Source organism: Nicotiana attenuata, unplaced genomic scaffold (assembly GCF_001879085.1).
Source record: "Nicotiana attenuata strain UT unplaced genomic scaffold, NIATTr2, whole genome shotgun sequence".
Lineage (NCBI taxonomy): Eukaryota > Viridiplantae > Streptophyta > Magnoliopsida > Solanales > Solanaceae > Nicotiana > Nicotiana attenuata.
In genome coordinates, this window is record NW_017672190.1 from 160876 (window position 1) to 211463 (window position 50588).

The window sequence follows — 50588 nt, forward strand, 5'->3', positions numbered from 1 at the left end:
GGGGTCAGTCCGGGTTTTGCAAGCCCAGGTTTTGGGTTGTTTGTTGGGTCAACTTGACCCATGTGATCTGCTGAGGGTAAATAATAAGGGGTACAAGGGTAGTTTAGGGAAATTAATTAAAAGAATCTCTTATAACTGATTTGGAAATTTTTTGGAAGGTGGGCAAAGGGACTGACTTAACAAACAGAATCAAAATTCAGGTTCTAAAGTGAACAAATTGGAAAATGGGGAAGGGGTAATGGCTAAAATTAGAAACCAATTCTGCTGCCCTAAAAGTCCTCTATAAGAGGCTTTTTCTTTCTTCTCAAGTGGGACTTTAGAGAGAAAAGAACCTAAAAACTGAGAAACGGCTGAGTCTTAGACCTGGAAAGAATTCTGAAGTTTTACTGCTTGTTTTTGGTTGAAATTGGCTGAGGGTCTTCTTTTAATCTTCTTAACTCTGAAACCTTCAAAGGATTTTTAGTTCATTTGGTATTCAAAAATGATTTAAAAGCTGTTGTGCACTGTTCCATTGCTGCTGAAATACTGCTGCTGCCTTACTCCTAAGTTCAGGCTTATTTTCCTTTGTTTTGTTGCTGTAACCAGGTACTGCACCAAACCTTTGAAATACAAAGATGAAATTTGTTTGGCTGGATGAATCGAAGTTGTAGATTTATATTCCTCTTTGTTTCTTCTTTCTATTTTTATACTTTCCTTTTCATCTATTTAAGCTCTCTTGTCATTATGTAAATTGGGGCCTATTTTGTTCAGTTTTTATTCTAGCTTTTGAGCTGAAGGTTAACAATAGGAAACTCATGTGTACTTAAAAACTGGACTGTTATTTGAAAGATTGTATATGAGGGACTATTTCAAGTTTTCTTAGATAAACAGATTCGTTATAATGGAGCATCAGTATTATAGTTAGATTTCTTTCATTAGCATGATTATAATATACATGATACTTGGAAGCTTTGAAAATGCGAATTTAGAATGAAGATTTCGTTTGAAATGGTCTTTTTGTACATTTTGCAAATAAGAGCTAGTTTTTTTTAGAAGTAAAAGAATACAACCATTTGTTCTTTGATCTCTACTATTTCCATTTCTTTAAATGAGGCTGTTCTTCTGCGATTTCAAGAGTGATATAGATTCCAATTTGGTCTTTTGGCATTTGATACATTTTAATTAGTTAGGGTCTGTTGTGTTATGTGTTTCCCTATAATTCATGCAATTTGGTTTAAAGGCTTTGTTTGTGATTGCAATATTGTTTGTCGGCGTTTTAAAATTGGGCTATTAAAAGCAAATTGGGCCTGCCGATGGTCCAGTTCATGATCCTTAGTCACGTGGGATCCCTGCTACTCGAATCCCCTCCTTGATCATACATTTGGGGCCTGACTTTGGGAGCCCATTTGATGACATCCCCATTTCCCTTTTATTTGCATTCTCAATGTTATGTTGGGCTGCTTTTGGCTCAGTTCCTTTCGTTCGATTAGTGCAAGTTGGTTTGACATTAAGCCCAATTTCTTGTAACTAAGAACTCCTTTTGGCCTTAATTAATTAGGCCTTCTAAGATTGAGGTGTGCCATCTTTCCCTAGATAACCCATGGCCCTCATAAATCTCATAATTAGTTATTTAGAATGAATATTCATAGAAAGGCTTTTAGGCGCGTTAAAATAATATCGTGATTATGTATACGTTCGCGTAACATAATTACGATTCGAAAAACCAATTCGGAATATGCGTTCGCGCGACTTTGAACAAACTTTCTTAATAATTAAATTGTTTTAATAGGCCACTAATTAAATTTAGTTTATATAGCCCGAGGTGTGCCATCCATTTAATCATACATGGACCTCGTATTAATTTCATAACTTAGATAAAAAATGATACTCGTAGCTTGCTTTAGGCACGTTCAATATACCATCGTGATTGCGTACACGTTCGTGTGACATAATTACGATTTTAAAACAAAAATTGGAGTATGCGTTCACGCAACTTCGGCCAAAATTTCTTAATAATAATAAGGCGTTACTAATTGTGGACACGTTCACGTGACATGATTTTTGACGCGCCAAACAAATGGGTACACGTACGCGTGACCTGTTTTCAAGATAATTGCTTAATTAAAAGAGGCAAACGCACATAGGTCCTAAAATGGGTAATTAAACAATTTAATAAGCCAAGTATGATCAAAGCGACCGTGCTAAAACCACGGAACTCGGGAATGCCTAATACCTTCTTCCGGGTTAACAGAAATCCTTACCTGGATTTCTGTGTTCGTAGACCGTAAATAGAGTCAAATCTCCTCGATTCGGGATTCTAAATCGGTGACTTGAGACACCATTAACTATCCCAAGTGGCGACTCTGATCTTAAATAATAATTCCGTTTCGATTGTCACTTAAATTGAAAAAACTCCCTTATACCCCTTACGGGGTAGTAAAAAAGGAGGTGTGACACTCGGATCGGGTTATGGATGACCCGGGAGCGTTTTGGCGCATAATAGTGAAAGTTGATTTTTGAAGGTTGTAGAAGTTCTTTAAATTTGGTTCGGAGCAGGTTTTGGTGATATCGAGGTCCAAAAGGAAATTCGAGATCGAGAATAGTTCCGTAATGTCATTTAAGACTTGCACGCAAAATTTGATTTCATTCCGAGTAGTTTAAGTACGTTTCAGCGCATTGGGAGTAAATTGAAGAGCTTGATGTTCTTAAGTTTGATTCAATTGGTTTTGGGGTGCGATTCTTAGTTTTAATGTTGTTTTGGGCGTTCCGAGAGTTCGAGCGAGTCCGTTTTATGATTCCAGACTTGTGGGTATGTTCGGACGGGACCCCGGGGGCCCCAAGAGTTGATCGAACGAGGCTTGGACAATTTTGGGAGCTGAAGCAACAACTGAAGCTCCCTAGATCTGTCAAAACTGCACCTGCGGTTGGCCAGCCGCAGGTGCGAGCTTGCAGATGCGGGCCAAGTCTCGCAGATGTGGCCAAGGGAGGGTAGCCTGAATTCCGCAGGTGCGGCCCCTCCTCCGCAGAAGCGGCCCCAGCCGGCCCAGGAATTTCCGCAGAAGCGGACTCTTGTCCGCAGAAGCGAGGGCGCAGATGCAGCTCTTTGATCGTAGGTGCGGAAAAGCTGGAGGCAGTGAGGTTCATTTAATACGGGACTTAGACCAATTTTTACACATTTCACTCACTCCTTGGGCGATTTTTGAAGCTTCTTGAGAGGGATTTTCACCTAGCTTTTGGAGGTAAGTAATTTCTACCAAATATGAGTTAAATACATAGATTATGGGTAGATTAACGTGTAAAAATTAGTGAAAATCAAGGGTCTAGAGGAAAACCTAGGTTTTTGATATAAGTAAAATTTGACCATGAAATTGATTATGAAACTTAGTGAAAATCATATATTATGTTCCTAAGGTTATGGGTAACAACTTACTTCGAAAATTCCCGGAATCCGAGCGCGTGGACCCGAGGGTGAATTTTAGGAATCTTGCATTTTGGGTTGGGTAATCACTTTAATAGTAAGGATATGAACTTTTGAGCATAGTTTGATTAGTTTATGTAATGTTTGATTAGTTTCAAGTCATTTGGCACAAAATTTGGAGGTTTGAGCGCATTCTTGAAGTGGGAAGTAGGCTTTGAGATGAGGTAAGTCTCTTTTCTAACCTTGTAAAAGGAAATTTACCTCATAGGTGAACTTAATTAAAATGTGTGATTGTTTGTGGGGGCTACGTACGCACGAAGTGACGAGAGTCCGTACATAGATACTATTCTTGTTTATGTCCGGGTAGTTTTAGGGTTACACCAAGCTTTTGGACACCGTTATTTGATTATAGTTGATAATTGTATCATATGGAACTAAGTTGAAAAATTTTAAAGATTTAAAAGCTTCAAGTTGAATTGTCTTTATTTTGGGAAAGAATCAAGAAAGGATTATGAATTATTTGATAAATTTATATTTGACCGCGTCGCATGTATGATTCGCGAGCGGGGTAATAGATGCATCTATGGTTCGTGCCGTTCGACCCTCGGCAGTGCACAGTTTAAATTTATGTTGGATCGGGTCAAACGTCCTCGGTGGAATTCGTGTGTTATTAGACCTGGAAATCCCTGTTATAATTGGTATAATTTCATTGTTTGCGTGATTATATGTTCTAAATGAAGGAAAAGACTTGGGTTCTTAATTGTGGTGAGAATTATTCAGTTATTTGTATCATGCTTATTTGGATTTCATATTATCATATTGTTGGCCCTAGTAAGTGTCGGAGTCGACTCCTCGTCACTACTTCTTCGAGGTTAGACTAGATACTTACTTGGTATATATTTTTATGTACTTACACTACACTTCTGTACTTAATTATACAGGGTTTGAGGCAGGTCATCTGGTCACCAGTCCGGCGCGCAGCTTTGATACCCATTCCGAGACTTCACGGTGAGCTGCCTCCTGAGCCGATGTGCAGTAGCTGGAGTCTTCTTTATGTTGTACTTTTTTTATCTATTTCCTCTCAGACAGTAGACTAGTACTCTTTTGTATGTTCTACTAGATTTCCCACATACTTGTGACATCAGGTCTTGGCACACACACGAGTAGACTTATGATTTTGGTATTGCTACATGACTACGACTTGTACTCGTTGCTTCCGTTTAATTTTTGTCAGATTGGTAAATTTCTAAATCCTTTAACAAATGTAAAATTGCATCCACTTAGTAATTCACTTAAAACGGGAAATCACCAGTTTGATCAGTGTTGGCTGGCCTAACAACGGTGTTGGGCGCCATCACGGTCTATAATGGAATTGGGTCGTGACAAATGTGTCTTTACTATTTCCTACTTATGACAAATTTTATATGGGAGGAACACCTCCAATACATCAACTATTCAAGTTGTTTGCTATTTGTCCTGAAATTTCATTATCTAGCAAGGCGACGCACAAATCTAGAATTTTAAATCGGTAAGTGTGACTGTCACCTCAGTCACTTTTACTTTGTGTTTAAACAATTCAACTCATATTCTTCTGTCAAAATGACAAAATTATTCATAATCAATTCAAACAATGGATACTTGTACATGCAATTTATTATTTTTATAGATCGATTAAATTTTCTAATATCGATAATATCATTATTAACTATCCCTTTTACGGATAACTACTATTTTTTCAAAATGAACATCAGTAAACTAATAATGATATACTAGACATCATAAAGAAGGCGTACGTTGATCAAATTTTTGTACAACTTTTACAAAATACTAGGTATGTGATCGTGAAAAGGAGGAGGCTACAGTTTCTTAAAGACAAGATGCGAACTTTAAGACATGAAGCATTTATAAACATAGATGACGTTACTCACATTCACATCTATACTATGTGTTGTTGAAATATCAAAAAAGAAAACGTCACACAAAATTTTTGGTATATTAGAACTACATAAGAAAAAGGTTATACCAATTCAATTGATTGTATGTAACTACATACTACTGTACTTTTCTTTCAAATTTCAGTTACTCTTTACTTGCATATGTTTTGATATTATCGATATAGTTTAAATGTTTATACTAATTCATATGGGACACACGTGCAACGCACGTGTCCATATATATTATATACTATATATATAATATATATATATATATATATATATATATATATAAACAACTGGTTTGCAAACTTTAGTTACAGTTGAAAATTATAATGGGCTTTTTTCACTTTTAACCCGCATCAGAAATTATTCACATTCGGTAGCCGAAAAAGTCTATAATATATGTATAATTTTTGTTTATCACATATTTATATATTATTATATATATATATATATATATATATATAATATATATATATATATATATATATATATATAACATATATAAAAAAATTCGGCTATTATTTTCAGAGTGGTTATACAGTATCGTTTTCCCAAATATATTATACAATGCATATGTTTTTAATGTAATCATGGATAATAAGGTGAGAGCTACTGGATAATTTTAAGTTTTGCCCATAATAAATTATTTCCTTTTTTTCTTCATTATCGGAAGATAGGACTTTATTATATATGTTTTAGGCAAATTTTTTATTGTTTTGCATCATGGTTTATATTTTTACTTCTTTTTTTCTTATGTAACAAGAAAAGAAAAAGAGACTTTACACATTTTTTTAAACAAGATGGCAAACGAATTAGGACAATTTATAATCTATATGGAATAAAATATAATTAAAATTTGTTTAAGATTAACAGAAAAATAAAATTTTTTACTGATTTAGGTGCCCGAGTATGTAAAATTATACTAATGACCACGCTTTTATAGAGGGGCGGCAGTTGGTGATGATGGAGGTTCCGTTAGGAACCCTGGAGGTGAAGAAATTAAATGGTGGTTCATCATTTTAGGTGGTCAAAAGGTAGACTTATGGATAGCAAACGGAGGAGGCAATGGAGAAGAAGGTTGGAGTGGCGATAGTCGGTGATGATGCAGGTTCTGCTAGGGTTAGGGGTATTTGTTATAAGTTTATTAACGATAGAGGTATATCTGTATGTAAAGTATAATAGAGGTTAAATGTAGATAATTTTCGAAAGTATAGGGGTATATTTTTCGCGCCACGTGTTCTCGCAAAAGCGGGTTTCGACATGTGACAACTCCTTTTGAATAGGAGATAGAGTGTTAAAAGAGAAGAGTCGCCACCTAACGGGTTTTGAGGTGCGTTAGGGCACCTATTATGCAAATAACTCTATTTGACTAGTCAACGCCACCAATGATCGGGTAAGGGCTCAAATTACCTCAAAAAGAAGGTGTTAAGCACTCTTCGAGGTCCACAACTGTGAGTCCCGGCTGAACTTAAGATTATATGGATTTCAATTAGGCTAAGTGATCAAATAAGCAAAGGGAATATAAAGGCCAAAGAATTTCATTACAACACGATTAGTGCATATCTTAGTACCAATATAGGGGTACAACTATTTAGATCTAATAACAGGGGATCCTAAGTTTTTTAGCCTAAAGGATCACCCCGTGCAACATAAATAATACTTCACAACTCCCTTGAGGTAGGGAGTTACTCATATTATTCAGCGGGCATAGACTATCATCTCCTGCTACCTAATTACTATGTTAAAGTTGTTTACCTAAAGCGCTCTAATTCAATTCTAAGTCGTGCTCTATGTGTGCACTAACCATCCTATACCTACGATCCAGGAGGCATTGGACCTCTATTTGGGTGGTTCTAGACTTTACTTAGGCAGCTCAAAAATGTTAAAACTAGGCGACATACAAAAACACATTGGACTTCAAATATGGGCAGTTGAGGGCTCAAGTTAGCCTCCACACTTAAGCAACAAATGCACGCGAAACAGGTTTTCAGGTTAGGCAATTTCAAAATTAAGAACCTTAAGCCCTATAGACATGATTTCTATGGGACTTTGAATTAAAAAATGCAGGCTGTTTCAGATGCAACGCGCTGCTCATAGACAAGATTATACAGTTATTGCATGTTGATTATTGAGACTACAGGTTTTCAGTTATCAAACCTATAGATGTTGTGTCTAAGTGATTTACGCACTAAGGGACAGTGAAATCTATTACGCACTAAGGGACAGTGAAATCTATTGGAAAAAGCCCAGAATTGCTCATGCTTTCTGACAGTGACATAAATAAGCAGTAAACAGAGAAACTCAACATTTTAGAGCGAGTAGTTATACCCTATAGGCAGGATCTCTAACGATTAGCGCTTGGAACCAATTTTATTATGCTTAGCCCCCTATAGACATGTTCTCTTAGTGTGCATTATGATACAATAGCAAATGGAATAATTAAAATCCTATAGGCATGATTTCTAGTGGATATGCTTTAGTTATGCGAATTGAAAGTAAGTTCACTGGTATTTGTTTCCTATAGGCAGATTTTCTAGTAACACGTAACAGTACAAATAATTGAAGCATTTGTACTCATGTTTTGCTAATAGCCGAATAGTGTGAGTGTGTGCTTCTCCTAATGACATGATTTATACAGTGCACATAGAAATTGAATGGCATATATAATAGGTTGGATAACAAGTAGGCCACATGAATCATATGAGCATGTATTCTACCCTTGCATGCAAATATCAGAATCTACCCATTCCCCATTTTTTACTAACATCCCAATTGTTTATTACAAAATTATTACAGATCCAATGATAAATGTAATTATAAATATTATACAAATAATGACAGTAGGCCCATGGCAGGCCCAAAGAGGAACACCCAGCGTTGCCTGGGCCTTCGACAACTCTCACGTAGCATACCCAGGTTTCCAATAGGGAACCATATTCATCAGCACAACCCAGAATTCGTAGAAGAACTCAAGCCAAATCACACAACCATATATTGACCATATTACCCAGATATTGAAGCACTTAAACCAACCAATTTACATATTCAGTAGACAGTAGGAAGAAAGAATTGAGTGTCAGAGATAGTTCAGATCTCAGTTGTAGAGAGAGTGGCTAAAAGACCCCAAATCCTAGTGTGTCAGAATTCACAAGGGACTCAAATGGACCCCGAGAAATGCTCACACTAGGGAGGTCAGTAGTAAGAGCCTTGGTGGCCTTGGCTTTCAGCCGGCCAAGAATGATAGGTTCAGAATAGCGTAGGTAACAGATGAGAGTGAGCGAGCAATGGTTAAGTGACAGAAGTTGAGGAGATACATGTGTAGTTTAAAAAGTAGACATAGCAAAGTTGAGAAACAGAACAACTAATCAAGAAGGTCAACAAGACTTGGAATTAGGTTCAACACTTAGCAAAATGACACATTGGCAAAATCATATTGAAAGAGTTAGGGGAGAAACAAGTTTGCAGTGTTACCAAAGATTATCATAAAAAGATGCATAGTACCAAACAAGTTTAAGTAAAGCACTGACTTAAAGGTTTGAAGCCTAAAGGTCTCAATTATGCTAAGGATTCATCACAACATCATAAGACAGTCATGTTAACTTGTATCATGAAGCAGAAAAGTATCAAACATAGTATGGAAACACAAACTAATATGACCATTCTAAAGGTTTCAAACAGTTACTAAGGATATAGGACTAGGCAAAACAGAGATATGCTATGAGACACACTAACAGGGGAGCAAATCATAGTTGATAGAAAAGGTCTTAACATAGATTAGAACACATTTCATAGGCAAATCTGTTATTACAGAGATTCAGAACAGAATGGGCAAGCAAGCTCATGACAAATAACAAATATAGGCATTCAGGTATTGACATAGTAGACCAAGGAACTTAAAAGGTTCAATGCAAATGCAAAACTAACAAAGTTGCATACAAGAGTAGCCCAGAATACATTAGCTAAACGAACTTAAGAGGGTCCAAATTATTTAAATTAGGCATAAACAATCTCAGAACTGGCAGCATTAGGTAAACTCAAGTGCTAGGAAAGTTCAGATTACAAAACAGGTTCAAATGCTAACATATTAAGTCATGAATTTCAGAAGTAAGAACATGCAAATCATAGACACATAAGAACGAAATTGTGAAAGTCAAGTTACTTACCAGTTAAACGGATAATAATAAAGAACAAAATTCCACAGTATTCTGAATCAAACAAAGAACAAGAATCTAGAATCTCAACGTGTCAAAGTTCCCCAAGGGCTTCATAGGAACCTCGGGCAGTGCTCGGACCAAGAAAAGGTTGAAAAGTCAAATCCCGGTGGCATTGGCTTTCAGCCGGCCAACAATCAAGGTATAGAACAAGAGAACAATAAAGTGCTTATCCCAATTTTTAGTGAAAATCTAGCGATTAGGCTCTCTCTCAAAGGGGACTGGGGAGGGGTTTATATAGCAGTAAAATTGAACGAACAAACAAGAAAACAAAATAAATCAAACATAGAATAAAGAAAGAAAGCATGCAAAATCAATTTAGAATCAATTTAGGAGAGAAATCGGGTAAACCCTAGTTCAAGAAGGGAGAACACAAATAGTCAGAGATCTTACTGAATCAGACTCATATAGCCTGGTATTGAGTGCATATAGACGAAATAATGCTCAAAATCAAAGGTTCGAGCCACTTTAGTCCGATCTCAGAAGGTCTCACTTGCCAAACTTAGGCAAGCACCTAAGTAACACCATAAATGGACGACCAATAGTGAGAAGAGACCAATAAGGTAAGTATATCATAGGTAGATTCCATCTCTAGGTTGGAATCGGAGAGGAACTGGGGTGTGACGGCTAGGGTTTCTTAGAGGAGATGAGAGGATGAGAGGATTCGGGGGCAGCTGGTTAATAGAAATGGGTTAGAGTTTTGGGGTGAGGGATATAAAGATGTTGGGTAGGTTAACTATGATGATCATTTAAGATCAACGACCAAGATCAAACGGGAAAAAGGGGCGGGTTATTTTTAAGGGTACCGGCTGGGTTGGGTGTTAGGGGTCATTTGATTTGGGTTTAGGGATTGGGCCAGGGATTTGGGCTTATTTGGTCCGAAAATTGGCTCAAAATTTGGGCCAGCTTTGATTAGGGATTTAAAGGAAGAAATAATTTAATAAAACAATTAAATAAATTATAAAAATGCTATTTATGCAAAGTAATATTTTAAAACAATAATAGAAGATTATAAAAATGTAAGATATATTTTGACCTTGAATAAAATGACGAATGCAATACAATTGTAAAATATAGGCTATTATTGTAAGATTGTGCAAATAGCCTAAAAATACTAAAGTAATTATAAAAAATAGAGTAAAATACCTGAAGCAAATATTATAGATGCAAAATAACGATTTTAGGTAATTGATTCATCACAAAATTATTTGAAGGAATAGTTAATAATTGTTCAAGCAATTTAAATACAGAAAAATCAACTTATATCTCTAAAAATTATGGAAAATTATAGAAGATGCTCGTATAGATTTGTAAGCCAAATAATTATGCAAAATGATATTTTGAAAGTATATATATATATATATATATATATATATTATTTGAAAAAATATGAGGGCAAAATTGGGTATCAACAATATTTGACCCTTTTCCCTATGGCTGTCCAACGGTACGGGCCGTCCCGTCCCATCCCGTGTCCCGTCCCGTCCCGTCCCCGCCCACTTAATTCTAAATGGGATGGGCCCATGTTAAACGGTACAGAGGATGGAACGGGATGTCCATTTCGTCCCGTTTATCCTGTCCCGTCCCGTCCTGCCTGACCCGCGTCTTTTTTTAATTTTTTTTTAATTATAGCCATTGGGCAACAGCCTCAATTGCAAATATAGTCGTTCCCAACGGTCAAAAACGGCCATATTTGGCCACCACCTCCCAAAACACCCCCTACTCCCAAACTTTTAATATAATTCCTAAGTTTATTAAATTATACTTTGGCCCTATTTTTTAACTATACATACCCCCCATCCTTCTTTATTTTTTCCCACAAAAATCAATCATTCTCTCTCAAATCTCTTACATTCTATCTATATTATTCTCTCAATTTTCACACAATCAAGTGAGAAGTTTCAAGTATTTGGGCAAATTTTTGGAGCAACTTTCAAGCTTCAAATTAATTCGTCAAGTATTTGGAGCAATTTTTTGGGCAATTTCTTCAAGTTTCAATATTTAATCACGGTGCACTCGTTCCATCTCCCAATTTTAATATATCATCTTTGTGTATCATTTTAGTGCTTAATTTTTGTGCTTACTTTACGTGTTCTATTTTCATATTTCATTTGTGTGTTTAATTTTTGTGTTAACTTTTTTAATTTAATTTCGTATTCAAATTATGGCACCTAAAAATGTATTTGGCCTATTTAAAAAAAGTAGTAAAGGTGATAGTAGTAGTAATCCTTATCCTAGAATTAGAAGACATATAGATGAAATGACTCATGTTGATGAAACTTCATTTTTCCAACACCCCGCATGTTATAATATTAATTTCAGAGAACAACTAGATCATGAAACTTTATAAAGACAATTTGGTAATGATATTTTTATTGAGGATGAAGAAAATGAGGAAGAAGAATTAGATGAAACACCCAGTAGTCCCGCAACACAAGCTCCAATTCAGAGTCAATCTCGGTCGGTCCCAAAACATCACTTGTATGGAAATGTTTTAAACATGATAAAGTCAATCAACGTGCTATATGTGAAAAAGGTAAGCAACGATTTGTACACACCAAAAGTGGTGGGACGGAGGGTTTAACCAGGCACTTACTTAAGGAGCACAAATCTTTATGGATGCAAGCTAACATAGAAGCCGGAAAAATTACGAATCCTAGCACCGGTACTGGCGCTCCTATAGCTAGTGGATCTGGCGGGGGTTCTAATTTTTTACAACAATAGCTTGACCATTCTTCTGGTACTATTTTACGCCCCTATAACAAAGATAGAGATCGTGAGGACTTAGCAAAAATGGTGGTTGTCTATGGCTTACCTTTTACTTTTCCTTCTCACCCTGCTTTTGTGCATTATATACAAGAAACTTATAATCCTGCTTTTCAAGGTTTTCCTAAGACCACAGTTAGAAATGATATTTTTAAATTTCAAACCGAATATCTTCAGTATTTTCGTTGTGTATTTTTTCACTTAGATTGTAAAGTGTCTGTCACATCTAATATAGGTCACAATCCTAATGGTTGTGATTATTTAACTGTTACATGTCACTAGGTTGATCATCACTGGAACGTGCAAAAACGTATTATTGGTTATAAATTTTTTTATTCAAAACACACCGGAGCATGTATTGCAACTACCGTTCTACAAATAGTTAATTTTTATGGACTCATTGATAAAGTTTTAACTATCATCTTAGATAATGTTTCTGCTAACACAACCGCAACAACTAGCTTAAGAACTAGACTTTGTCCAATTAATCCAGAAATTTTTCATGTTAGATGTGCATGCCATATTTTTAACTTGGTTGTAAAAGATGGTATTACTTTATTTTTTGATGCTTGTAGTAAACTACAACATGCTTTCGGCTACATTTTTAAAGCTAATAAAGCGAGTAGACTTCGTGAATTTTCTCAACAATGTGCTAGTGCTAACCTTCCGTATAGAAAAGTTTCAAAAGATGTTTGTATTAGGTGAAATTCTATTTATGAAATGCTTAAAGTTGCTTATGATTATCGGGTGCCTATACAGAAGGTATTTAATATGCATAATGGTATCCCGTTGATCAAATTATTGATTTTGATTGTGATGATATCAAAGAGCTTGCTAAATTTTTAGAAAATTCTATTATACTACAAAATAATTTTCTGGTATATATTATCCAACTGTTACACAAATATTATGGTATATTTGTGGAATTTCTGTTATATTTGGTAAGTATAAAATAAATCCAACTTATGCACCGTGCATTAATGAAATGACTGCAAAATTTAAAAAGTATTTTTTTCCTATTCCCCAAGTTTATTTAATTTCTACTCTACTTAACCCATCTTTAAAAAATTAAGAGGTGCAAAGGGACTTGTTCGTAAAATTTATGAGAATTTAGCAATTCAAGAAAATGAACAATCATCCCTCGAAAACTTTCAAGATAACATATATTCTTATGCTAGATCAATGTCTGATAAATATAAATCTATGAAAGCAACGGGTGATGAAACTGCACCTTCTACTTCTAAGTCTAGAGTAGAAGTTCTATGGGAAGGTATGGATGATATAATAGGTTAATAGGTTTTGATTCCTCTATTGATGATGAACTTGATTCTTATCTTAATCAAGGATTGAAAAATATTAAAGACGAAGAAGGCAACGAACAACTTTTGGTATGGTGGAGGGAGCGTGGCAAGGCTTTTCCAACACTTTCAATAATGGCCCGAGATATCCTGGCTATTCAAGCATCATCCATAGCATCGAAAAGTGCTTTTAGCGCAGCAAGATTTCAAATCGGAGATCATGCACATTCATTAGCGGAGGACAGCCTAGAGATTTCCGTATTTTAGAGATTGGATTAATTCCAAAAGAAGAAATCTTGATTTTGAAAAATTAACCACTAGGGAAGAAGAAGAATACAATGAGATACTTAACGCTGGGAGCGATGATGGCATGAAACTCATGGAACATCAATTAACATTGCCAATTCCAGAACAATGTCCGAGAGAAATTATTGATAAGTTACAACGAACCTATATAGGAGCTTACAAATATTAGTATGATAATTTGTAATTGGCTACTAAGAGGCCTAGTTCAAACAGAACCCTTCCTAGAAGGTGTCTGCGTAGATTAGGTGCTCTTCAAAAGAATTATATTTGTATGTGAGATTTGAAAGTTCTATTAATAAAATAAAAGGCTCAAAGTGTTGAACTTTTTTTATAGATTGTCTTACACTCTTACTTAGTTACTTAATGGCTTGAAATTATATTAAATAAATTATAACTCTATTATAATTACTAGAATATTTCATTACAAGTCTTTTTTTAAAATGTTTTATAATTCTTTACTTAGTTTCCTAATTTCCTTATAATTTATTAAGTTTTAACTTTTAAGTTTATTAAATAAGTCAAAAAACTAGCCATTGCAAACTTTAAAAACTTAGTCATTGTCAAAAAACTAGCAGTTGCCAAACTTGATGCTTAATTTTTTATTTTTTTTTAAAAAACGGCCCACTTAAGGCCCGGCGAAACCGTCTCATTCCGTTTATTAGCGGATGGGATGGGTCTACCGTTTCGTTCCATCTCGCCACCGTCCCGGCTAAATGTCGTCCCGTTAATTTTGTCCCGTCCCGTTGGACAGCCATACTTTTCCCTTTAACAAAAACGAGGAACGTAGTCTTAAAATTTCTTTAAAATTCAAAGTTGTCAAGCCAAAATTTGAGCATACTATCGATCCTCTCTTTAATCATGTTCAGTGCCTTGTATGATGCTATATATTAGGCAGAAATTTCCTAGCACTTTCACAAGAAAGCCTACATGAGATGGTATCTATACTTTTCTTGCATCTGGTGAATGGCTTAACAACTCCCACATGCTTCTCTTAATTGTTGCTCTAATTAATCATTCTTTCATGCTAATATTCTTACTTATCCATAACTTTTGACCTTTTCGTGTTTTTGAAGATTATACCTATGCTACTAAATAATACTACCAACTTATTAATAGTATTAATTAGCGTACTTTCAGCGCTCTTAAGAACATGGAGATATTTCTGGAGCACTCTTTGACCATAATTGAAGTTTTGAACAAAATTAGAGTATCAAGATAACATGGATAATTGTTCTATAATTGTGATTAGAAAACTAGTTTTTCATAGTGTTTGAATTTGAGAGACAAACTCCTCCCCTTGTCCGTGGTGTCACGGGCACTTCATTTTCTCGTTTATCGGGTTATTAAGCTTCATTACAGTTCCTATTCGTAACTACCAATTCATGTTTATTTTTAGAAAATTAGTTTTCACACACTTTCAGATCAAATACAAATATAAACATAAATAATATAATAAAAACTAGAAAACCACCGAATATTTAGGTTGATAGTCCTGCCTTAAAAAAAAACTCCTGAATTTTAAAAATAAATGGGGTGGTGCAAAGAATACAATTAGTGGTACAAACGAATGTTCACTTAATCATACTTAAGAGTAGCATATGCATCAAAATACGCGTTGCAAGCTGTCAATTAACAAATATAATATGGATATAAGCTATTCTTCGCGTTCCTAATTTTTCTTCTTCTTTCTAAAAGGAACAATATTACTATATGATAAATCAAAGAGTAACCAAAGGTCTTTAGAACAATAAAAATATATCTAAAATCCGTTGAACCCAAATAATTGAAATTAGCATCTGCCAGCAAAATCATCATCCGACCAGTAAACGACAAGTGCACACGAGTGAGTCCCTTTCCTTTATCCTTTGCTTATCATGCAATTAATGATCATGTTGGTCGTTAACCCGTGACTCGTGATTTTGATTATGACATTATTAAAGTAATCACTATTAGGAATATCTAACTCTTTTGAAATATATTCTAATATTTTTTTGTAGGATGAGATGGTACTCTATCTTGAATTGATCGCAAAGCACAAAAAATTGACTCCCAAATTCTTATTTGCATCTGGTGTTTGAACCAAAACCAGTAAATAAGTGACGTGTGACTCTTATACATCCATTTATCAATTAATCATAGCTATAATACGTATATTTTGTAGTAACTCTTAACGGTTAAAATGTTTAGTTCAGTGTAATCACAGAGTGCAAACACCGAACTAAACATTTTAATATTGATACCTGTGTAACTATAAACAAGTTTGTGATCAATGAATCACTTCTCCGGTATCTGTAAGCTACTTGGGGATGTTTTTGGCTTCACATCAAAGGGAAGAGTGATCATGGCAGGGGCAGAATCTGGATTTACCTCTTGAAATGGTACTTCAAAGGTCAAAGACTGGTACAAGCAAACCTCATCTTCTTTGCAGTAGTATACCTGAAATTGGTTTTACAAGTTTAAATAAGACAGTGCATCCTGTTCTTGTTTAATATTTAGCTCATATGTAACAGGTCTCAAAGTCGTACGCAAATTTAACTGTAAAATGCTCGAAAAGTGATAATTCACATAACATCGTCATAGCGAGGCGCACATACAACCACATTGTTTGATCCTATTGGCATGCATTGCTTCTGTATATAACTATCCTTTTCATGAGATGTTACTAACAATTGCTAATAGAAAACATATATAGCAAGCCAGTGTCAATGACAAAGCACATGCTACAGAGGTCAAATTTGAACCAACTGATGCTTCATTTTGCTTGAAACATTGCCTGGTGTCTGCGTGAAATATAATAATCAGCTACAAACCTTCTATTCATAAAATTGGCGACAGATACACTAACCATGGCTTAGGGAAGCAAATGCAAGCCAGAGACTTGACTGAATTAAAGCAAACTTCAAAGATACATAACCGTACCTTGCAATAAACTCTGCCGGTGGATGTTGAAGCAGAAGATCTTCTGAAGTGCACTACTGCTGAACCTTCTTGGCTGAGATTTCCCTCCAAGGAATCAACAACAGCAGCAGCATCTGGATCAAAATATACGCTAAATTTACTCTGTGCTTCCTGCATTTTGGTAGAAGGCAGCAAATTACATAACGCAAATAAGCAAAGGACATCATAAACAATTTTTATTCATGAAAGAGAGAAAGAGAACCTTTGAGAAATGATACCCTTCAGGTACCGAGATTCTTAAGTTTAATGTACCCTCGTTGGATGAACCACCATTAACCACAATAGTCTGTGAGTCAGCTCCAGAACGCCGTCTAAGGCGCTTCAAAGATCTGGATTTAAGTGGTGGCTGCACTCCTTTTAACTCCAGAGTAAGAACTTCAACTTCTGACTTGTTCAGGTCTAAGTATCTTATCACACTGTTATTCGTATCAGCTATGTACAATCTTCCTGAAAAAGATAACATAGAACAGAGTCAAACACAAGTTTCAGCTGTCACCTTTTCAAAAATGAATACAAATATACATACAATTACTATTAGTTGAATAAAAGATATGATGAATTAGCTCCAGATTACTGATCAAAATTCAGTATGTATCACACAATGCAGTTCTAGAACTTTCTTTAGGTCTATCAAGGGTCAGATAAGAAAAATCATAAAACTGAACTAAAATCGAAAGTATGGTCTAACTCAAGACTTGGATCTCAGATCTGGAATACCATTACCATCGCAGGATATAATTTCTTGGTTCAACTTGTCAATGAGACTAAAGTTCCTCAAACAATTGAATGTATTGTAAAAAGTATTATGAATCTTAAGCAATTGATACTCAAGTGGTCAAAAGTGTTTATTCATCCCAGCCTTTCTCCCAAGTTTCTTCTCTTTGGCCTTTTCTGCTGTCAATACCCAGTCGCTCACTCACACACCAAAGAGGTATAGGAAACAGTTGCCTTGTTTGACACCAATATTCTTTAGAACATAAGTGGAGTCACGCTCTGTCAGGAGATGTGATACGCCTTAGGTGCAAATTCTCATGCACCAAAATCCCAGTATGCACCTCCCTCCCTCCCACCCATCCAAACATTTGCATCTGATCTTTGGACAAATGTGGAAGAGAGGAGGAGGTCAGTTAAAATGTGTTCATGCAGGAATGAACACTTCAGACGTGTTCAAGAAGGACTGAGCAGTGCCACAGTTTGATTTCTTTCATAGAAAGAACTCTTCCCACACAAGGAAAGACTTTAAACTTTATGCTTTAGCAAGAATTTCTGCTTGATCAATTATAAACGACTAGCATGCATAACTAGCACTCCTACGGTTTCTTGCTGGTGCAGCTTAAGATGGGTTTACAAAAATTGAACGTGATAGAGCTCCTGACTAAATTGAACTTGAAGGAAGAAGCAATTAGGTAATATCATCTGAACATATTGTAAATGACAAGGAAAACAAGAATAGTGCTTTTCATAACAAAAATGCAATACTTGTCAAAGTGCTATTTTAAATCATGAGGTCAACTTTTTGAGGATATTGTGGAAAAATAAACTTTTGAGGATAGACCACTAATTTCATTGCGATTAGTAACGTCTCTTATTCCTGCAAAGTTTCATGGCCCACTCGGAGAGTGAGCAATCAACCAAATAAATCGCAGCACATAGAAAAGAGAGTACCATTTTCTGCTTCAACGATTCCAGATGGCTCTGAGAACTGCAGGAAAAGAAAAATTTAAAAATAAAACAGAGAAGAGCAATTGCAAGTCAGAGATCCACTAACAGTAGAAACAAAGCAATTTTAGAATGACAGATTTAAGAATCAAAAAGAAATTCTCCCTCTAACATGATAATGTGAAGCTTAATGGGACAAATCATAACTAGTATCCTATAGTATTTAACTTAAGAAAAAATGATATTCCCTTTTTTTAGAAGGTAAAATTTTGTTGATGTATCATAGCAAGGAGTCTTCCAATATACAAGAAGTACACAAAGGTAGATAAGTAGGATTGTACAATTCAAGGAACCATTTATGCTTTTTGTGACCTCTTGGGGCAAGTTTCAGGTCCAATAAGTGCAGATGATTGGTGCTCTTTGCAGAAATAGCAAAGTCAGTTTCTTATTGCATGTAGTTGGGGAGTCTTTTATCTCTTTATTCAAAACAACCTCAGCTGTTCAGCATTCACCACACAGCCTCACCCCCTACCTCAACCACCAAATTGAATACAGTAATGCACATACTTTCAAGTGAAGAGAGTTTGAGAGAACAATTAGCAGTACTGTAGTCTTAACATTTTTACAAGTATCAACTTGTTTCTTTCATAGAGTTACATATAAAAGTAAATTCAAAAGAAATTTGTTATGCAGGCAAAGAATCAAACAGAATGGCGCCAAAATTTCCATCATTTTAATACCAAGGATTTGATGTCCATTCTCCTGTAACTACAGTTAGGAGGATCCATCCAATAAATTAATAACTTGCTTGGGTCATCTAAGAGGTAAGACCTCCTCCTATCGACCCTAACTTTCATTATTGAGCTAAAGGAGTCTCCTAGCCCTTCAAGTTTACACGTTGATCCCTCTATGTTGTCACTATCATCAATATCAATCTCATCAAAAAGAAAATCTTTTGGCTTGTTATCCAGGAACTTGTTCGGAAATATCTACCACTACAAGTAGCTCTTATTGATTGGCTACAGTGCTTACATTCGAAGAAAAAGCGCGAAGACCTTCCTAAATATGAGACTCTAACATCGATCAAGTTCATGCTTATTGTTAGTTATGTATCACATTGGAATGGGAGTAATATGTACTTTGTAGACAATAGCTATAAATAGGACCTCTTGTATTATATTGAGTAACAAATATCAATAATAATATTTCTCTCCCGTGCATTCTCACATGGTATCAGAGAATTAGTGAGAAACTTATCGATGTGCATCATTCCAGCGACTTCCGGGAAGAAAAACCTCGTCGCCGTGCAATTTTTCCAGCGACTTAAGAGGCTATCCGCAACAAAATCAATTTCCGTTTGTGTTGTACAAAAACCAACACCATCACAAGACTCCTTAAGCTCAGGCGACCAAACCCCAGTCAACCCTACCGGAAAATACCTTCCCACGCGCCGTCACGCGCCAGAAAAAGAAAACAGATTCCGGCGAGATCTGCTCCACGCGCCGGCGCGTGGAGCCCTTTCCGGCCACTTTTTGAAAACATTTCCTTAGGGCAACTTGCTCGCAAGAGAATTTCGAGTCTATTATCCTGATTACGACAAAATCCGACAACTTTGCAATTTTTCGGCGAGCTACAGTGTTTTCCGGTGTGAACAGTGTTTTCGGCGTAAAATAGTGTTCTGTTTTTCTGCTGTAAACAGTGTTTTCCCAGCTATTTCTTCAGTTTTCCCACATGAGTTACTGATTTCCACAATTTCAAGTTAAACCTACTACTACAAATTGCAGCGACATGGGAACCGATACTTTGAATAGTCGGATGGTTTCTTTGGTGGATTATATTGAGTTCCTTCGGTACAAAGCATGTAAGCAGACATCTTTTGAGATAGCTTCTGTTGTTCAAACAGGTAATAGCGTGACTTGTGTATCCCAATCTTCATCCTCTGAGTCTTGGGTTATTAATTCAGGTGCATCGGATCATATTTCTGGTAACAAATCTCTTTTCACTACTATTTCGTATTCTCAATCTCTTCTGAGAGTCACAATGGCCAATGGGTCTCAAACCATGGCAACTGCAATAGGTCAAGCAAGTCCACTTCCTTCTTACCTTTAGATTCAGTTCTTTATGTTCCCAGTAGTCCTTTTAATCTCATAGTTGTTAGTCGCTTAGCCAAATCACTTAAATCCGTTGTTTTATTTCTTTTTTTTTTAGAATGGTAACAATTTTCATATAACAGGGCACTAAGGCTGTGCCAAAGCCAAATTTACAGGAGAGAAAGTGGAAAGAAAAGAGGAAAAAAAACATATATCCTATACAACTTACAAGGATTCTAAAATCTCTAGGATAGATTTAGTATTGACTGTAAATTCCTCTTTATATCAAAAATAAAATAACAAAAGGGCATTCATCTTGATCTTCTGAATTGGGCTGCCTGTACCCTCAAAACATCTTAGATTTCCTTCTGTCCAGATAGTCCACCAAATGCATGGTGGTATCATCTTCCATCTGCTTTTCTGTCTGGGAAGACTACCTCCCCTGTTTCAGCATTTAAGCAATTCCAAGGAGCTTTTTGGCATTGCCCGGGAGAGATCCCTCATACACAAAAAAATATTCCAGATTTGTGAGGTAACCTCACAATGCAAAAATAGATGGCAGTTGGTCTCAGCCTTCTTGCCACATAGATGGCATCTAGAACACAAAGGAAAGCCTCTCTTCATCAGATTTTCTTCAGTTAAAAACGCCTCTTTTATCACTAACCACGTGAAACGTGCCACTTTGTATGGGATTTTGACTTTCCATATATGTTTTCATGGCCACAGTTCTAGCTGAATGGGAGCTTTGTTGAGAGTCCCATAGGTAGCTTTGACTGTGAAGATTCCCTGACTGTTGCCCTGCCTCCATAATCTGTCTTCCCTTTGTTCTGTGCCCTTGAACTGTCCAAGCACCTCATAGAAATTAATAATTCTCATAATTTCCCAATCATTAAAAAATCATCTAAAAGTTAGGTTCATCCTTGATGAGTCCAAACTTCTCCAATTTTACATCCATGTTGTTGACTTAGCATATAAATATCTGGAAAAAGAATCTTTAAAGCTCCCAGTCCCAACCAATTATCCTCCCAAAATAAGATCTTCATACCATTTACCACCCTAAAAGCATTGTCATTGTTGAAGACAGGCCATAGGTTCCTAATAGATCTCCACACCCCCACCCCATAAGGAGTAGTTACCTTTTTAGTTGTCCATAGCCCCTCTTCCCCATACTTGGTGCTAATTACCTGTCTCCAAACTGCATTTTCTTCTGTGGTGAATCTCCATAGCCATTTCATGAGTAGACTCTGATTGTGTTTCCTCAGATTTCGAATACCAAGACCTCCATCCTTCTTGCATAATGTGACAGTTTTCCATCTAACCAGATTGAAACCTTCTTTTTCCTTATTCCCATGCCATAGAAAGCTCCTTCTTAAGTTGTCTAATCTCTTCTCTACCTTTGCAGGAATTGGGAACAAAGACATCATGTATGTAGGCAAAGCATCTAACACACTATTAATCAGGGTTAGTCTACCTCCCAAGGATAGATATTGACCTCTCCATTTTGTAAGCTTTTTCTCACACCTCTCCAAAACACCATTCAAGATCTCCAGAGATCTGTTTTATTTCTTGATGACCATGTCTTTATACAGGAACACAGAACGGGGCGGATCATTGGTACCGGGTGTGAATCAAATGGACTTTATTATCTTATCATTGCTAAATCACATAGACTCACATCTTGTCTTCCTGCAACAACTTGTCCTGTTACTGATTCACCAGATTTATTACATAAACGGTTTGGACATCCCAGTTTGTCAAAACTTCAGAAAATGGTACCTGTTTATCTCACTTGTCAGCTCTAGAGTGTGAGTCTTGTCAGCTCGGTAAGCATACTCGCTCTCATTTCCCTCGGCGTCTTGATAATCGAGCAGAGTCACCTTTTACTTTAGTCCATTCAGATGTTTGGGGTCCTAGTCGGGTCAGTTCCACCTTAGGGTTCCGCTACTTTGTCAGTTTCATTGATGATTATTCCAGGTGCACTTGGATATTTTTGATAAAAAATCGATCTGAGCTGTTTTCTATTTTTCAGACCTTCCACGCTGAAATTCAAAATCAATTTGGGGTTTCTATTCGCACATTTCGTAGTGATAATGCCTAAGAGTATTTGTCTTCCCCATTTCAGCAGTTTATGGAATTTCATGGGATTATTCATCAAACATCTTGTCCGTACGCATCTCAACAAAATGGGGTAGCTGAAAGAAAGAATAGACATCTTATTGAAACTGCTCGTACACTACTCATACAATCTCATGCTCCGTTGCGTTTTTGGGGGGATGCAGTTCTTACATCTTGCTATCTTATTAATCGTATGTCATCTTCAGCTATCCAGAACCAAGTTCCATTCTCTGTCATGTTTTCCCACTTACCTTTGTTCTCTCTTCCACCCCGTATCTTTGGAAGCACTTGTTTTGTCCATAATCTTACTCCAGGAACAGATAAATTAGCTCCTCGTGCTCTTAAGTGCGTATTTCTGGGTCTCGAGAACACAAAAGGGGTATTGATGTTATTCTCCTGACCTCCAGCGGTACCTTATGTCCGTTGATGTTACCTTCTTTGAAACCCAATCATACTTCACAGGTCCAGGTAATCACTTAGATATTTCTGAGGTACTACCAGTTTCATCTTTTGGAGATTCAGTCACTATCTCCCATTCATCTTCCTCTAGATCTCCAGCTCCACCATCTATAGCTCCAGTTCCACCACCTACAGCTCCAGTTGTAGCTCCACCACCTATAGCTCCAGCTCCTTTACATAATCCAGTTAAACCTTCTGCAGCTCCACCCCTCTTGACTTATCATCGTCGTCCACATCCAGCATCAGGCCCAGGTGATTCACGTCCTGCCTCAGATTCTACACCTACTGCGGACTTGTCTCCTCTTAGTCAACCAATTGCACTCCGCAAAGGTGTACAATCCACACTTAATCCTAATCCCCACTATGTCGGTTTAAGTTATCATCGTCTGTCGTCACCTCATTATGCTTTTATATCTTCTTTGTCCATTGTTTCTATCCCTAAGTCTACAAGTGAGGCATTATCTCGTCCAGGATGGCGACAGGTTATGATTGACGAGATGTCTGCTTTATATGCGAGCGGCGCTTGGGAGCTTGTTCCTCTTCCTGCAAGTAAGTCTACTATTGGTTGTCGTTGGGTTTATGCAGTCAAAGTCGGCCCGGATAGGCAGGTTGATCGGCTTAAGGCTCGTCTTGTTGCAAAAGGATATACTCAGATTTTTGGGCCTGATTATAGTGATACTTTCTAACCCGTGGCTAAAGTAGCATATGTTCGTCTCTTTTTGTCCATGGTTGTTGTACGTCATTGGCCTCTTTATCAGTTAGACATTAAGAATGTTTTTCTCCACGGTGATCTTGAGGAGGAAGTTTATATGGAGCAACCACCTGGTTTTGTTGCTCAGTGGGAGTTTAGTGGTTGTGTATGCAGATTGCGCAGGTCACTATATGGTTTGAAACAGTCCCCTCGAGCTTGGTTTGGTAAGTTCAACACAATTACTCACGAGTTAGGCATGACTCGTAGTGAGGCTGATCATTCTGTGTTTTATCGGCATTATGCTCCTAATCTGTATATTTATTTGATGGTTTATGTTGATGATATTATTATTACTGGCAATGATCAGGATGGTATTACTAATCTGAAGCAGCATCTCTTTAAGCACTTCCAGACTAAGGATCTGGGCAAATTGAAGTATTTTGTAGGTATTGAGGCTGCTCAGTCTAGCTCAGGTATTGTTATTTCACAGCGCAAGTATGCCTTAGACATTCTTGAGGAGACTGGAATGATGGGTTGCATACCTATTGACTCTCCTATGGATCCGAATGCTAAGCTTCTGCCAGGACAAGGGAGCCTCTTGGATACCCCACGAGATATAGGAGGTTGGTTGGCAAATTGAATTACCTCACAGTGACTACACCTGACATTTCTTTTCCGGTGAGTATTGTAAGTCAGTTTATGGATTCTCCATGTGATAGTCATTGGGATGCAGTTGTTCGCATTCTTCGATATAAAGTCAGTTCCAAGCAAAGGATTACTATTCGAGGATCGAGGCCATGAGCAGATTGTTTGGTACACAGATGCTGATTGGGCAGGATCCCTTTTGATAGACGTTCGGCGTCTGGATATTGTGTTCTAGTAGGAGGTAATTTGGTCTCCTGGAAGAGCAAGAAACAGAAAGTAGTTGCTCGATCTAGCGCCGAAGCCGAATATCCGGCCATGGCTATAGCAACGTGTGAGTTAGTTTGGGTCAAGCAATTGCTCAAGGAGTTAAAGTTCGGAGAAATCAGCAAGATGGAACTGGTGTGTGATAACCAAGCTGCTCTTCATATTGCGTCAAATCCGGTGTTCCATGAAAGGACTAAACACATTGAGATCGACTGTCACTTTGTCAGAGAAAAAATACTTTCAGGAGATATTGTTACAAAGTTTGTAAAGTCGAATGATCAACTAGCAGATATTTTCACTAAGTCTCTTACTGGTTCTCGTATTAGTTACATGTGTAACAAGCTCGGTACATATGATGTGTATGAACCGGCTTGAGGGGGAGTGTTAGTTATGTATAGTCCCACATTAGAGTGGAAGTAATATGTACTTTGTAGACTATAGCTATAAATAGGACCTCTTGTATTATATTGAGTAACAAATATCAATAATAATATTTCTCTCCCGTGCATTCTCACACTTATTTTTTGTACAGACCTCGACACCGCGTTGCTTTTCTGTAATAGCTTTCATTAATGCAATCAAGCTTTCTTTCATTCTGAATTCTCAGTTCTGTTCTCTCAATTGCTCTTGACATTGGTTTTCCCGTACGGCACTGACAATCTCGTCTAGCGTACGGAGGGGACCTCAGTTGGCGGACAGCAACTGCACGGACATCGGTTGCCTAGCCTTACGTCGCCCTTCCAAGGAATCTCAGGAAGGCGCCGCGTAACAGTTTTTTCCAGGCATCTAAAAACTCGGATACTTTATAAAATGTCCAAAACTTTCAGAGACCTAAGTGGACAGGTATCAGATACACTTATCCTTGCTGGATTACCTAACGGCACTCGTAGGTCTTACTAAAGTGTTTCGATCATGTCAAACAATGCAATGGTCCATGACAAATTTCTTTTGTTTCTTCTTTTCCTTGCTCCTTACGAATTAGATACAAGTCCACTACTCCACTTGAAAATAAGCAAAGAAAAAGATGAGGAAAAAGAACAGAAATATCAGCATCTGTTGCCAAAGACAATAGATCCACATGCTACTGCTGATTCATATGAAATCTAAGGCAGAAAAAGGGGTGAAGGGATGTTGCACTTGTACAACGGCCTTATAACTTCTTCTTTTTTGAGCAAAAAAGGGCCTTATAACTAAAGAGGTTATTTACACATGCAACCACAGATTTAGCAAGTAAAATGCTAAAGATTTAAAATGCTCACCTGCCAGAAGCTTATTATGTCCATCATTTTGGAGAAATAATATGGTCTATGCGGTGATACTAGTTACTCAATTCCATGCTAATGTTATCGAGTGTCTATGTAGACATAATATGTGCTTGGGTGCAATGAATGCCAATTAGTGTAGCACTAGTATCCAGGACACAATATAAGTAAGAAAAGATATATGAACTCTTTCCAACCTGAGCTGCCACTGCCGCTCCATCTTTGAAACCAGCTTGACCAACACCAGCTAATGTAGTCACCCTTCTACTAACTGGATCTAGTTTCTTAATCTGGCAAGTTAAACAAAAAAGAGAAGCTTCAACTTACATAGAGATGTGTCTGTTACAGTATGAAAACAAGTAGTTCATTGTTGAATCATAAGTTACATATGAAATATGAAAATGGATTCTTTGAACTTGAAACAGCAACTAGAAGCATATGAAATATCTCAATTCAAGCTCACTAGCTGATTGAAAGAAGAAGCTCCACATATGCCATCTTAAAGCAGCAATATGGCCACAAACTTTTGAAACCTAATATTTCGCTTATGTTCTTCATATCTGCCATCAGGCACCACAATTTCAGCAGATAAAAATTTATTTACACATCTCAATTTTGGGTTAAGCATACTTATATTTATTGGCTTTGACATCTCAATCGTATATTTATTCAAAAGTAGGAAACCGAAATCTACACTGTATGTTGTATCATTGTTGACATATGCTGTCACCTTGATATTAAGTGCAAGTCAAAATGCTATTTGATAAGAATGGACATTGGGCCTAACTCAACCCCAAAAGCTAGCTTGTGAGGTGAGGATTGCCCAAGCCATATAAGGAGACCAAGGACCTCAACTCCCACCGATGTGGGACAACTCAACACTATTTAACACTCCTATCAAGTGTTATGGACAAGTCGTTGCAACTAAATCTTTCACCCCCGGGTTTCAATCTCACCAAAGGCTCTTCCCTCTTCTATCTTCTCCTCCCCCACTTTTCACAGATCCACCCCATCCAAAAAGATTTTTTTAGACCAAAAAGGTGTAAGTTAATATGACGAGCTTTGGTCAGCTCCAAATAACTTGAAACAAGACTCTCCAGATTATGTATTTAAAAAAAGAGGAGCAAGGGGTCTCAAGGGCCTATTTCTTCCTTCTTTCATTTGATGGACAGTTGTTAATAAAACCATATGTGATTCATGCCAAAGCCCATCGAAGGATCTTATGATGATGGTAGAGAGAGAGAAGGATAACAGCAATTTAAAGGGAGATGGGGAATGAAGAGTATGTTTTTACTATCGCACATACATTCATGGCTTCCTACCAAAAACGAAATTAAGAATGCAGTTAGGCAACCAAATCTGATAATACCATCAATAATTGCATTTAATGTTTCTTCCTTTTGAGGTCTATCTGCTAGAAGCATATCTGTTTGGTCTTCTCCACTTGAATCATACGTTGATAATAGTAGAAACATATATTAAAGTAGTGATTGAGAAGATAGTTTGACAAAGAAATATACATCATAGTTAGAATTAAATTAATAAAGCAATTACATTTCTTCTGAACTAGTGAAAGTAAAATAAGATAATATTACTAGGAGAAGCGTGTAAAACATCATAGATGTCATAAAATTTTGTATTTACTGTCAAGAAGTTTGTTTTTTAAGTACCTTGTGATTATAAGAATCTGCAATATAAATTAGGCCAGACTTTCCACATAAAACACCTAATGGATGTTGAAGAAGAACTTCAGAGCCTATTCCGTCATGGTCTCCGAACTGCACCGGTAAATGTTTCTTTAGCAAGTTTTTTTGTGTCACAAATGTAACTTAAGCATACTAGAGAATCAAAATCTCATTTTTTGGCTTCAAACAGAAATACCCTAAACAAATTTTCCGCCATTATTGAATCACCACCAGCCAGTAATCTTGAACCTCCAGTTCTTAGATCAACTGCCCGAATGGAGCTACTCTCACTATCAGCAATATATGCCTCCTTTAGATCTACAAAAAAAAAAAAAGTAAATCAATTGGTTTCAAAGGAAAAGGTAAAAACAGTATACCAGTAAATAAGAACAACCTATTACTCGTTAAGAGAATTACCACGTGATAATGAAATCCCAGAAGGTTGTGCAAATGATGTGTTTGTTGAGCTTTCCCATGCCAAGAAAGAAGAAGATACATAACAGTAGTAAGAATTTCAGCAAGTTCGCCTAAAGTGAGTGGAAAATGATATGAGATGTTCTCACAACTAGCACATACAAGGACAAGTCATACAATGAGAGAAGCTCAAAACTCAAAAACTAAGGGTACAAAGCTGGGTTCTTTTTTCTAAATTACAAAATTGTTTCCCTGTTTGCTTTTGATTGCAAGCCCCTGCTGATTCATGGAGATCAACTATTTTCACCATATGTTACTAGGAAGTTATAGCATAAGTAGCCAACAGAGAAAAATTAGCTAGAGCTAATCAATTTTTTACTAGTAAGAGATCCAGAGCACATATCAAGACCAAAAAGGAGGTGTGTGTTCTTGCTTAGAGAAAGATGTTTCTTGTACTCTTCACGTTCAAACATACAAGTTAAACGATAAATTTGGAAGTCCAGAGGAAATTGGCTCCACATTTATAATGGGAACTTTCAGAAACAATTGAGGTTTAAATGCCAACCCAGCTAAATTCACATGTACTTTGACAACTAGTCCTATCTTTGCGTATACCACTCCAAAAGCTCATTCCATAAAACTCTTTCTGTTTCCAAAAAAATGAGAGAAATTTAGGAAAAGCCTACTCAGGCTATTCATCAAAAAGAAGAAACATATCCATGTGGTCCTAGAAAGTGAATACACCGATAGGATTACAATGCATATGCAAAGCAATGAATAAAAGATCACGAATTTCTGCTCGTTTTTGGTCTTTATTTGTTAATCAGTGAAAGATCCTATTCTCAGTTGGCTTTTTCTCGCTCTAGATTAACATATGGATCTCTCTCTTTTTTTTTATCAGAAAGAGGAAAAGGTACCTTTTCTTCAAAAGGGCTTGGAAAGTAGTTTAAAATAGAAAACACCTCAAAAGAAAATGTGACAGGACTCCAACAGATGATAAATCAATAATCAATCAATCAGCTACACTTCATCCTCAAATAAACAACTAGCACAAATGATCAGCATTCTGCTGCAACTCCGCTTAACCTAAAATACACGCAGAAAAAAAGAATATTACCTTGAACCATTCTGATTTCTCTCAAAACCATTCCCACTGAAAGCTCTTGTAACTCCATCTGATGTCTCGTGCACCCAGATCTGATGCTGACCGGCCATTGCAATGTAAATAATTCCGTTCTCAGGTTCAAAACAGACATCCCAGGGAGAGTTGAGAAGCTGAAAACATGACCAAAGATGTTCAGTTACAAAGAAAAAAGGATGATTGACCAGACTGTATTTGAAACTGATCTAAGAGAAAGATTGGATTAGAGAACGCCACTACATCATCATGGGAATAAACTTGAGCTAACTGGCACCAGTTTTATCACCAAGATATTATTTATTTACAAGTTTCCAGACATCATAAATTTGATCCGATCTTGCCTGTGCAGTTCCAGTTCCTCCTCCTTCATAATCAGAACCTTTTGTTCCATTTCCAGCAAGGGTCCGCACTGTCTCATTCACAAAGTCAATGACCCTACAGATGTAAAACTCAATATGTTGTTAAAACTGAAAGATTCATCAAATTTTCCAGGCAAAGAACAAAGTTGTAATCTCATAAAAAACTATAAGCACATCATGCCAACTAAAAACGAAAATTGAAGGGACAACTTTCATCTGTCAAAAATACAAAAATTGGGAAACAGAATATTTAACCTCATGTTATCAATGCTACATTGAAATGGGGGAGGTATGTTCAATGCGTTAAAAAGTTTTTAGAATGACTTATCACAGTAACTCTGATAATGGCTTGAATAACTATGAAATGGTTTCATCTAATGAGCAAACAGCATCAGAAGCCTTTAGACTTCTCTCCTTAGAATCATATTCCAACATTTCGATGGCCGATCAGAATTGTCTACACCTTTTAATCCATTAGATTAATGGCTAACCGAGAAGAGTTAACAAGAAATATGCATTTGGTTCTTACTAACTGTTTGAAAGACATCTTTTGAATTTGAACAGAAACTATAGGGCTGAAAAACACAAATTTTTGGTACACCAGCAGAATAAAATGGAGTAAACTGAGGATTTTCATTAATGCGTAGAATGAGTGAGTAGCTAATACATGAAACAGTGAACCTGTTGCCTCACAATTCTCACAATAAACTTCAAAACCTAGTGAAGCCAAAGTTTCCCACGTACCAATGGTTAGCCACTTGGTATCTTTTTGGGTGGGCTACAGATAGATTAGTCAAAACCAAACTTAAAATTAAATGAAAAGGAGTATCGCATTAACAAGTACAGAATGGTTATCAACAAGTAAAGTTACAAAAAATTGAAATATTTAGATTCTGCCGTTGTAATTTTCAGTTGAAGAATACTGATTCCAACTATTTTTTTTTTTTGACAGACGATGTTGAGCGAGAGTTTTATTTTGAAGCTCCAAAACATTCGTTCTAAACTAATGATCAATGAATTTTATCACAAGTATCAAGAACTCGGATACATCTGAAAATCAAATTTAGCATATGATATGGAAACAATGATGTTCTCCATTCAGACTACCTTTCGCCAACTACTTTACCATCCTGTATTCCATTACGACTAAAAAAATATGTAACTCAAATCAACATAACTCCATGTATTATCAAACTATTTCATGTAAACTGAGACAAAGGATACCATTATAGCGCAAAAAATTCCCATTTTAAGAAAGACAAAAACACATTTTGAATCCATCACAAAAGTCCAGTTTTTCTCTTATAATCACTGAGGAGCAAAAACTTCTTCATGCAAACAAAAATGATCAGATTAGATTCCAATATACCCTTTGGTCAATCCAAGCTTTTCCCGGTAATAAACAGCATAAATAAACCCACAACATCAATTTTATCCTCCTTAACTTCTCCAAGATGAAGGCATAAGCATCTAATGGAAGGAAAATATGCATGGAAATGGAGAATCCATAAAATAAACAATAGATGAGACAGTCATTTGTATGAGAAGTAAAAACATATATGTCTAGCCCAATAACAGACATGCCTCTTCTGCCAGTACCTTAAAGCATGGTTTTCAGTATCTGCCACATATAAGAGGTTTTTCTTCGCATTATAAGCCAGACCCTATAAAAGATAATAAGATGTAAGATCTGAGATCTTTGCAAATGGGAAAAGTGAGCAATCCAACTTTTTAAGAGAACAAAAAATTTATTACAATTACCTGCGGCCGATTGAATGTGGCATCATCAAAGTTACCGTCACGAAGACCCTCTGCTCCTGTGCTTCCAACTTGGACTAGAAAATTTCCTTCTAGATCAGTTATTACCTGTTCACATGTGAAAATTGTCCGGGATTACTAATTCTACCATTCAGCTCGCAAGGAGAAAGTGGAAAAGAGGAAGGCAACTAACAATAGTATGATCATAAGGGTAATGCAGGTCACTCAGACAGTACGGGACATGCGGGAAAGTTCTGATTATGGGAAGAAGTATCAGAAGAAAATTAGGGCCTCATTTGTGAGACTGGGATGGAGTAAGAAAGGAAGTGTAATGTAATAGAATGAAAATATTTCCTAGAAGAGAGCAAAGAAGAACCAGAACGTATATAGAAGGAAACACAATTTCCTAATCAACTTCTGAGTCCCCAACAAAAAATGAACAAGTTCTGTAAGAAAAGCAGAAGTGTAAGAAACAAAATCTACAACAGTTACACACATAACATGCAAACCCTTCCTTATCCTCCCCTAGCATTTTTTCTATCTTCCTCGTGAATTTTCATTCTAACATATTCTTTCCATTTAATGCTTGCTTCCTGTGCAAATTTCAGGTTTTCCATTTTGAATTGTTTCCCTGGATGATGTATGCCAGAAGCTGTTATTTCTCTAGCAGGGAGAGAGTAAGTTTCAGCACTCTGCATCATATCACTGGGGTACAGGACATCCCTAGCAGCTTCCAATCTTAATTCTTTGTTCTTCCATCACCAAATTTAGATAAAGAGGAGACTGCTAAATCTCTCAACCTTATTTTTTATATTCCAGTTTGACATCACCCAAATTTCCATATTACCATTACTATACACTCACTTTAGCAATATTATCCCGTCTTCTCAACTAAATATATAAAGATTGATCTTATCTTGGCATAGACCTAAACTTTTCATCATACTTTCCTCTTTTAATTTTCTGTAGCTTCCTCTTGTAAATATTTTACAGCACTTGTTGCTGATATCAATATTCTACCTTTAAATATTTAAAAAAGATATTCCTCTTTAAATTCTCATTTCCAACAGTAAATATGGAATTGGAAACTCCTGCAATCCAAGTGTTAGAAATATCTCGTTTTATTAACTATCATCAATGCATTTTGAACCTCAAGCTTGATATTGTTCAATAACCCCATGGTCAGTTCATAACTTCAAAAAAGCAGCATACCCCGAAAAGAGTAATCATAACAACTTGATGCTACAGACACCAACCACTTTCTGCAGTTCACGCATTTGAAAATTCTCAAAATAATAAAATAACCATACAGAGAGAAAGATAGAGAGGAGAGATAGGAAGAACCTACTATTCGGTTATGATTGCTGTCTGAAATAAATAGCCGGTTGTTGAGGATATCAACTGCCAGCTTACCAGGGAACTTTAAAGGAGATGTTAATAAGCGGGGATCATTATCTTTCTCCAAGCGCAAGGGAATGGGTGTGCTATCCAAGAGCTTCTTCCTACCATAGAACAGAAGAGCAGCCTCGACTAAATAATCAAGATCCTACAAGCCAAAGCAAAAAAAATCGAAATGACAGCTAGTTCTTGTCAATAATTTTCACTATCAATAGCCGGAGACCACATTGATTAAAAAGAAATATGTAAGAGGCCATTAGCAATAATCAAACAGCAAAAGAAACTCTCTGTTACAAATTATATCATCTGAAGGAAGTTTCAAGGCATAAAATAGCTAGAGAAGATAGGGAAAAGGGAGAAACTCCATATGTAGCTTCCATAAGAATGTCTTCCATGAAGTTGCACATTAGATAACAGGAGATTTGAAGAGAGCGAAGCGCAGCATATTATCTCAGAAGTTTTCTTTCACAATTCACTTTGAAAGTCGTTCAAGAATTGAGTGTATTATATCAGTTGTCAAGTTAATAAGTGAACCATTTTCCATTATCTCATCGTGAATGTGTTAGATAATTCCAGTATATACACTACTATTGCATGAAATAAAAGAAAAAGGAAATCCATAAATAACCTTTCTATGACCTTCACCAGCTATTTGTGCCAAGAGTTTGCCATTTGGCCCGACAAGAGCAAACGTCGGCCATGAATTTACACCTAATTCCCGCCATAAATTCATTTCTCCATCATTAACAACCTGATCATTCAAAAGAATCAATTAATTAAAAATCCATTGCCTGCTATTAAATACAACATATAATCCCTCAATCCTAAGACTAACCCCCTAAGGGACTGTACTAATGGAAGCAGAGAATTTTCTTTAGAAAAAGGAAATGAGTAGACTAGAAAGATAGAATCAATTAAAAATAAAAGGTGATATTTTTGACATGATAACAATGTCAAATTTCAAATTACCCTATTCACCAGAATTTCAAACCTGAATTATAAACTTCAGGTATGAACAAAAGCTTCAATTGGAATGTGGAGAATGGGAGGCAGCCCACTCCTACTTCAAGTTTGAGAATATGTGGTTGCAACAAGAGGGGTTCATTGTTATGGTGAAAGGGTGGTGGCAGAACTACACTATAGGTGGCAGCCCTGATTTTATTCTCATTCAGAAGTTGAGAAACTTGAAAAAAGACATCTCCAACTGGAATAAAGAAGTTTATGGCAAGCTGGAAGTAAGAAGAAGCAAGGCTCTTGAGGAACTTGCAGTTTTAGAACAGGCTACAGAAGGCAGAATTCCAATGCAGGCTGAAAAGCAGAAGATTTTGAGTTTGCAAGTGGAGCTGGAGGAACTGGCCAAAGCTGAAGAAACATCATGGAGACAAAAGTCAAGATGCCAGTGGTTGAAAGAGGGGGACAGGAACACCAAATAATTCCATTCCATAGCCAACTCACACAGAAGAGTCAACAATATTGACAAGCTCAAAGTGAATGATGAAATAACAGAAGACAAAACACAGATTAAAGAGGAGATCTTGAACTTCTACAGAATCTGTATACAGAAAACGAAGTGTGAAGACCTACTGCCAATTTTGATGAAGTAGCTAGACTAGCAGAAGAGGACAGGGAGTTGTTAGAGAAAGCTTTTGACGAAGAAGAAGTGCATGAAACCATTAATTCATGTTCCTCAGATAAGGCTCCAGGACCAGATGGTTTCACTATGGCTTTCTTTCAAAGAACATGGGAGTTTATCAAGCCAGAAGTGATGGGGGCACTCAATCACTTTCATCAGCAATGCTATATGGTGAGATCATGTAATGCCTCCTTTATTGCCTTGATACCAAAAAAAAAAGGGGCTATTGAACTTAGAGACTTCAGACCAATAAGTCTGATTGGTAGTGTCTATAAGATTGTGGCCAAGCTACTAGCAGAAAGATTGAAGAATGTTATTGGCAAACTAGTCTCCAGCCACCAAAATGCTTTCATTAAGCACAGGCAGATAACTGATGCTTCACTTATAGCCAATGAGGCTCTAGATTGGAGGCTTAAATCGGGGGAGCCTGGCATTATATGCAAACTCGATATTGAAAAAGCTTTTGACAAGCTGAATTGGTCCTATCTACTTTCTATTCTAAGGAAGATGGGTTTTGGTGACAAATGGATAAGGTGGATCAGATTCTGCATCACAACAGTCAAATATTCAGTGTTGGTCAACAGAGAACCTGTGGGTTTCTTCTCACCTCAGAAAGGGATCAGGCAGGGAGACCCTCTCTCCCCATTTCTATTTATACTTGCCATGGAAGGTTTAAGCAAAATGCTTGAGAAGGCCAGAGAACTACAATGGATTCAGGGCTTCAGAGTAGGGGCAGACATTGGGAGTTCAGTCTCTGTTTCTCATCTGTTGTATGCAGATGATACTCTAATCTTTTGTGAGGCTGATAAGTCACAACTTATGTACCTAAATCTGGCTTTCCTCCTATTCGAAGCTCTTTCTGAGCTACATGTCAATGCGCTGAAAAGTATCATTTATCCTGTCAACCATGTATCTAACATTGAGGAATTAGCAGGTATTATGGGTTGCAGTATTGGGTCCTTGCCTACCACATACTTGACCTTCCACTGGGTGCCAAATTCAAAAGTTGTGAGATATGGAGTAGGATTATTGAAAAGTTTGAAAAGAGGTTAGCATCATGGCAATTGCAATACCTCTCAATGGGAGGAAGACTAACTCTTATCAATAGTGTGCTTGACAGCATTCCAACTTATTACATGTCACTGTTTCCTATCCCTAAAAAGGTGTTAAAGCAATTAGATAAAATCAGGAGGGACTTTCTATGGGAAGGGAACAACAGCACTCACAGGTTTCATCTCATTAAGTNAAAGCATAAGATATTCTATATGCAATATATTGGATATGCTTTGGATATGGCAGTGACATATGTATTGGATATATCCAGCAACAAATTGTGCCTGTCATTTGTCTCAGTGTCAATGCTACATATATAACGGGCTCCACCATGACATACCAAATATCTTATGAAGTAATTTAATCCCACTAAAAGTTAAGCAGTTTCCACAAAACAACTGATCTTTGGAACATGTTTTTTTGTATTTTTGGCCTCAAATGGGTTATGCCACAAAACATAAAACAGGCACACCTGAGCTGGAGTCGATGGAGAATTGATAAGACCATCAAGAAGATCTGGTTGATGATCCCTGCAGTTATTTTTTGGTGTTTGTGGAATGAGAAGAATAGTAGATGCTTTGATGGGATCTCAACTCCAAATCACTCTCTCAAAGCTAGATGCCTACTCAATCTTTTTTGTTGGATTAAGTTAGCTACTGTAACTAGTTCTGCTCATCTTTTGGACTTTGTTAGCTCCCTTGTCTTAGATTGACATACTGTAAAGGGACTAGTTTTTCTTTCATTTTTGCACCTCAACTTTTGTAACTATGCATCTTCTTGATGCTTTTGTTAATATAACATCTTACTTCATCAAAAAAAAAGTTAAGCAGTTGCAGAGAGGACCTCAATGATGCAATTTCCAATTACAATGTAAAACCCTTTACCCATGCTCCTAGTAAGAAATGGAANCAAAGCATGGGAAAAAAGACAATTGGAGCACCAAAATCTCTAATGCACCTTATGGAGTGGGCCCTTGGAAGTACATCAGGAAACTTGGGAATGAATTTTTCCAGGAATCCTACTTCAAAGCAGGCAATGGAGCACGTATCAGATTCTGGAAAGACAAATGGCTCAACAACATTACACTCATGGATGAATACCCTAGCCTGTTCCAGATTGCATTGGATAAAGACTCCTCCATAGCTCAGAACAGAAGTGGTAATAATTGGGATATTCATCTCAGAAGAGCAGTGCAAGATTGGGAAGTGGACAACTTGATAGAATTACTTGCCAGAGTGGAAAGGTTCAACATGAATGCAAGTACACCAGACACCATTTGTTGGGGGAGTAAGGGCACTTTCTCAGTGTGAGAATGTTACAGGCAGCTATGTTCTCAAAACCAAGTGATCGATGCATGGCCATGGAAATTAATATGGAAAACTAAGCTGCCTATTAAAGTAATTTGCTTTGACGATTGTTCTCCATGAAGCTTGCTTGACACAAGACAATCTCAACAGGAGAGGCCTTCAGTTGGTCAATAGATGTTATATGTGCAAGGAGAACAGTTAGCCATCTGTTTTTGCATTGCCCAGTGGCCACTGACCTTTGGACCATGTTTTTTTGTATTTTTGGCCTCAAATGGGTTATGCCACAAAACATAAAACAGGCACACCTGAGCTGGAGTCGATGGAGAGTTGATAAGACCATCAAGAAGATCTGGTTGATGATCCCTGCAGTTATTTTTTGGTGTTTGTGGAATGAGAGGAATAGTAGATGCTTTGATGGGATCTCAACTCCAAATCACTCTCTCAAAGCTAGATGCCTACTCAATCTTTTTTGTTGGATTAAGTTAGCTACTATAACTAGTTCTACTCATCTTTTGGACTTTGTTAGCTCCCTTGTCTTAGATTGACATACTGTAAAGGGACTAGTTTTTCTTTCATTTTTGCACCTCAACTTTTGTAAACTATGCTATCTTCTNGCACCTCAACTTTTGTAACTATGCATCTTCTTGATGCTTTTGTTAATATAACATCTTACTTCAAAAAAAAAAAAAAAAAAAAGCTTCAATTGGAAAAATGAGTTATATAAATTGTTAGACAATCCTTAATCATTAACAATGAATTAGCATGTACTCCCTGCTGTAGAATTTATGGAGTCCCCAAGGCTCAGAAGGTTCCTTTGGATTAGAAAATGGAGGAAAGGGTGGGAGAGGTTGCCAAGACAATGTACAATAATTGGAAAGGCAATCTTAACATACCCAAGCATGGTGTAGATAGCAGCGCTGATTCTATCTTAATCTACCAAAAAGGAGTAATATATAACGTAATATAGGGGAAGTGGTTTCTTGGCAGAGAAGAGGTTCTAAAAGGCTCTTGACTAATAAATGTGTCAATATCATTTAGAAGAATCAATATACCTAATTTAGACGTGATTGCCATTACTTAAATGTTACAGAAGGCAAACCAAAATTCTACCACTGATTCATTTGGTTGAATTAGCTTGCATCTTAGAGTACTTTGTAATCATATCCTAGCCAAAGTTTGTGCAAGTTGGTTATTAGGATCTCATGGTCAACAATCATATTACAGTTCATCTGGTGTCCTTTATGTTCTAGTTAGAAGAAACAAATTCTTGGGCCCACTGGAGAAGGTACCAAAAGTACTAACTGAAAACCCAGGTTTTCCAATAATAAGCAGAATGAGGATGCTTTAAATTTTGTGCACATTAATATTGTTTCAAATGTTCATGTCATTTCTTCCATCTCAAAAAAAATTAATTTCCATCTAAAAAAAATGTTCATGTCATTTCTTGGGCATCTAATAGATTCAAGACCCAAGCAGGTTGTTCTTATTGGAAAGAATCATCACACATAAAATCAGTAATACTCCAGCTCATGAATAACTACTTACTGGATGAGTAATTCCATAGCGCAATACAGCACTGCGGATGGCTTCAAGGTCCTTCTCGTTATCAAACTTTGCCGAATGCACCCCCACAACCACAAACTGCAAAACTAATGTTTGATGAATCAGCTACTGCGATTTAGAAGTGTGTATGCAAACCTTCAGAGGCATCTGTGGATAAGAAGTACTAAATTGATAACCAATATTAGATTCTTCTCCTCTTTTTTGGATAAGCAATATTGGCTTCCTCTTTAAAAAAAATTCTTTTATGAAAGGGGCATGAGAAGAACAATTATCTTATGTTCATTTCACGCATATGAGACTAGCAATTATTTGAGGTCGTGCTATCTTTATTAGTTTCAGGTTCTTTATTTCTTTGTGTTTTACGCATGCCCTGTATTGGTTTGACCGTCAGTATTAACTCAGAAAGCTAATAAATTAGCCCAATTAAAAGCTAAAAGCTACTAAAGCTCCTTCTTCTTTGACAGCACTAGCAATCTGCAAAACTCATTTCATGCCTATTCTCAGACGATCAACTTGTAGTAGACAGAATAACATTTCAATAAAGCTGAAACTGAAACCCTAAAGGTGAAAGGGTGAAAGACAATCTTACAGGCATATCTTTATATTTTCTTTCCAGAAACTCCAGATCTGGCAGTACATGCATACAGTTAATGCAGCAGTAAGTCCAGAAGTCCAAAAGAACCACTTTTCCTTTCAAATCCTGCGCAAACATAGAAATGTTTCAGGGAACAGGTGCATAGTAATAGCATGGATATATCATCCAGAATTCCTCCTTTTTCCATTTCCTGGTGAATATATGCAACTTAGAAACATACCTCCAAGAAACAATAAGATTTAAAGTACTATTCAGCAGAATAGATATTTTCAAATTCATAATGGTATAATAGGTATTCATGGTTGTCTCACATCTGCCTAAGCCTTAAGGGGCGAGGTCAGAGTTATCCGGTACATGTGTTGGTGGGAGGTAGTAGGTACCCGGTGGAATAGTCGAGGCGCGCACGAGCTGGCCCGAACACCACCGTTAGAAAAAAGGTATTCATGGTTGTCACCAAAAGCTTTTTGTAACCAATGCCCTAGTCAGAACATCCTTTACATTATCTCAAAAGGATAATATGGTAATCCATTAAAATAATACAACATATTGTGAAGCAACACTATTATATTTGGGAGGAATTTCTCTACAAGTTTCAAGAATTTTATGTACACATGTAGTCAATAGAAAACGTCATTGAGACAATTTCAAAACTGATAGCAGTAGATACCAAAAAGTTTCCAGAAGAATTTTTGCATCAGGACTGGAGAATGACAAAAGAACATGAATATGCACAAAAGAAAAATAAGTCATAAGAAAAAGAAATAAATTTGCCAGAAGAAGCAGAATTTAAAGATGGAATTATGTATTTACCCTGCGTAGCTGAAGGGAGGCTGTATTCAGCCAATCAAGTTTCGATGGAAACTCAGGCACAATAGCCGTAGATTTCCTAACAAAATGCAGAATATTAAACATGATAAAATAAGTCAAGAATCCACGATCAATTAAAGAGAAGTATATCAAGATGTAAGGATTCACAAGATGCCAGAATACATGCAACATAAATGATAGTAATTTCATAATGTAGGAAATCTGTAAAACTAAAATTACGCTTCAAAATACATAAAACCCTATGTTTACCTGGCGTCCACATCAGAAATATAGTCTACAAATTGTTGAATCCTCTGCGAACGGGATGCATCTGCAGTGGCAACAGACAATAAAAAATAATCTCCTTCCATTATCTATTGCAAGAAAGAAAAGGAAAAAAAGAAAGGAAAAAGAAGTAGCCCATGCTTCATCTACAAAATGGATAGAAGCCATATTGGAAATGCACAAAAATAAGAGAAAAGATGGTGCTATTGAGAGAAGTTTTCTACAGCAAGAAGAATGGAAGAATGAAAATAAAGAGAAGATAACAAATATTGCATCGTAAGAGGAAGACCTTCTTTCTGTTCAAAAGGAGGACTGCCTGTGCCAAATAACAAGTTCCAGATAGCTTTTGGAGATGCATACTGCATTGCCTGCATGGGAACAGTAAAGCTTGCAAAGATGAACAAAGTAAATTATAAGGAAGCCTTCACTTTCTTTCTCCTACACCCTGCTTTCTTTAAGTTTTATACCTTCCAGTTTGTAATGGTGAAGAGCAGACAGGATGCAGCAATTCCTAAACTTCCATATCTAACAACATCGCGTCTCGTAACCTGCACCCTGTCGACAAATTATTTCTGCAACCTCACGACAACATTATACCAAATGCCCTAAATGGCCATCTCGTAAAGCATCATGAAATGGACCCTTTTTGGGGACAAAAGTATCCCACTTTGCAAACGAGAGAATTTCATTTGTATGAGCATTATTCATGTCACTCTCTAAGCATATTTGATCCTACATGCAGCAAAATAAAGCATGTAACTCAGTGATTATACATCAGGTTAGAATAGGTTGATAAGGATATTGCCAGTATGCATTGTTCTTAGCAATTCGACTTACTCCAGGTAAAGTTTAAGAAAAGAATCTTAGAAGGGGAAAAAAGGGAAAGAGAAAAAAAAATATGAAGCTACAAATGAATACAGCAATTCGAGGTATTAGATATGAAAAGTGGCCATGATGACAAAGATGATCTCATTTTGATGATCAAGATATTGAATCACTCTTACCCTCCAACTGAAGATACAGCACCACTGGTTGGATAATTATCTGCAATACTCTCTGTCCTATTGGATTCAGGGGAAGAGACAGCTAGATCAATAATGGATTGGGATTCCTGCACCATCACATCTGCAATGTTTGTCATCATAAGATACATTATATAGTAAGCATAGAAAGGAAGCCACTATTAACCACAAAGGATATGCTAGAGAAACATCAGAACCAGCAGCTTTCCATCAACTAAGTAAAAGACAATAGTTAGCAGCTAAAGCATACAGCTTAAGGGAGCAGAGAACAGGAAATCCTTCAAATAATAATTGAGTCAATACAAGAAATAGCTTATTCGCAAGTTTTTTTCATAGTGACACACAAGAGCTTCAGTATTCTACATTTGTCAATGTTACATGAAAAGGGCAGTTCTTAACATGTTGGCGAACTACATACTATGGCTACCAGAGCCACCACCATTGAGGATATCTTCAATTGATATATTGCTTATCTCCTTTCTGATGAGTGTTGGCTCCGCTGCTTTAAGAGTATCTTCTGACAGAGTTGTCGTCACAGCGATACATCTGTAAGTAGGTCAACAAACTTAAGAATGTAGAAGAAATGGAATCAAAATGGTCACCAAAACGAGAACCAAAGTGGGAAAATTAGAATGATGTTGATACAACTCATTGATTCAGTTGAAGAGGAAAGTTCAGGTACGGTCGGTGTTACCTTTTTAGAGAGAAGGGTAACTATATTAAGAAAATTCAACACCAAGACAGCACTTAATATTTACAAGTTGAGTAAAAAAAAAAAAAAAGCCCCCTTTCTATTCTTCTAGGGATTCTAAGAGGAGTAGGGTCAGGGTTACCAACAAGTTTGAACGAGTGTATGTAGTCCAATTATATAAATAAAAGGAAAAGGCACTCGATTGCAAATTACCTCATTTTCGCAGCTTTGGCAGCTTGTACTCCAGCTAATGCATCTTCAATCACAATACACTGTCAACATAGAGGATTATGATAATGTCTACCAAGATTGACAAAAAGAATGCTTATCTGCTTAACACATCAAGACTCATTAGCCTCGGATGATAAACCTTCAGCAATTCATAATGCACCATCATTATTTTATAAAGAAAATGATGTATCCAAAATTAGAAAAACTGTTCTCACTGACAGAACGTTTGACAATTAAGCATCTCTTTCTGTCCAGAAATTTTAATTTTCAACATACAAAATAAGAACATACTTATCAAGTTTCTCATTATCTTTTTTGCTTGTATTGTGTTTTCCAGCAAGCTTCATCTGATTACAGGCATAGGTGGATAACAATGTAGGGAAGTCTAGCTTAAACAAAATGTGAATGCAGAAATTGGTAATATCTCAAGCGACTAGAAGTTTTTCATCAGGTTATCATCACATACTACCCAGAGCTAAGTGTCTACAAAAAATTGTGATGGGTGGCAGCGAAACAGCATTGCACATTCTGGAAACTACCTCACTAGTGGGAACATCAAGAATCCGTGATGCAGCCAAGAAAATATCAGGAGCAGGCTTCAAATTTTCAAAAGCATCAGCAGATACAATTGCATCAAACCTGTCAATGAAAGAAACAGGAAATGAGGTCACATATAAATTAAAAGATAATTAAAGATAAAGGCGAGGAAACTTTCAATTATTTCACTGCAAACCCGCCATTCTCATCACAAGTGTACGCTTTCACTTTTAAACCGCAATAAAGTTCTATGTTCTTCCAAACTGTGTTACCAACCAACTCATAGATCATGTGTTTGCATACATACAAATGCATGTACACTACTATGTGCCCAGACATACAGCTCTTTTGATACTTTTGTCTTAGAGCTAGGACCATCTACCAGGTATCTATCTGATAAGATTAACAACCAGATATAAACTCCTAAATACAGACAACCAAGAAATTACTACTAACAGACAAGTCGAACTTATGAAGCAATTTTAAAGTTAAGAGTAATCATGATATAGAACAATAAAATAGTCACAGAAATCGCTACATCCGCAGATCCAAGCATATTTACCTTTTTTGGAGTCTGAGCTCCTGATTCCACTACTAAAGGATTCATTGTCTCAACAAACAGTTTATGTCCAGCAATTCCACAACAGCAGTTATACTCACAAAGCCAAGCATTTCAGGAATAGATATCAGGTAGCATGCAGCAATAAAATATATCTATACTGATAATTTCAACTATAATGAAGTTTTCACCATGTGTTCATTCAGTACAATTCAGTGTCTCTTGTATGCTGGTTATAGAAAGAATGAGAGGCTACTATTCACAGCTAAAGCGCATTACGTTAACTCACATCGTTATTGGTAAACCTGCCGCAGCCAAGTTTGCATCAACTTTAATCCTATCAGCACTAGATGCAACAGCAACTTTGAGACCATTGCTTTTACACTGTTGTACCATATCACCAAATTAATGAAAAGCAGTAAAGAAGAAAGAGAAAGAACATAGAGCCAAGTTGCAACACAGGTCACATACCTGAGAGACAAGTTCATAAGCACCAGGGAAACCTATGCCAGAATTCGGTTTTGCATACTACAAATGATTGTCAGTTTTGGTGTCAGTTACTATGTCTAAAAGGAAAGTGCTTTAAGAGTAGATATTCTTAACCTTATCAAAAAAAAAGTAGATATTTTTTAATAATATGAGAATTTCAATCACCTTTGATAGATATATCTCAAAAAACCTCTTCTTTGCAGCATTGGGATCAAATCCTTCAACACCCTTAGCAGAAGCAACACCACCTAAGAAGTATGCTTCACCTGATTTATTTCGAGGACAACGGAAAGTGAAAAAGAGAAGAGGTTATTGACAAAAGATGGCAAAGGAAAAAAGGTGTCATACACTCAAAATTTGCTTTCCTAAAGGATAGTAACATTACATCAATTTTTTTATGTGTCCGTTACTTGGGGGTCGAAAAATGAGTACTGGAAAAAAAAAAGTTTAGCCGGTGTATTTGGATCCGATGGCAATTAACTTGATAATGATTCACAACAAGAAGAAGTTCTGACAGAGAAAAGGAATGACTATGTAACGCAAGTGTTAGAGATGAAGCTTCACAAAAAACAGATATTCAAATGAGATAGATGAGGGTGCTCTTATTTCTTACATAACAAAGTTCCCCGAAGAGGACCTAATCATTACGTCACCAAAGTCATTGGCATGGCTTTAAAGAAAATGACGAATTGCTGAGATAAGGATATAATGAGGCAATCTGACTGTAGCACTGAACAATTGCTTTCTGCACAGAGATTTACCAACTTAAAAGTGAGGGACTAATGCTTTGTGCTTTAACCTAACTTAAGACATGATATCCAAAGCAGATAAGGGAAGTCACACAAAATATGTCTCTCTTTTTTTTTTAGAAAATTGTCTTGTTCCCAGACATATCAATCAAGAAACTACTTCTCTATCACAAACTTGTTGGGGTCGGCTAATTGTTTCCAGACATATGAAAAAAAAATGATTCAACAATGAACTCCACCAGTACCCTGAATTAGTACACCGTAGAACGCAAATAAATGAAAAGAATGTAATAATTAATAAAGAGAGTGTCCAAGAAAAGGAATTTTACCCATGCCCATGAACGGCACAAAGTCATCAACAGTAACTTGAACACCCATTTCAGCAAAAACATCCACAGCCGCTCTTCTTGAAGGTTCTTCACTATTGCAAAGCACTCCATCCATATCAAACAACACCGCCGACACTTTTCCCCACTGACTACCCTTTTCTGATACGATCTTCTCATCCAATTTCTGGCAAGCATTCACCTTTAAACTCATCTTTCTAGATTCCAACTCCAAGATTCTGAAGGATTTTGGACGAAATTGAAAGGAAAATTTGGATCTTGAGTTGAAAAGTGTAGTGAGTCTGGGTTTTCCACGAGTGCAAGTGGACACTGGAGATGGTGTAAGCCTTAACGCCATTTTCTGGCCTTTGGTAAGAGCCTTTGGTGATGTTTCAACTGAAACCTTAAATAAAACTCGTATTTGGTTCTTTGGTTGTTTATTGGGTGGCGGGGAAAGGGACTCAGTTGTGTTCCGTGTGTTTGGCCCATTATACCCTTTTATCCGACTCGGATATGAGGGTAGTTTTTAACGGATAATCCGAATTGAGGTGGGATTTTGTCTATTCATCACATATTTATGTGATGGTCCATCTCCTTATCAATTTTCAATCTCCTTTCTGTTTTGGCTTAATATATATTTTGCACCTCCAACTTATAACAAAATACCTTTGACACACCTCTATTTCACGAAAAAAAAATTATACATCAAATCTTTCCCTTGCCCCGCAAGCAAAGTCAAGCCGAACTAGCAAGATTAGGAGACGCCCGATAGAAAGAGCTTAGTAGTGATTCAACGATTGAAGTGGTTTTGACAAGATTTTAGTATTTTCAGGATAGATCTTGTTCAATGGATTCAACTGAATTTAGTATTATCGATAATAAATTTACAATTTTATAAGTAGAGCCAATTCAATAATAAAAATATAGAAGTTAAATCCATCAAATTAAACTCGCATATGTCCTCGCCACCTCGACTGATAAAATTAATTAGATTATGCCCCGATAATAAATTATGTCATTGCCTCTACTTTCGTTTTTAAACAAGTGCTAACATTTTCTACTAACCGCTAATATGGAAATATAATCAATGGAAAATAAGAAAAATACCTTACCTGACACTATCTCCTTTGGTTAACAGCTTGTTTGGATGGTTGTTACGTATCGTTTCATAATGTATCGTATCGTATTGTATTGTATTGTACTGTATCGTTCGATGAATACAATGTTGTCACACCTCCTGTTTACCTACACCCCCGGAAGAGTGTAAAGGAGTTTTTTCACTTGAAGTGACAATCGAAACGGGATTTATTTAAAAGATTCAGAGTCGCCACTTGGGAGATTAATGGTGTCCCAAGCCACCGGTCGAATCCCGATCCGAGAAAATTATGACTCTGTTATTAGTCCGCGAACCAGAAATCCGAGTAAGGAATTCTGTTAACCCGAGAGAAGGTATTAGGCATTCCCGGGTTCCGTGGTTCTAGCACGGTCGCTCAACTGTTGTATTTGATTTTATCTGATTTCACAACGTGTTCTAGCTTATGCGCTTTTAATAGTAAACCGCTTTTAATTTAGTTTTAATAAGAATTGCAACGTCGTGAAAATGTATCTCGAACCACGTCACACCAGTGCACCCGTGGCTTTTGACGCATTTCGACTTCGTTGAGATTCAGATTTGGGTCACATAAATGCGCACCCGTGTTTAGGAAGGTAATATTATTAAAATACGCGCCTAAAGCAACTACGCGTTTATTATCTTTGGGGAAAACCGTGAAATTCGCTAAACGGTTCACCCGAATTCTAAGTATTTTATAACATTTATTGAGGGCTCCGTAGTTTATTCATCTGATTTAACGAGGCTCGTCTCATTTTTTATTTAGGGCTAATCCTAAATTAACTATGATTTTATTGAATTTGTCTCAAAAGAAAACAACTGGTTAATTCACATTTATAAATCTGGGCCTCAAATTCGAATTCAATTTCAAACAAAAGGGAAAGACCCTTTAGCTCGAACTTATTACCTAATTCAAAGCCCAATTTTATATTTGTGAATCAACTTCCATATTCCTGATATAATTTTTACAGGTTTTAGGCCTGGGCCCAAGAGCAACAATAGAAGCCCTGCGCCGGGCCAGCTCTCAAGGTAACCCAGCAGTATTTGTATGCTTCATGGGCCAAACTTTTAAGGCCCAGTATTTCAATCCAGCAGCATTTGTATGCTGCGTGGGCCTGACCGTTTCTGCTGGGTCAGCGTTTGAGCCCAGTATTTCAATCCAGCCACTGTGAACCCAAAGCCCCATTGATTATCAAAGAAATGAAGAGGGAGGGCTTGATGATCAATTTTACTCAAAAATGTGATACCTATTGATAAAGATTAACTTATAAACCCTCTTACTCCTATTAACACTTAAATCCAGCAATGAACCTTGCAAAAATGTAACGTCTAACACTTAAGAGTACTTTAAAACCAACACACGTTGTTTTATAGCAGCTCTAACAGGCTAGTATATTCCAATACTGTTAGCTGCTTCCGACTCCTATTTTTAAAGTAATATGGCAACATGGAAAGCAGCACCAATTTACATCGAACCCAACACTACTAGATATGAATTTCAGGCTATTCACGATTGAACTCAAACTCGAAGCCCAGGAGTGTTTTGAAAATCAAACGGGGTAGACCAAATAACCCCAGTAATACCGAAATACTTTAAACACCCAATTAGCTATCTCAAATCCACTTGAATTGACCCATAACAGTCTCAACGAACCAGAAATTATCCAAAGTCAAACAATCCAACTTGAAAATTCCTCTAGAATCAAATTAATGGACCTCTCAAACTTGAAACTAGAAGAATAGATCTCAACAATCAGAACTCAAACTAGCTCGAATTATCTGGTGGAATAGTAATGTATTTTTGGATTTTTTATCGATTATCTACTGTTTTTGGATTTTTGCAAGCTTAAATTTTAAAAATCAGGCCTGAAATTCAAGAGGGAGCTTTTTGGGGAACTTTTGGAGGCTCCAAACTTGTGAATCAAGGCAAATGAATGCCTATTTATAGGTGAACTTAGGTCCAATTTCAGATTTTCCCTTTACCCCATTGGTCCCTATTTTAATTCTATTTTTATCCTTTATTTTCTGACTTGTCACACAAGTAACTACCCTAAGTTTACTGAAATATGCACTATAGTCCATCCTAGAAGGTTCTATACCTATTAAGATTCCTATTCTACCTTTAGTTTACTTCAATAATTACCAAACTTGATGAAACTACCCTTTTCCATGCCTAAACTACCCTTTGAATCCCCTGAAATTACTGACCAAGCAGACCCAAACCTCCAACCCTGATAATTGGTCAATAATTGACCATGGTTAGCAAAAATCTAGATTATTCACATTGACTCCACTCATTACCTAGGCTGGTCAGTGAACTAAGGATTAATCGATAAATGAACTAGGTTAAAATCAAATTGAAAGTAACATCTATTGATCAAATAATTGAAATCAAGCATATGAATCAAAATTGAGTCAAGATTAATCCTAAAAACAAATAGAAGGCTAAACAAGGATGAAGCCTAACTAAACTAATTAGTAACGACTAGCCCGATACTAGTAGAGACAAACATCGATTCACACAAGATCACAAGAACAGAATCAATCAAAAGCATGAGCAGAGAATCAACCATAAACGGAAAAAATTGAATAAAGAAGAAAGAACTTACTGACTCGGACTTTACTAAACACAATACATCAACTGAGCCAAGTCGAACCTTCAAAACCCCAGAAGAGGTTCAAACCTCTCCAACCCTAGATTTGAAATTGTATCAGTGCCTGTTGGATTTGGGGACAACGGTTTAGGGATTTGGGTAGAGGAGGGTGAGGGGAGTGTATGGTATTAATCTGGGACTGTTTGGAGAAATTAGGGTTTCGGGGCGGAACTTTGAATCGGAATTCGAGGAATTCGAGTGATATTTGAGGGAAAGTAGACATGGATGTGGAAAGGAGAGGAGGAGAGGAGTATGAGGTGTGATTTTGGACCGGTTTGGGGTGACCGCCGCCGGACACGGCGGAGACGGTGACTGTAATTTTGAAGATTCGAGAAGTTGGGAAGGGCATTGAGGAAGGCTGATCCCAGATTGGGAATGAGGAGATGGAGGAGGTGCTGTGGTGTGTTTTTGGAGGCTTTTGGTGACCGGCCGCCGCCGCAGGCGATTTTCGGCGAGCGGCAGGCGGTGGAGGGCGGTGGTGGATGGTGGGTATAAAGGCGGCTGGTCTTTTAGACGAATAGGGGGGGGGGTCTGAGAGGGGGGCAATGAGTTCGGACAGTTATATACATATAACTCCTCAGTTCGTGGCCGTTGGATTGAGATACATCGACGGACCAGATTAAAGAGAAAGGGAACGACGTCGTTTTGGGTGGGGTGTGGGACTGGACCGGGTTGGGACGTGGGTTGGGCTGGCCTGGGGCGTGTTTGGGTTGGGCAGAACTTAATTAAATGGCCCAGAACCGTTTTTGGGTAGGGTGCTGGGAAAAGAACCATTTTTTGCTATTTTCTTTAATTTTGTAAAGTAACTTTACTACTAAATAATCCTAAAAATGTGAAATTAAATCCTAAATGCAAATGCCAAGTATTTTTTGTGTTTTTACTAATTAAAATGCACAGATAAAATGCAGTCAATTAACCTAAAATGTCACCAAAAATCCACAAAATTGTAACATAATGAAAGAAATCATTTTGTTTGAATTTCTAGGAGTAATTCATGTAGGGCAAAAATCACGTGCTCACAGCTGCCCCTCTTTGCTCGGGAACACGACGAGTTTCCGTGCGAAGATAAGTGAGCGGAAACGAGCAATTTTTGCCCATTCGAATACTCCGTGTGAAGCATTTTGAAAACCGTCTGACCGAACCCTGCTTCAAAGGTTGCCTACATAGCCTTGGCTGTAAAGGAATCAGGTCAGTGTAGTTCTGGAGGGTTTGGTAGCTGGGACTACCAGGAGCTGTGTTTTCATTGCTGTTGCTGCTGCTACTGCTCGCTGACCTCCTTATTACACCGATTAAAAATAAAAAGAAGCTGGCCTAAGCTATGATCTACGAATTACAAAAGGGTCCTATCTATGTCTTCTAACTTGTTCTTGTGTTGCCTTGAACTTGTATCTTGTAATCTTCCGGTGGTATTCCTGCTGTTGTCTTGCATTGTGATTGGCAATATTGCTGCCATTCCTCCGAATGATGCTTGATTACTTGAAACATGTGTCCATTTTCCAGGTGGGCTCCTGACTGCAGCTAGATGCATCTGAAAATGAATTCCCTTGTTCTCCAGGCGGGCTCCTGACTGCTAAAACTTGAAATAAATGCCTCTGTTCTCCAGGCGGGCTCCTGATTGCCAAAAACTTGAAAATAAATGCCTCAATTCTCCAGGCGGGCTCCTGAGTGCTTGAATTTGAAATGTTTCCCTTGTTCTCCAGGTGGGCGCCTGATTGCTGAACTTGAAATGTATTCCCTTGTTCTCCAGGTGGGCGCCTGATTGCTGAAATTTGAAATGTATTCCCTTGTTCTCCAGGTGGGCGCCTGATTGCTGAACTTGAAATGTATTCCCTTGTTCTCCAGGTGGGCGCCTGATTTCAACAGAAATAGACGAAACAAAGAAACATTTTCTGCCCCAGTTTGGTGGCTGGGCGTATCATGTTACCAAATATTGCTCAAATTTGAAAGCTAAAACCTGAAGTATACTTCCCTTGTTCTCCAGGTGGGTGCCTGACTGCTAAATTTGAAAATGAATGCCTCTGTTCTCCAGGCGGGCTCCTGATTACTAATAACTTGAAAATAAGTGCCTCTGTTCTCCAGGCGGGCTCCTGATTTCAAAGATAGACAAACAACAAAAGAAAAGAATTTTCTGCCCCAGTTTGGTGGTCCGGGCGACTATTA

The 50588-nt window shown here is 37.1% G+C and overlaps 1 protein-coding gene across 1 annotated transcript; it reads right to left on the reverse strand.

Moving 5' to 3' along the window:
- Positions 1 to 15950: 15950 nt before the first annotated feature.
- Positions 15951 to 45119, reverse strand: LOC109212233 (NHL repeat-containing protein 2). The gene is made up of 28 exons (XM_019375860.1): positions 44667 to 45119; positions 43754 to 43854; positions 43571 to 43627; positions 43389 to 43483; positions 42543 to 42642; positions 41986 to 42044; positions 41500 to 41627; positions 41064 to 41184; positions 40527 to 40614; positions 40349 to 40427; positions 40045 to 40105; positions 39778 to 39853; positions 38962 to 39072; positions 38355 to 38450; positions 33445 to 33567; positions 32767 to 32964; positions 31422 to 31526; positions 31260 to 31324; positions 29643 to 29736; positions 29278 to 29435; positions 28164 to 28213; positions 27943 to 28064; positions 27732 to 27839; positions 26259 to 26351; positions 18542 to 18578; positions 17079 to 17323; positions 16838 to 16987; positions 15951 to 16354 (listed from the first exon to the last, which is right to left on the reverse strand). Exons 1-28 carry the CDS (start codon positions 45019 to 45021, stop codon positions 16193 to 16195), a joined length of 3237 nt encoding a protein of 1078 aa, XP_019231405.1. The 5' UTR covers positions 45022 to 45119; the 3' UTR covers positions 15951 to 16192.
- Positions 45120 to 50588: the final 5469 nt, after the last annotated feature.

Excerpts from the sequence above, each read along its gene's own strand:
- LOC109212233 (XM_019375860.1), bottom strand. The coding sequence starts at position 45,021 with ATGGCGTTAAGGCTTACACCATCTCCAGTGTCCACTTGCACTCGTGGA. Across the intron at positions 43,855-44,666 it reads TGTGCCGTTCATGGGCATGG|GTGAAGCATACTTCTTAGGT; the intron begins GTAAAATTCCTT and ends GAAATAAATCAG. Across the intron at positions 38,451-38,961 it reads GAAAATATAAAGATATGCCT|TTTGTGGTTGTGGGGGTGCA; the intron begins GTAAGATTGTCT and ends TTAGTTTTGCAG.